The sequence below is a fragment of the Rhinopithecus roxellana genome, chromosome 5 (assembly GCF_007565055.1).
Source record: "Rhinopithecus roxellana isolate Shanxi Qingling chromosome 5, ASM756505v1, whole genome shotgun sequence".
NCBI lineage: Eukaryota > Metazoa > Chordata > Mammalia > Primates > Cercopithecidae > Rhinopithecus > Rhinopithecus roxellana.
In genome coordinates, this window is record NC_044553.1 from 72,401,959 (window position 1) to 72,474,047 (window position 72,089).

The window sequence follows — 72,089 nt, forward strand, 5'->3', positions numbered from 1 at the left end:
GCCTCACCCTCCGTGTTTGACATTAAGCTTGATGTCTACCCAAGGCCGTGGCAGACTGGTTCCTCCTGCACTCCTCAAGCTGGAATCGTTGCAGGACATCCAGCACACAGATGACACCTCGGCTATAGTACTTTGTTCCAACGAAAGCTGATGAAGAGCAAACTCCCTGGTAAGCGAGGGAACTGGCTTCCCTCAAACCCAATCCACTGTTGTTTTTCTACAGGAAATTTTATACTCTTCAGTGAGGCACAGCACTCAGATAAATTATAATAAGGGCTGAGCTGGAATACAAGTGTGTTTGCTGCCTTCTCTAACAGATTTCAATTCATCTGAAGGGCACTGCATCTAATATGTGATATTCTGTTCATAGACAAATAATGCCCTACATACAGCTGTACACGTTACAGAGATGTTGGATTGAGACTACAGTTGATACAGTTCACGTGCAGGAAGAAAAAGTCTATTAGTGCTAATTCTTTCTTAAACGGATTCACTATTTGACCCAGACCCTCCACTTCGTTTATCGGTAAAATGTACTAGATCCAGTCTCTTCTTGATGTTCTCTTGATTCAGAGGAGTTAATAGAGCCAAAGGTTTTGGCCTTTAGCCGACACCTCCGATTCCAGACTTGAAACACGAATGCTCTCACTTTCCCCAGTCTCCGAAACTATATTCTCTGGGGACTGGGAAGTTACAGCCGAAATGAGATGGCTACAAGTGCTAACACCTGCTACAAGTTCATCTCTTTTTGCTGGCTTTTCAGCTGTGTTGGCATTTCAGCCGTTTACTCAGTGAAAGATGGAGAAGGGTGCCATGGCCCTTGTCGTGGTGTGCCATCCTTTTTCTCAGTGGCTTTTCTCATTTTGCTGCCTTACGAGCCCACTGCTTCTTTACTGTGACCCAGCGCAGCTGCTCTCTGGCTTCTGCCTTATGACCTGCAGGAGTGAGACCAAGGGAGGTGGCCACAAATGCCTTCCTCCTCGGAGGGAGCCAGAGGCACTTGCGGGTGACTTCAGAGGGTTTTTTTCATCAGCTGGGGGGCGCGGTGAGGGAGATGGCCTACTATCCTAGTCTCATGGAGATAAAATTTCCCAGTTTGAGGTTTTAGATTGATACAGAAAATGAGAAACATAAGTGGCTTAAGAATCACTCCCCAAACAGAGGAAAAAAAGCAAGGATCTCAGCTGGGAATCCCTATGCTTAAGAGGCTAGGAGAGGTGGGAGGAGAGAGAAAATGTGGCAGGAATGAGAGGTTCTGGGCTCAAACAGACTGATGTTACCTCATAGTTTGCTTTTTCATTTTGAAATGCCCTGGAGGAAGGGAAGTACCCAGCCCAAAACGTTCTACCGTCCCCCTACGGCTGCTCCTCCTGAACAGAGGCAAGTCCCACAGTCGGCACAGTAGCGTAGTAGTATCGTCATTGGAAGGTGGCATCCGGTTCCTGCTCTACTCACATCTAGTGGTACAACTGGAATCAGGTTACGAAGCTCTCCTTGCAAAAACTCTCAACATTAAATGGCCTCTTCTATGTGTTCTAAGCTGCTCGCTCCTTTCATTCATCTCTTTCCTTTCCTCCTACTTGCCAACTCTTCCTCTTCCACTCCACCACTTAGAAAACTGCTATCCTTTGGCCCTTCTGTTTTCTGGAAGCACAGGTCATGTCCTGCTCTGCTACTTAGTAGTCTGCCCTAAATTGCCATTTATAACATTTCTTGTGCCACATCCAGTGGTATGGGAGGGACCTGACCCAGTGCGTTTTTCTCTCTCCTTTTTCATGTCTAGAAAATTGCTTTCTCATCCCAGCAAGGTTTGACTCCATCTCTTTCTCTCTAGTTTTGCAGCACAAAAACTACTAACTGTAATTCTCAGCGAATTACTGGATGCTAGTGGGGAGGGTCTGTAATGAAAACTACTCCTAATACACATATGCATTCAAAGGCAATTTTTTTGTCCTCCGTATAAAAGTTCTATTGTCCCACTTATGTTAGAGCAACCAGAGGTCTTAAAAAAGTAATTTCTTTCAGCTTCATTTTTCTGGAATGAAATCTGAGACTCAAAAAGACATATTATGTCCAACTTCCTGCCTTTCTCTTAAAACATTTTTTAAAAAAATCTGCCTTAAAATGAAAATCTCTCGGCTCTAAGGTTTAGCTGAGGAAAAGCGTGTAGCTGGAGGAAGTAAACTAGCTCTTCCCCCCGCTTTTAAGTCCATGCTAAATTGCCTTGAGACTGGCCTCACCTGGAGGCTGAAGCTCTGATGGGCAAATCCATCCATCTGTGCCAGAGGCCAGCTGAAAGTACAATCTCATTTGCACCTGCCTCGATTTTGGGAGCCCTGCATCATGGAGACAGAACACAGGGCTTTGTATATAGAAGGCTGACTTCAAAATGCAGCTGCAGATGGAAGCACAGCAAGGGCTTGTGGGCAGCCAGGATTTTCTCATCACCAGTGAGACAATGAGAACACCACAGGGTTGACGATGAATTCCAAACAGATACTGTATTAGAGTGGCCTAGGAAACACAGTGGGTGATTAACGTTTCATCTCTGGGTTCTGAGCCTGATTTACTTCCATTAAAAAGGCATTGAGTGGCAGCACGTGGCTTCCCCTTCCTCCCAATGCCCATCAGGTTGGGCTGTGATCAACACCAACCCAGAGCAAGCTCTGTGGGAATACGGCCCATGACGACAGAAGCATAAGGGAAGATGCCTGACACTGCCCTGTCTGCCTTTTAAGCCACTACCATTAGCCTTTTCACATGCAGATAAAATTCACCCAAACTATTAAAGAGCAAAGAAAAAAATTTTCATCACTATTACATGGATGTTCTGTCAACAGCAGTAACAGTAGCAGTTACAGAATAACTACAGATAATTACAATCATTTAATTCAAAGTACCAAGTCACTTCATGCAGAACATGACTCATTTATCATTATTGACCTTAGAAGAAGCAAATTTACCCAAATCAATAAAGGTTCCAAATATCCATTAGAGCAGACAGAGATTGGTTACAAGTGTTAGGAGCTTCTATATACCTGGATTAATAGAGGGAAGTAGATCTGGATGCTTTTGATTAATGAAGAGATTTTTTTTTTTTTTTTCCTTTTGAGACAGTTATTTGAAACAGAATTGATCCTAATTTCTCCTTTAATTCATGTTATGGAAAGGCAGTTGTTTTTGTTAAGAAGTTTCATTCCCATTAGTTGCTGAAACATAGTGTAATTACGAAGAGAAGTAATCTATAAACAGGTAGAGTTCAACTTTGTTTTTAATGGACTCTTCAGGGCTCCCCTGAATATTCATGTGGCAGAGATCAGTCTGGTAGGAATGGACCAGACATCATTGTGTTTGTCTTTTAAACTACTGTTGTGAGCTTCTTCACACTCAGAAAAAATTAACCCAAATTGTGAAAGAAGAGGAAAAAAAATCCCATTACAATTAAGCGGATGTTCTGTCAAAAACACTAACAGAAACAGTTTCAGAATAACCACAGATAATTACAATCTCCCTGTTGTAGAAATGAGAAAGTTTAGGCTGCTTTTGAGAGTTTGGTATTGAAAAATAAGACTGTGGATGGAAATTGAGATAATAAGTTCGTTCTCTCACTTAAACGTCAAATAGTTCCAGTTGATTCCCAGGTGTGTTCCAAACAGTGCCTCATTTAATCCTAATGCTGAGGACTGAGAGGTTGGGGGGGGGAGGTGAGAACTGAAGGAGAAATCCTCCGATCTCCACTATATACACAGTTTAGAACATACCCCACCCAGCAGCAGCTCAGTCCAAGGTCCAAGGATAGAGAACTCGGACTTCTGTCAAAAATGAAATAGATCATGAAATGAGTTAGCATGAAATTGGTTGTGTGAAAACAAATTATAAGTCTGTTCTGCTGCTGTCAAAATCGCGAGACTTCATGACAGAAACTAAGAAGTATGAAAAACTACAAATGTCATCCCATAGGAAGACCCATCACTACAATGTCCAATTGTTCTCTCACCCCTTTCCCACCCCTCTGGGCCTGTATCCCCATCTGCTGGCGAGGAACTGAGGCAGGCTCTCCCGACTTCAAGCAGCCAATAAGGATGGGGCTGGCATTTGAGTCCACATGTGTCTGGCTGCAAAGGCCATCCCCTTCCCACTGTATTGTGCTGTCTTCAAGGGTGTTTAGGGGATCTCTACTAGGCCAAGCATTCCACAAAGAGATCATCTGGAAGAACTAAATCAACGTTCTGAAATGGGTTTGGACGTTCCCTACCCCCAAGAAGAATAAATGATCTTCCCCCCCCCACCCCGCGGGGGTTTCTCAGGATCAGGTGCAGCATAGCCCACACTTTACATTGATTAGTTCTTGTAAGGAAGCCAAATTCCACAGATCTCTCATTGAATATGGACTTTAAAATCCTTACTTGAAGAACTGAGAAAATTTTCCCCAGCTAAAAGTCCAGCACCACAGGAAATCCAGGTACTGGCAGGGAGGGAATCAGCTGGAACCACTAAAGAAGCAATTGCTTCCTTAACACCATCTGGGGAAGAAAAACTAGAGAATGGAGGCTGAGAACATGGAAGGAAGCTCTAAAGGAAAAGGGAAAAATGCATAAGAAGCCTAAGTCCCTGGGACTGAAAATTTGTTCCATTTGTGTTTCTCTGCAGGAAGAAATAAAGAAATGCTGACAAGGCGTGCTAGGCTGAATCCCCTGAGCAGTTGGCCTGTTTGACTTTGTGTGGTGGTGGGCCAACCTGTGTGCCTGCCGGCTCACACCACTGTAGCTCTTCAAACACATTCTATAGATCCCGCTAATAAATTCCGTTTGGCTGCAACCCTTTCCCAGTTCCAGGCAGTCGCCTCTGAAGTGTAAGTGCAGCCTGTCTTTAAGCCAGGCTACTGCCACTTACTGGTGATCTGTACCTCTTTGGAAAACTAATCTATGCTGCATTTAAAGGCAGGAAGCAGAGTTTGAATGAAAACGCAGTCCCATGGCTAGGGGACACAGCTCTCACACCTTCTGCAGCTCCAGAATAAGTGCTATGTTTTAAAAATATATATGTATGTGTTGGCAACATTGAAAAGGGGGCTAAAAAAACATCCCCCACAGAAGTGAGAGCAGCAGCAAAAGAAACGTTAGCGCCCTGCTGACGGGAACAATAGAGCATATGGACATCACACTGCACTTGCCAAGCAGACGAGGGCAGGATGATCAAAATGGAGTCAGTCTGCTTCTCTAATAGCAGAAGAATCGCCTGTGTGAACACTGTCTCCAAGCGTGCAATGAAGCTCTTTAATTGCCTAAGAAAGGAGAGGGTTTGGTTCACATTTTAGTTAAACATACTCCTTCCACTGGGTGTCTTTATCTCAGAGCACTTCCTAGGGTGAGTCTCAGGTGAGTCTAAGTCCAACCATCTTGGACTTTAGTGCAAAGTCTTAGGTGGATCCACACACCTAAGCAGAATATTGCCTGGCAAGAGGTCTCACTCAGGAACCATTCTTGGCTGCCATGGAGGTGGAGCTGACTCAATCACTGTATAGACCAAGTCCTGCAAAGTTCAGCTCAGGCTTCCCACTAAGTGGCTTCCTGATTCCTACCTCCTTCCTTAAGTATCCAATCCCACTTCCCTTCTCATTATGGCTGCCCTTAGAGCAAAGAGCAGAGAGGAGGTTAAAAATGAGATTGTGTGATCCAATCACTCTAAAGGTGCCTTTATGTCTACATTATTAGAAATTGCTTTTGATAGTAGTGTTATTGGATATTAAACAGACTTACTGAGGTCAGCAGAAGCAGAACCTTGAGATGGCTAAAGATTGAGTTGAGTGAAGTGGGCCTGACACCTTCCCATAGACAGAAGTTCTACGAGCATCAAAATCAGATGGTAGGATGGACCAGACTGGAGAAGTTCTGGACAAGTTGCCAGGTGGAGGACATAGGCCGTTGCACAAAAGCACAAAGGCATGGAAATGAGTCTAGCATTCTAAAATCATACTAGTTCAAGGAGAGCAGAAAGGGGATCACAAGCACATTGCCAGAAGGTAACTGGAGTCCAGGATTCAATCTATCTCTTCAATGAGTACAGGACAGGTGATTAGACTACTAGGGAATGGATGAAGAACCCCCATATTCATTCATTCTACAGACACTAGAAGACCTGATATATGCCAAGACCTGTGCAGATAAAGTCTGGGAGGTCTGAAAGTAGACTTTAAACACTTAATTAGAACTAGGCTTTAGGTCGATGGAAATCCTGCTACTGGGGACCTAGGAGGTCACTTGAGCAATCTAGCCTCTGAAAAAACTAGGAATAAAAATTCAGGAATCTGATTGCAACTAGTAGAGAGTGCCAGAAGGGTAGCAGTTTTTTTTTTATTCTTGTACACTGGTATAGTCCAGTGCTTAGAATAATGTCTGGCAAATAGTAGTTCTAGTAAATGTCTGTTAAAAGAAAGAGAAAGAAAAAAACAAAACATGCGACTAAGATATAGAACTGAGAGAACATGGTTGCAATTTAAAATTCAGTCATGTGGTCTGCAATATTAGTTACTTGGGTGTGTTCACTTGGGGAAAGTTCCTTGAATTGTATACTTGGGATTTGTGTACTTTTCTATGTGGATTTTTGTACTTTCAATGAAGACTTCAAAAACATAAAAATAAACTCAAAAAATCAGTCACTGACAAGCTGAGATATAAAGATAAACCAAAGTGATTATCATAGAACAACCTTTAGTTCACATAGGTTTGTCCAAAAGTTAGTCTTAAAAACTTAACTCTCAGAATTACTTAAGTAATCTGGAGATGAAAATACTAAGGTTCCTAGGGTAGAGTAAGGGAAGTCAGGCAATCTACTAGCATGAATGTTTAAACCTCCAGGTCAACTATTCTTTTTTAAAGTTTTTCATTTTTAGTTACGATGGCAATGGAAAGGGGAAAAAAATGTCTTGATGGAGCCCATCTCCTTTTCTGAGAATCAGCTTGAAATGTATTTCACATTGCTGTGGATTGATTAGTAAATTGTTCCCCTTATAACCATGTTCGATTAGTACTCTAGCTCCCTGTTTCTTGCCCTAAGATTTTTTTTTTCTTTTAATTCGAAAGGCGCAGTGAACCTAAGTAGAGGCCTTTGGTCTTTTACTCTGGTCCATGGCTTAAATACTATACACTGACACTACTTCCAAATATATATTTAAAGCACAGACTGCTCCTCTGAGCTTCAGACTTATGTATCTATTTAACTGCCAGTTCCACGTCTCAACTTAGATGTCACACAGGCATTTAAAATTATCCCACAAATACATTCATGTTTCTTAATGCCCACTCCCTCCTCTCCAGTCCAAACTGCCATCATGTTGCACCTAAACAGATGTGAAACTCTCCTTCCTGACCATCCTTCCAACCCCGGGCTTCTACCATCTATTTTACAGACAAAAGCTAGAATATTTTTAAAACATTAATTGAATGACTTTACTTTCCTATTTAAAATATCACAATGACTTCTCATTGCATTTCCATTAAAAGTGAAACTTTTTCCCATGAGATTGGAATCCCTGAACAACTGCATCTATGCCCTAATTTCATCTTTTATGTGCCGTTCTCTTCATCATCCATAGAGCTGCAGTCACAGTGGTCTCCTTCCAATTCTTCAAACCTGCAAAATAGTTTCCTGCCTCAGTGCCATTGCACAATCTGGAATGCTCTTCCCTTATCCTTCCCATGGTTCGATTTTCTTCTTTTCTTGGTTCACAATGGAAACATCACCCTCTCATACATAGCCTGCTATGATAATATTTGTAAGAGGGGTTCTCTGTGGCACAATGTCATTATTGTCCATTCCAGGACCCTATTCATTTCATTCATAGTACTCATGATCTCCTACTATAAACCTGTGGGGTTTTTTCTTGTTTTTTCCTGTTTATCATCTGTCTCCCACACCATACCAAAACCTGAGAGGAGCTCAGAGCCAAGTCTGTTTCATTTACCACTATCAACTCAGTACCCATCAAATGTCTGACACATAGTAGGAACACAGCAAATACTACTTAAATGAGTTAACGTGTCAAATTTAAAAAGGGAGCAGAATGTGTTTTAAAAGGAAGAAACAAAGGAGGAAAGAATAAAAGGAGACAGCAAATGGTCATCAGTAGTAGCTTAGATGAGGTGAGGCAGAATCAGAAAATGTTGGGGTATTATGAACCAGCTGTAGAAGAAAGAAAAATCGCCAAATCAAAAACTGTAATTTCCCATCAGACATAATTTTGACATGCCACAATAGCATGTTGTTCTAATTTAAAAACATTTAGTGTAAACAATGGCTTTAAAGAAAATTAATGACATAATTGTATAGTTAAGGCAATGCTAACAATTTTAATAGTTAAGCCTCCCTAGTTTAGTGGTTTAACATTGCAAAAGCTTTTTCTTGCTCTCGTAACAGTCCAATATGGGAATTTCTAGTTGGATAGATCTCACTGAAGAGATTAATCAGATGCCCCACTATCCTGAACATGTGACTCCCACTATTCCCCTGCGAGTTGACTCCCTCCCAGGTAACTGGAAGGGGAAAATAACATGAAGGGTAATAAGTGGAGAAGATTTTATAGATGAAGTCCAGAAGTGGGCTATTTCATTTCTGATCACATTCCATTGGCTAGAACTCAGTTTCACAACCTCATCTAGCTGCAAAGGAGGCTGGGAAATGGAGTTTGGCTTTGTGTCCAGGAAGTGGAGGAAATGGGTAGGAGATCAGTGGGTAATCTGTGTTACAATATTCTTTGTCTTTGAAAAATGCCTTTCAAATGTTTTATTCAAGTTGTCAGTTAAGTGAAAAGAAATAGTGTTTACAGCATGTGAATGGCAACTCTAAAAATAGAAGGGCCCATTTAGTACATACTTTATGATAAAATTTCCTCAGGTGCCCTAGGTCAGCTTCCTAGAGGTCCTAGTCAATCTCCCTCATTCATCAGCGAGCTGTAGGAGACAGTGAAACGTGCTCTCGGCTGGAGTCCCTAAAGTGTTAATGTGCAAGGTCTGTGTGCAGAAGGCAAGCTGCCATAGATCTCACTGACTTTGGCAGCAGCTCAAGGGTTATATTTTTCTCAGGGATGAAATATTCTTGGATAATTGTTCCAACATGTGAGACCCAAAAATGTTTTTTGTAGAAAAGATCTCAGGAAATAGAGACAGACAAAAATACCTACTAAGTTATCTAGTCCACCTCTTGGGAATCCAAGCAGATTTATATACTTCAAGATATTTCACAGGATAATCCAGTTGCATGTGGAGCGGCTAGCTGTGGACCTCCCTGTCAGCCTGCCTTTATGGTGCATGATACAACCCCATGCACGTGCACAATCATCATTCCTCTCAAACACAGGCTGAGTCGGCTTTATGGGTGTGCATAGACTGAACAGATGCCTATGTAATATGGCATGAGAGATGCTGGAAAAAAGACTCCATGTCAAAAATATCTCCCCACCTAGTGTGTAACACTTTCCTAAGATGCTGCTGCAAATGAATACCTTAATATGAGCCTCTCACTTTTGTGTGAAATTAGGTTACCAGGCCCTTCTTCTCTAGCACAATGTGCTAAGATCAGGACATTAATATTTTAAAGATAAAATAGGATATAAAAAGATAATTATGGAATATATGACCCTGTCCAGGAAAAGGAAGCCTAAGAAGCAGCTCTGGGCACCTGTGCATGGGAACTAACTGTGCAGGAAAGGTATTTATGTTATTATAAGATGCTTATGTAGATAATCAGTCTCTTTCACTTATATTAAATACAATTATGGCAATCAGTTATGCAAGATCAGTGATAAACTATACTTGATTCCACTTTAACATCAGAATAGATTCCTATAATCTATTCATGTATTCTATTTCAGCTATATTGATAGGTCAGGTCTACAGCTCTCTCGGTAGACTCTTCCAGTTCCCCCATTACACAGATGACAAACTGAGGTCTAAAGATATGAAGATTTCACAACGACAGAGCCACAATTATAACTCAAGTCTCCAGACTTCTCATTCGTAGTTTTTTATAGTGTGTGATGGCATTTAGTATTTATTAAGTATTATACTAAGTGCTGAGTAACTTAGTTTATACAAAGAAAAAAATACAGTAAATGCCTGCTTTCAAACATCTTTCTATTTAGAGGGAGAAATTAGGCCTACATATATCATAAGAAAAATTAACATGGGAAATATTTGCCCCATTCTTGATATGTTTCCTTTTTATGATAAAAAATCAAAAAAAAAAAAAAAAAAAAAAGTAACCCCAGTATTTACTCTGCCCCTGGGGAGGTAGAATTTAGTTTGGAAAGAGTAACGGCATGTGTAGTTCCGTTCTGTTCTCCTTGTGAGCACTCATAACTAAAGAAAGCTCAAGTTCTCCTCTGCACCTACATGCCCTAAGTCTTACTGCTTAAGGTAAAGTAAATAAGCCTGTCTGACTTGGCGCATCAGTTACAAAGCACAATTTAGTTTGATACTAAGCCAGGTCTTTCAACGTAGTCTCTCTTCTTTGTCTTATTCCTCAAATTCTTTAGTTCCATACTGGGAGAGAAAAGTGCTGTTGAGTGGTCACCCCCTTGGACAATGGTTTAGTACTCAGGGTGAGTTCCTGTAGAATAGCCTTATGACATCACTTTAAAGACATAGAAGGGGAGAAGAAGAGGATGTCACAGGTCTGGAAAACTACAATAGATCTTAAGACACTGGACTGTGCCGATAGAAAGGAGAATTTGAGGAAGTGAAGTTTTAAGCTTTGCAATTAGATGTTCCAAACCAGAGTTTGCAAATCAAAGGTCTTCAAAGTCCAGGCAGGTAAAAACATAAATATGTGCAGCAAATAATTATAGGACAACAAAATAATAAAACATAAATAAGATTTTTCTTTAATTCTTGATGGTAATCAATGGGTCAATCAAAAAAAAAAAAATAAACCTCTATGAGAATATTTAACTGATCCAATCTAAACTATTCCTGACAAGTATACGTCCAACCTATGCTTGAATACCCTAAGTGTCACTGCCTCTTGAGGTGAACCATGCCAACTACATACTACTTTGATGATCAGAAACTATTACTCTATGGAAGCAAAATCTGCTTCCTTGAAGCTCACACATGTCCTTGCTAATTTCATTCTTGAAGCCATTTAGAACTAGGTTAATTCCACTCAGATCTTAGAAATTTCAAAGCAATCTGATTTTAGGTGTCATCAATAGGAGTAAATAAGGTGTGTGGAATAAGGGAGGGGATAGTCCCATGTTCCCCTGCACTGGTATGAAAATACCTATAATATTGTATCCTGCAAAATGTGGGGAACCACATTTTAAAATAAAACCAGATGGAATGGAACATGTTTTCAAAGGTGAACTACAATACAAGGATAGTGAGGGAATTTAAAAAACACACACACGTTTCAAGAGGACACTCAAAAGGAGATCATCAGAATCAGTGTTCTTGTCTATTTCTGAGTGCCCTCGTAGGGCTTTCTTTTAAATTTCTCTCACGGTGCTTGTAGTTCAGCTTTGAAAAAAATGTAATGTTCCATTCTGTGTGGATTCCTTCTAAAATGTGGTCCTCAACATTTTATAGGATACAATATTGCAAGTATTTCCAAACTAGTGCAGAAGGACACAGAATTATCACATTCCATGTGTTACATACCTTATTTGCTCCTATTTGTGCCACCCAAAATTATATTCTTTTAGAGTGGTTACTTTGAACTAAACCATCCAGATCACCTTTACTTATGTGGCTGGTGAGCCACACAGCCTATTCTATGCTTGAATCATTGAACAGAGGATATTTTTTATGTTCAATTTCACCTAGTTATGGCTGGCCCCTTACTCCAATTAACAAAATGCAACAAACCTTTGAGTTAAGATGCACCCATTGGGTATACTTCCTCCCTTTGGGTGCTAAGAATTTACAGATAAAGATCCCTGACATCAGACAGCTCACACAAACTTCAAGGACACTGAGAAAGAAATAAAAGAAACCATAAAATGATAAACACTCTGATGGAATGCTTATGAAAAAATGTCTTTGGAACAAAGAGGAAGACACATTTTTACACTAGTTGGAGGATCAGGGGCATTGAGGAATGCTACAGAGAGAATATGTCATTCCAGCTAGGCCTTGAAAGATGAGTAGTAATTTTTTTGGAATCAAGAAGACATGGAGGAGGAGGTTATTTCCAGGTGATGGAGCACCTTGAGGAAAGCTTTAAGCTGTGAAAAGGCAGGACACATGAAGAAACTGTTGGACAGCACAGAGTGCATGGAACATAATGACGAGAAACAAAGACTGCTGAGAAACACGGACTCCGGGCTGAAGGCAATGGAGAACCATGAAGAGGTTACAAACCAAGGGAATGGGGAGTCTGTGTTTTGTGGTTTCTGATTCTATCAAGCAAATTATTATTCTTTTCCGACTTCTTCTATCTAACTTCTATTTGATAGTGACTCATACGTTTTGTCTAAGTGGTTGATTGAAACGTTGAAGAGGACACCTCAGCCAGCTCCCTCATGTTTACATCATTCCACTCATCTGGTGACAATGGAGATAGTGAGGATAAGATGAAGAAGGAAGCCTGAAGAAAAATGTACCATGCTCTGCACATGAAAGCATGTTAGAACCCAGTGACGATCTGGTTATGCAGATTGATGTAAAGGCAGAATCAAGGATCATTTCAAGGTCTTTAGCCTGAGTCAATGCAGAAAATGTAATTCCAGAAACAGAGTGTGATTTTTGAAAAAAGGAGAGAAATGAGTGGAAATGTGCTGATTCTAGCTTGGGGGCTATTGAATATCAGGAGTTGGCAGGACCATAAGTTATAAAGGTCTCAAAGCCTATTGTAAATTCAAGATGAAAGTTTGGGTGAGAGATCAGAGCTGAAAATGGAGATTTGGAAGTTATCCACTTGGATGTGTATCTGAAACCCTGAGAGCGGACAAGGTTTTTAAAGTGATGAAAGATGAAGTTAAAAATAATTAACTCAACATGATTTGTTTTGCTTCCATCTCTCATACTACTGGATTGTAGGTGGAGAATGCAAACATATTACTTTTTAAATTTCTCTTATCCATCTTAATGATCAGGAAACATTTAAGAATAATACCAGAGGAATTGAGGAGAAGTTGAAACATTCAGGGATTGCCACCCATAGGCTGATTCTTCTCTGCATAATGAGGAGTCAAAGAAACATAACCAAATCCAGATTATACTGTATGTTCTGAGCTTAAAATGATGTCTGCTATACTTTGGTTTGTTTGACCCTCCAAATCTCATGTTGAAATTGGATCTCCAGTGTCAGAGGTGAAAGTGTTTTGATCATTGGTGCAGATCTCTCACGAATAGATTGATGCCCTCCCTGGAGGAGAGAAGGTTGGTAAGTTCTTACTCCATTAGTTCCCGCAAGAGGTTGCCCTGGAGCTGGTTGTTAAAAAGACGCTGGCATCTCCCCTCTCTCGCTTGCTTCTTCTCTTGCCATATGATCTCTGCAGTTGTGGGCTCTGCTTCACTTTCCACCATGAGTAGAAGCAGCCTGAAGCCCTCACGAGACACAGATGTGTATGCCATACTTCTTGTACAGTCTGCAAAACTATGAACCAAATAAATCTCTTTCTTTATAAATTACCCAACCTCAGGCATTCCTTCATAGCAACAGTCGACAAACTAAGACAATGTCCATCAACAGAATGAATCACCTTCCTTCCCTTAAATGTTTTGTCATCACAGATTTTTTAAATGGTGCTGATAAAAACACAACCACAAAAAAACTTATGCCAGTGATGCCATTTGTATTTAATAAAATATGCTTTAACATTCACCCTTAAGCCACAGAAACACTACAGTTCTATTTATTATTTTGTCACTGGCTTGATTAGTGTGTCTTGAACCCAGCTTTAGCTCTATGAGAGTGTGTATACACACAAACACACAGTGTACTTTGTTTTGTTTCGCAAATAGCTCCTTCCACCAAAAAAGTCTGATTTCAAAGGTTTGTTTATAGTAGAAAATAACTACCTGAAGCTCAATTTCTTCACTTTTTACAACCCACTATTAGAAAACTCATCTCTAAGTCACTGTGAAGTACTAGGAAAAGCTGGATTTAGATATTGTTTTCTATCAATTTTTTTCTACAATTAAAATTCTGGTACAAAATCATTTTTCAATTTAATATTTCTTTGCTCCCAGCATCCTCTGACGTGTGCATAGATATACACTGTCCCACTGCATTTGAGATTATTAATTTGACGGGGGAGGGCTCCTATTAATACTGTTCTTCTTTAGCAGAGGTCAACTCTCCTCAGAATCTCCTTCATCGTAGCTTGACCAGGGACGAAATTTATGAATTTTGAAAATATTGTCAGTCAGCATTGAATGCATTTACCCATTTAAAATGAGTTTTGTTTCAACGCACTTTGCTGTCATCCATGGTAATTGGAAAGTCAGTTTGAGATATCTTCTAATGTGCTTTTTAAAATTGACCAAGGCTGCAGAAGCAGCTTCTTAAACCAAATATAATTAATTTCTATCTGTCCAACCTGATCACTGTAGGCTGACAGTCCCTCAGTATTCCTTATTTTTAATGTATGTTTTTTTCTTTTTTCAATAGAGTACACCATCCTTTCATCTCCCTCTCTCCTCCTGCAAATTGGCACTTTCTGTCTTCTAGAGGCTCATTACCATCCAATGATTTTTCTCCACTTCACAGTAAAAGGCACTAAACTGGGGCATCCACAGGAAAACACACCCACCTAACTGTATAGCACATTTTCTGTTCTTTCCCCGAATCTTCCTCCATGTGATCTTTATGGTTTCGATAGCTCTCAAGTGTCAACAGAGACCTGAAACTTTTCAACCGTTGGCTGCCTACCTCCTTCACCCTCCATTCCTCCCAGGCAGCAGCCTAAGTAGAATGGAATGTCGAAGCACCTGATTGGCTCAGGGACGGAGCATCCATTCTCCAGGAATGCCCTGTAGATACCAATTGAAACTGCATCATCCATAAAAGTAATCCATAGACCCATTTGCTTTTCATTTTTGGCTTATGATAGCAATAATGACTATAACACAGGGCCCAGGAATTGATGACCAGCTGGGGTTAATGGCCCTTGGCTGCACTGTGGGCTATCAACTCCCCCAGCTGGTCATTAATCCCCAGGAAATGCCCCATACCTTGATCGTTATTACTTAATTAATGCCTCTTTCACTTTCAGCCTAAGTGGTCAGAGCACAGTAACCCTAACAGCAGCTTGCAGTTGGAACTGCGTATTTCCACTCAAATACTGGAATTCCCTATGGCTGCATACATATTTTAAATTTTTCCTAGAATAGTTGAGTATGTTTGCCTCGGGCTTTTTTTTTTCCTTATAAAAGGTGGAGGGTTGGTAGTTGTGAAGGTTTATTTTTCAAGTGACAATTTGCTACTTGCATATCAGAACTACAAGGTCAAAAGGAAATGAGAATGTGCTCGTCTTGCCTTTTGTTTTTAGGTTGTCTGAATTGCTTTTTCTTCAAGAGATTTAAATGCAGAAATAAACAGGAAAAACGAAGGGGGGCTCCCCTTCTGCTGTTACTTAGAACAGACTTCACAGTCCTTGAAATGGCATAATAACAGAATTTATTTGGCTGTTGTAAAACTTCAAGTGCTTTCATAACTAGTTAAATAACACCCAGGATAAATATTCTCATAGTATTAGCATTATTATGTATCATATCTTCAGAGATTGCTATAAATTATCATCAAAGAATAAGTTACCAGACTGTCAAAGGAGATAGATTTTGTTCAGTTTAGTGGTGTCTGGCAAATGTGAGTTAAGGAAAAATATGGGAAGTTTTGTCTTAACACACAATTACCACAAGGAACAAGCCATATGCTGCTTTGGGTCAGTTGGGTTTATACACAAAGAATTGCCTGTTTGTGAGCCAGATATCAACCCCAAGTGGTCTTAACTTTTTCTGTTTCAAGGAAATGTCTACATTTATTCTCAGCAGAAGCATAAAAGAAATGCAATCCTCTCCTCTTCGTATTCTGAGAGGAACTGGTGTTATCTGGAGAAATATGTTTCTGAGAGATTAGCAGTGATTCATGACCATCAGAGGCTCAAGCGTATAGAACAACTTAGAGGAGATCATTTGGGAAGATCCAAACTGTAATGCTTTACCTTGAAGTTTACTTTCAGAATCACACATCTCCAGGATGGATGTTATAAATAGAAATGGACTCTCACCAATGAAATCATTGAATCTTAGGGCTGGACAAAGCAGTTTGCAGCAGTCATTTAGCTCCCTGACTTAACTTCATAACAGGATTAAGCAAGAACTAACCCCACTAGATACAAATCTATCCTGAATATAGTTGTATGACCACTTCCCTAAATGTATCCTAAAGATAAGCAGTTGTAACTGATGGATAATTTTTCCATATAGACAAGCTTGAGTTCCTTTTCTCTTCTGTTTTCAGGTCAGATGGAAATTCCTTACCTAGCCTAGATTTTTATAAAATTGTCTTCTCCTCTAGACTTCTAAAGAAACAAACTACCAACTTCCTTAATCTTTTCTTCTGAAGCCTTTTACAAATTATAGATTCAAGGGAAGGGGTGTATGTGCAGGTTTGTTACATGGGTATAATGCATAATGCTGGGAATTGAGCTTCTAGAGAGCCCATCACCCACATAGCGAACATAGAACTCAATAGGTAGTTTTCCCAACCTCTTGCCCTCCCTGCTTTGGAGTCCCTACTGTCTGTTGGCTCCATCTTTATGTCCATGTACACTCAGTGTTTGACTCCCACTTTTAAGTAAGAATGTGCAGTATTTGATTTTCTGTTTCTGAGTTATTTCACTTAGGATGATGGCCTCCAGCTTTATCCATGTAGCTGTTAATGACATAATTTCATTCTTTTTATGGATGTGTAGTATTCCATGGTGTATGTAGATACACACACACACACACACACACACACACACACACACGCACCACATTCTCTTTATCCAACCCACTGTTGATGAACACAGGCTGATTCCATGACTTTGCTATTGTGAACAGTGCTGTGATAAACATGTGAGTATATGAGTACAGGTGTCTTTTTGATAAAATTATTTCTTTTCCTTTGGGTAGATAGATACCCAGTAGTTGGATTCCTGGATGTAATGGCAGTTCTACTTTTAATTCCTTGAGGAATCTCCATAAAGTTTTCCTAAAGTCTTCTTTTCCTACAATTTGTCATCTTTGTGTCACTAGTTTCTTTCAATTCCCTAAGATCTGCTTTTGGCTGTGTGTTTGCAGATTGTGTGTAGCTCAAGTGTTAGGATCTGAATAATGCAAGGTATTAATCGAGGATTGCCTCATGGCCCATAGTGTCTGTACTGAATCACAAAATATTAGAGTCTAGGTCCTTCTCTGTTGATAACCTGTCATATACTTGAATGGCTCCAAGATGGGTGCCCTGTGTCATTTTTCCAGTCTCTCTATTCTATAAGCACAAAGAGTGTTTACTGTAACTGCACATTGCACCACACATGGAGCACACTGAGCTTCAAATAAAAAAAGGCAGAGTCCATGTCAGCAAGGAATTCACAAATTAGTGCAGAAGACACACAGATAAACAGACCTGAACAGATAGTTCAGATCAACAGAGCTGTTGCTCTAGTAGATAGGAAGTTCAGAGAATCAGAGAGAGACATTGGAGGGGCACATAGCTTAACTGGGAGATTTAGGAACCATTCCCCAAAGAGATAATATCAGAACTAAATTGTAAAGAAAGAAAGAGAGTTCATGAAAAGGGAAAAGAGGGTGTTCTAGGAGAAGGAGCAGCATTTATAAGGGCACAGAAACATGAAAACAGGTAGTCATGGAAAATGGTCCACAGGTTGACATTTCTATTGCTTCTATGTCCTCTTCTACTCACTTAAAAAACTTCTAAGTTATTTCTTGCTGAGCCCCCCCAATCCTGATGCTTTTCCTCTCTCTGGATTCTATTTTCCACCTGCCACACTATGCATCCTCCAACTTCTGCAGGTTCCTTGGGCAGGTCTGGTTTCCAGGGCCACCTCTGTCCCTGTCTGATCAGCATGATAAATTCTGCACTTCTGTTCAGAAACCTCTTTTCCCTCACCCTGGACGTGTTAGGTGATGTTAGTGCAACAGTTACACATCCCACACTTGCAGCTTATTGTAAGCTATTTTGTATTGTTGATTTGAGGTCAAATTATTCTGTCCCATATGCAGTCATACACAAAGGATACTTTTTAAAAAACATCTGATAAACTTTATCTTAGAATAATTTGGAACTACAGAAAAAAAAGCAAGCATGTTACAGAGTTCCCATATACTTCATACCCAAATTACTATAGAACTTTGTCACAACTAATATGAATAGTAATACATTATTAATAACTAAAGTCTATTCTTCATTTAGACACCCTTGCTTTTTCCAAATGTTCTTTTATGGCTCTAGAATCCCATCCAGGAGACCACCTTACATTTAGTCATAAAGCCTACTTAGGCTCCTCTAGATTGTGACAGTTTCCCCAACTTCTCTTGTGTTTTGATTACCTTGGCATTTTGAGGGGTGCAGGTCAAACATTCTGTACCATGTCCTTTAATTTAGATTTGTCTGATGTTTGTCTCACAGTTAGACAAGGGTTTGGAGAGATTTGGGGAGGAAGAGCACAGAGGTAAATTGCTATTTTCATCACATGATATCAAGGGTATTAGCTATGAATGTGATCACTGATGACTTATCAACAGGACTCATCACATTTGATCACCTGCCTGAGGTAGTATGTCTCAGTTTTCTCTACTGTATAGTGACTGTCCTATCTCATAAAAACAATATGCATAAGCCAATATAAATCTTCCTTTTTTAAGCTGTTTTCCCCTGGTCCCATAAGTAAAAATGTTTTATATTTTAAAGACTTAAGAAATAGATGGACAGAGTAAATATATTTACTCATGAAACATAAAACTCTATAATACATTCAGATGTGAGATGCTTTTCCATACTGTGCTCTTTACAACAGAGTCCCTATGAGCAGCCCACACGTACAGTGGGGAGTTTATGTTCTATATTCTTGAGGAAGGAATATATACATCAATTAGCTGAAATTCTTCAACAAATACTTTTTTAGTGTACAAAATTCATTTAGTAATAATGTAACATATAAAATCTGTGACTATATGTATTTCTGAACAAACGATGGCGATAGATACAGATGTAAGTGTAGATATATAAAAGTCTGTGTTATGAATATGGACGGGCATGTAAGAAACTAAGAACAATGGTTGTGGTTGCCTTTGGGAAGAAGAACTAAGGGTGGGAGGCACCTCATGTACAACTCAATACAATATGCAATTTTATATTTCTTGAATTATTTACTCTGTCCATCCATTTTTAAGTCTCTAAAATGTAAAATATTATTATTTATGGAACTAAGTAAAACAAGAAGAAAAAGGAACGGTCACATTAGCTTATGAATATTGCTTTTTTCATATAGGATAATGCCAGATCAGTGATCTCTATGACCACTCTCGGCAACTCAAAATAGCTCTCAGAGTGTTTCAGAGGATACAAGGGAAACATCAATGTTAGTAGCTAGTTTTGATAATAAATAGTATATGCCAGAGTTGTATGACTGTGTTTGCTGGTAGCAGCAATTGGGCAAGATAATCAATAGTCTGATTAAAAAAAGAAAGCCCAAGAGTCTTCTAAACCTAAAAAGTTGATTTGCTGTTTTAGTACATGTCATTGAATGTACAAACTACCCTAGTCATCAGATTTACTAGGAGAATTGCCCTCCATGTAGGCTTCAACGAAGATTAATATTGCCATTGATAAGGAGAAATGTCTATGGTAGGTTACTCTCTTGAAAGGTGCTTTTCTCTATATTGTATAACCAGTGGTTCTCAAGGGATAAATAATTTGAATTGTGTCTCATAGATGCATTACAGAATTAGTGTTTGTTTGTTTTGCTTTTGTATTGAAGTAAGCTTTCACTTATTCCACATAAGAGATAACGTAACTACTCTATATATGAGACAAGGGTTATGTTGCTCAACAGTTCATTAAAGAGAATAAACTGCAGCACTTAAATTGTTTAAAATAACCTAAATTTGGGAGCAAAATATTGTGACAAGAGTTAATACAGATGAAATAAGAAAAAAAAAAAAACATTGAAAAAGAAGGCTAAATGACAGTATCCAAATGAAATAAAAGCAAGAAAATTAGGGTACTTTAAAAATAAAAGTCAAAATGGACCATTGATCTCTGGTTAGAAGGGAGAAATAGACATTGGGAAGTAAACAGAGGTGTTAGCTCCTTCAGAGCAGGGACTTCTTCAGATTTCACACGCCTTTCAACATAGAGCTTTGCACCGATTAAGGACTGATTTAATATTAATTTTGATTTTTGCATTTTGATGCATAGTCAAAGAGAAAAAGAAGAAATAAGGCTGACCAAAGAAAGTAGGTCAGAGAAACAAACAAACCTGTTTTTAGAAAACAGGGCCACTGAGAGCACTTTTTAGACCTTTCGGTTGTCTCAAGAAGTCATAGCTTCTCTTCAGCTTAATGCATATGATCCTAAACATCTTTTTAGAATTATATCCACCACTTTTATTTGGACAAAGCCCACACTATACAAAATTGCATGCCAAGTTTCAACTAATGTCACATTAACTCTCTGCTTTCTCTGCCATAACATACTATAATAAATGGAGAGTTTGTTTACTGGGAGGGGATTGTAACTTAGTCCTTATACCAGACCACTATAAAATTTTATCAGTGCTCCTCTAGCAGGGATAAATACAAAAGTAATATTGTCTTCTCCTAATATGTTATTTCAAGTCAGTGTCAAATTTACAAATGGAAGTAAAAAGTCTGTTAAGATGAAACCCTTAGTCTACAAATTTACCAATAATTGCAACAAATTTAGAATTTATATTATGGTGAAGTCTAATGAATTAGACAACATTTGAATAAATGTATTCTATATCCCTGAAATCTAAAGTGGATAACACGTATGGAAGGAGAATGACTTATCTGATTAAAAGAATGAAGTTATTTTAATTTCTAATTAATGTGTTGGTTACTAGGATGTATAGTAACTGGTATATAAAGAATCTTAGTCATATTATAAGATACAAAATAAGTATTTTTATGGCAATTGTACTATCAAATGGTCATATGGACCTCGGTCTAAAAAGATAATATATTCTATCTAGTGTTTCACTATTTATAGTAGATAAGGCTATGTCATTAGGAACTACATATTGATTTTAATTAGAACAGGCACTACACCATTAATATGAGTTGTGATGCCACTAAGGCAGTTGTCAAGGGGGGATTAATTAATTAATTGTAAATTAATTAATTGAAAATGAATCAAATCAACCTAGGAAAATGAATATAGAACTTGGGAAGGGGGGATTAAACTCACAAAACAGATTGAAAACCCAAGACAATCTAAATTGTTAATCAAGACGGGAGAAAATTAAGCAACTCATTAAAAGAGAGTATGTGTTGTTTTTCAGAAAGCAAGGTAATAACAATAAAAGCAATTAATTAAATTCAAACGTTTCCTCAAAAATTACTATTTTTATAAAATTGTAAAAAATAATGCTAAGATTTTGCCAGTTGATGCTACAGACGTGGAAAAATGATTTGTAGTATTTAACACTCTTAACACTCATCACAAATTAGTCACTTTATTTTCTGTTCATGGCTAAAGAGGAAATGCTCTCAAATGCTTGAGAGGAAATGAATACATTAAATTAAAGTAAAGTTCTGTTATATAGAGAGACTTGTAACCTGTTTTTTTATGGGTTTCTCTCTAGTTACTGGAATCCATTGTTTATGAAACTCAATGCTTCCAAACTGAGAAAAATGGATAGTTGACTAACAAGAAAAGGTTATGTTTGGAAAAAAAATTTAAACTTTACGAATTCAACTACAAAAAATATAGATATAGGTGGGAAAATCTGATAAAAACATATATTTGTGCTATGGGGTGATGTTTTTATTGAGAATATCTTTAATATTTCTATGTCTATAAAAAAGAGAAAATCATTAGTAGGCTTCCTAATGGACAGAGAAAGATGATGTATCAATTATTAGGATTGAGATAAAATATCACAAAGTGAAAATTAAAGTCATATGTGCATGAGACTCTGATTTCTAACAAATATATGTTCCAGATAGTCCTCACTTTTCACAATGCTTTTCCAGAGGCAAGGCATTGAAAATGAATGCTAAAAAGAAAAATCCTGCTTACCCCAGCAGTATTTTGTCTGTAAACAGGCTGCTACTTCTGCTAAACAAAAGTTGAAACCAATTGTAATAAACAGTGCTACACTTTATTAGGTCTTTGTTAGAGAATTAATTAGCAGAGTGCCAAAATTTGAGGTGGTGAGAAGAGGGCACGCTTGTATGTGCACTTCACACGTTTAGCGACTATTAGGTCAAATGAGTATGCTGCATTACAGCACAGCCTTCTCTGACTTAACCTTTAAGGCACACTATGATATGGCCCTGCCTAGATAGAGTAACTGCCTATACTCACACAAAGTCAGCTGCAATCTGTCCTATAGCAGTTCACACTAAGCCTGTAGTAACCACAAAAAGAGACTATAAATTCTTACATATGAATTAAGTTTCTTAATTTAACGACTACTTATTGTGCACATACTATGACTTGTGCACTATTCTGGAAGCCTGGGATATGTTGATAAACAAAATAGACAATTATTTCTGACCTTGTAGAATTTATATTCTAGTTGGCTGACACAGAAAACAAAAAATAAAAGTAAAAACAATAAGTAAAGTTTCATATTAGAAATAAGTTCTGGCCGGGCACGGTGGCTCAAGCCTGTAATCACAGCACTTTGGGAGGCCGAGACGGGTGGATCATGAGGTCAGGAGATCGAGACCATCCTGGCTAACACGGTGAAACCGCATCTCTACTAAAAAATACAAAAAAAAAAAAAAAAAAAAAAAAAAAAAAAAAAAAAAAACTAGCCGGGCGTGGTAGTGGGCGCCTGAAGTCCCAGCTACTCGGGAGGCTGAGGCAGGAGAATGGCGTGAACCCAGGAGGCGGAGCTTGCAGTGAGCAGAGATCCGGCCACTGCACTCCAGCCTGGGCGACAGAGCGAGACTCCGTCTCAAAAAAAAAAAAAGAAATAAGTTCTGTGGAAATAAAAAGGAAAAGGACATCAGGCTATGGAGATTAGGAGAAAAGGTACAATATTAAATAGGGCAATCAGGGTCGGCCTCATGGAGAATGTCACATTTGGAATGTTCTTATTCCAGAGAGAAGAGATAGAGAAAAGCCTTAAAATGGACACCCGACTTGCATATTCAAGGACCAGCAAAGAGGCTGAGGAAATGAAGAGCCAGGATATGTGAAGCCTTGTAGACCGCTGTCAAGACTGACTTTTCCTTGAGTGAAATAGAGAATGATTAAATGTTTTTGAATAGAAAATTGATGTGGAGTTATATTACTATGTGATGTTACTTATGTCTCAAAAGGATCGCCATGGTTATTCTACTGATCATAACGGGAAAGGGTAGAAGCAGAAAGACCAGTTAGAAGGGTACTGTGATAATCCAAAAGAAAAATGATGGAGGCTCAAGCCTGGGTAGCAGCAAAGGCAATAAGAATTAGTACAGTGATCCAATTCTAGTTATATTTAGATAGTAGAGCCAACAGGATTTGCTAATGTAGTGGATATTGAATATGAAAGAGGAAGGGAGAGAGAGAGACAAGACAAGGATGATACCAAGGGTTTTGGCTTCAGTATTTGGGAGGATGGTATTGCCTTCAACTGATGGGGAAAACTGAGAGCAATTTTAGGAGGACAGTTAATGCTATTCAGATTTAGATACTTAAGAGTTTGAGATGCCTAATAGATATCCAAGTAGAAATATAGGGCGGACTCTTGATTTTATGAATCTAGAGGTTAGAAAAGAGATCTGGGCTAGATATAGAAATTTAGGATCTGGAGGTAAAATGATTTTTGATGCCATGACACTGGATGAGATCACCAACGCAGGGAGCATTGAAAGAGAGTAAAGAGGACCAAGGTCTAAGCACTGTGACACACCAACATTCTACCCCTTGGGGGAAAGAGGAAGAATCAATAAAAGAGACAGAAGGATTGACCAGTGAGGTAGGAAGAAATCTAAGAGAAGGTGGGGTCCTGAAAGCCGAGTGAAGAAAGAAACTCAAGAAAAGCCAGGAACAGCGGCTTATGCCTGTAATCCCAGTTCTTTGGGGAGCTGAGGTAGGAGGATCGCTTGAGCCCAGGAGTTTGAGACCAGCCTTGACAACATGGTGAAACCCTGTCTCTACCAAAAAAAAAAAAAAAAAAATATATATATATATATATATATATATATATATATATATATATGCACACACAATCACACACACATACACACACACATTAGCCAGGCATAGTGGCAAATACCTATAGTCCCGGTTACTTGGGAGACTGAGGTGGGAGCATCACCTGAGCCTGGAGAGATCGAGGTTGCAGTGAGCTATGATTGCACCACTGCACTCCAGCCTGGGAGACAGAGTGAGATCCTACCACATAAAAAAAAAAAAGAAAGAAAGAAAAAAGAAAAAAAATCTCAGGAAGATGTTATCAACTATGTTGACATGTTTCTGGAGGTTAATGGAGTAAATTTGCAGAATGCAGAACCCACTTGTTAGGATTAGGGCAGTGATTAACTAAAGATTCTTTATCAACATCTTTCTTTTTTTTCTTTTTTTTTTTTTTTTTCAAGACGGAGTCTCGCTCTGTCGCCCAGGCTGGAGTGCAGTGGCAGGATCTCAGCTCACTGCAAGCTCCGCCTCCCGGGTTCACGCCATTCTCCTGCCTCAGCCTCCCGAGTAGCTGGGACTACAGGCGCCCGCCACCTCGCCCGGCTAGTTTTTTGTATTTTTAGTAGAGATGGGGTTTCACCGTGTTAGCCAGGATGGTCTTGATCTCCTGACCTCGTGATCCGCCCGTCTCGGCCTCCCAAAGTGCTGGGATTACAGGCTTGAGCCACCGCGCCTGGCCTATCAACATCTTTCATATGATCCTGATCTCTAGAGTTAGATAGGGACTCAAATCCCAACATCACTACTCATCATCTTCAGTTAGTTACTTCATGATATCTGAGCCTAGTTCCCTAGATGTCAACCTCACAGATCTTCTGTGAAAATTCAGTGAAATGATTTATGTAGAATCACCTATGAAATGCTTGTGAAGGAAAAAGTACTCATTACTTTAAATATAATAATACAAGCATTACAAATAACATAAATGCAAATAATTTCCCAATGATTAGATATTATTATATTATATAATACTATTCACCAAATTATATATTATGACTTCTGCTATTTATATTATTCAAAATTCATTTACTCATTTGTTCTATGTCTTATTTCAATTATGTATCAAATATTCTTTAGCATTAACTGTTTGCCAGCCACTAGCACCCAAGAAAACAAAGAGAGACAAAACATAGAATTTACCACTCCTGCAATTTAAAGTGCACCAGACCCTGCAATAAATATTCTACAGAGTTTATTTTTCCACTTTCTGTGGGGAATTTGAGCAGTGGCTCAATCCCCTACCAGGTAGGTGACCTTAAATAAATTACACAGACACCCTGATCTTCAGAAAAATGGGACACACTTTCTCTGTTTGCAAGGTGGCCGTGAAGATTAGCAAACATACATTAAATCTTCTAGCATCTGTTACTAAGTAGGCATTCACAGAAGTATAAGTCTCACTATTAGTGCTACGAATTCTTTACCTTCTCTCAAAGAGACTACAAACTAGCTAGAAACGAATCATTCATGTTTTCACTTTTATTGGTAGTTGACAAGTTTTTATGCCAATATAACTGATACTTTGACAAACAATACTTTGTCTGCTTATAATTACTTATATCCTGTTTCTTTTCACAAAGGATTTGAGACAGCTTAAACGGAGATTTTATAAAGTGGTAGTAATAAAAATAGAAAATCAAGAATGCATATACGCAGGACATATATGCTATCATAACCTATTTAATTTTCTATTTGATCATTTCATATTTAACTCAGAGTTCCCTGGTATCCAAGGCTAAAGGGAAATATAATCAATAAAAAACAATTCTCATTATCAATAAACAAGAAGATTCTGGTAGCTCACCAAAAGCAAAGTTTGTTTAACATTGAACTCTAAAAGATATATCTTAGTCGAGGCTTCATAGAATATATAGAGAGTGATACAGACTATAACCTCAATATTTTTGCAACAAATTTAGGTATGAATATCATACAAATTTTTCTTGTATGACCTTTCATGTGAAATGGAATCCTAATGTAAAAAGTAATTGAATAATGATAATTCTATGGCAAACATAACTAACACAAACAGGTAATAATCATGTTGCTTGAAAATCCAAAAATGCTCACCAATTTTTTGTGTATTTTTGTATTTTTTATCCTTGTTTATTTATATATTATATATGTACATATATACACATATATGGCACTATGTTTATACCATTTTAGCATTCCTACAGCAATGAACCGGTTTTAAATCATCTACAATAAGTATGGCTTCTCTTCTCAGATTTTCAATGGGAGCTGAATGGCAGACAAAGGCTAAGAAATGGTGTTCTGTACTGTTGGACAAGAGCAGATGAGTATTTTTTAGAAACAAAACTAATGCAGTAAGGGTGACATTCTATTAGAAAATGTGTGACCTTTCTAGGATTTTCACTTAGATGGACATCCAGGTAGGTACTCTCACCAAGATGGCTTGCAGACCGAGAATTTTTCTCAGAATTTTAAAAATATTTGCATAGCACTTTATTTATTATTTTTATGTTTATAGATTTAAGGGATGCAAATGCAGATTTTCTACATGCATATATTGCATAGCAGTGAAGTCTGGGCTTTTAGTGTTCACCTGAACAGTGAACATTAGACCCAGCAGTCAATTTTTCAACCCTCACTTCCCATGCCACCCTCCCTGCCACCTTTTGTAGTCTTCAGCAGGAAGTTTGGATCAACGATCACATAAACAAATGCTCCTTTGAAGTCCCAATGATAAATCCATTGGAAATGTGTCTTCAAGAGTATAACACTAGAATTTTCTTTACATAAACCCTTATACTCACAAAGATCTCCAGGGCCTGGTTCACATGTGAAAGAGAACATCCAAATCTTGCTGTTTTCGATTTTCCTTTTAATTTCTAACATTCTGGCTTGCAAAGATTTTTTTGTTGTCTTTTGTATTTGTTGTTGCTGCTGCCGTTATTAATTCCCCCTCTATTTTAAAAGTTACTGGCCAATCCTGATTTTCCTTTAAAGATACTCTAGATGTTATTGGGGAACTGTCAGAAGTAATGAAGAAAAATCCTAATGTGCTGTCCAACTGAAGTCCATCTTTTGAGATGAAAAACACTCATAATGAAAATGAGTTGACAGCTTACTTGATGATATTTACAGCTGGATATGACGTCAATCGGAAGGATAGTACAGATCAATTTTAATGGCAAGCAGCTAAGCACGCTTATTGATCTGGCAGCTTGCTACTCTACAAATGGCAAAGACCATTAATATGCTAGCACCCAGGACATGGAAGAAGCATAAAACAACAAGTGACTTTGAGCCTTAAAGAAGATAATTTAAGAGTGCTGATTTGAGGATCACAAGGGAAAGTGTGAATTCATGATTTAACCTCCATTCACTACCTCTCAACTAAAAATTGATCGCCATCCTAGGAGTCATATTTCATTTGAGATAAATTTAATATATTTCATAATTTCCTCTTTAAGTCCTTTGCTTTAAGGGATGCCATTTGCTGTCCAGCTAATCCTAAGGTAGTTTTCCTTTTCTTCTGGAAGAACAGAATCACTTCTGCTAGAGAAGTGACCATGTAGATGAATCAAAAGCATATAAGAGCATGTATCCTGCTTGTCTGCTTCCATATTTCCTTTCTACCCTATAAGGACAATAACATTAGTCTCTCCCTGGAATATAAAAATGGATAAGATCATGTCTATTACATGCTGCTGGAAGACATTTATTTTAGAAACTAGTAAAAGCTGTCAGTAGTACCCACATAGTAGTCAATATTACAAATATATATCACTTGAATGTGGCCACTGCTATTGAAACTAAACTTTTCCTACTCTGGAGGACATGTGAATACCCCACAGCTCACCAAATACACTTTTCATTCAGACATCTTGCATTGTATTTTAATATACCTAATGGAGTCTTAGCAAATGGATGTTAGGTGGGCTGTCTGTAATAATGAACTTCCTAACCTCTAGAGATGCAGTACATCTGCTCAGATCAAAATGTGTTGTTTATGAAGCTCCCACACTCTGGAGACATATGTACAGTACCAATGTGGAAATAACAAGTTTCAAACTCTTCAAATCGTTCCTAGTCAGCCAGTAAGGAAGCATTAACCCTCACAATGTGGAATAAATTCTTCTGCAAATTTACAAAAGGTTTAAATTCTTAGTATCTGATGTACAAAGACATCTAATACACGTGGTCATCATTGATAGGGAAAACTGATAAATTTCAGTCTCAAGAGTTTTGTACCTTTCTGTATAAATCCAAATGGCCAGTTAAAGTGAGAATAGTGAGAGAACTAAGTCAGGAATTCATAATGATTTACAATCTCTTATAATCAATATTTCCCCTCCTTTCTTAATGCTGACTGCTAGACAGAATGTGATTCTGATTTGTTCTTTCAATAAATAAACAACCACTCACTTCACCAATATGCATATTCTCCATAACTATTGGTAAGTACCCAGTGATGACCCTCATAAGACATTTGAAGCTATTGAGCCATTTATAAATCTTGGTATTAATCTCCAAATGTAAAAAGGAAGTTCCAGATATTATAATACTATCTCTATTATTTTCTAAATGCCAGTTCTACTTTATCCTGAATATTTTTCCTATTACTTTATTTATTAGGATTAATACTTTACTCTCTAGCAAAGTTTGGATAAATTAAAATAATTTCTTGAAAGCACATACCCTATTAATAATTTGGGGGTGAATGAATACTAGGAAAGGATCCCTAAAATATTATAGATATGTACCTTATTTCTAGCATCCTTTGCTATAAGGTAACACAACATTAGAATGTGCTAATACTCATATGGTGTAACAGCACTCCAAACTCCAATGCCTATAAAAAATAGTTTATTGAATAAATGAATTAGCTCTAACAAAGTATTAGAATATGAAATGTCATATTTCATACATTATATGTGAAAGACGTTAAAATTACCAAAGATGTTAAAAATATGTGTTTAATTTTAAATTAGACATTTTAAATTTAGAATTAAAAAAAAATAGTTCCCCGCATAGAGATCTTTCACTTCCCCAGTTAGCTGTATTCCTAGGTATTTATTCTTTTTATGGCAGTTGTGAATGGGAGTTCACTCCTGATTTGGCTCTCAGCTTGATTGTTGTTGATGCAGAGGAATGCTAGTGATTAAAGATGTCAACAGTGAAAAATCTCAAATAAGCTGAATGCCATTGGTGCCTTGACCAGAGACTGGGTCAGTGTGAGTTGTCACGAATGTTGGAGGATTAACCTTGACATTCCCAGCCACCTTACCAGGAAAATCTTACATATACATGTGTGTGTGCACACACATACACACACACACAAGACACAAGGTGGAATGAACAGCTTACAGCCAATAAGTGACTCACGTGGAGGTACAATAGGCCAAATCCTTACCTAATTATAAGAGGCTCTATCTATGGTACAATATTTGCTCCAGTATTCCCTGTGGAATCAGGTTGAAACCAGAAACATCCTTGCTTAGATCCTTTTCCTACCATATCCTAATTCCTCTCTACCTTTCTCTGGAGACTATTCACTTAGTAAACAATATACACCCAAATTCTTATCTCAGGCTCTGCTTCTAAAGAACCTGAACAAGGTATCAAGGAAGTGCTGGAATGGCCAAACACAAGAAAAAGATACACTTCTCATGCTCTTTTGTAACGAAGAATATCTTAGCATTAATTTAATTTTGTTTTGTTTTAGTAGGCAGTTTTCAAAAAATATTAGTATAATAAAATGAAACTATGGCAATCGATGGAATAATTTCATACATAAGAATTCGTATTTCCAGCTCTAGAAATTTTAACTTGCTGTAAGTTGTAGCCTTGATATCTGGCCTCTTGCCACCCGCTAAGACCAAAGTTCCAGCCATGGCTTTGCTGAAGTTTATTTCTAAACTCAGTCCATACAGATCACTCAACTTCCCCCTTCACTCAGCCTCTATCCTGCTCTATTCACTATTTTATATTATTATATCCACCACTTTTAGGGCAAGGACTTGAGCAGTACCTTAGACCGTAGAAGTTATTAAATATCTGTTCAATCTATTCATTTCACTACATGAGCTAATAACTGAGGTATAAAAGAGAAAGCCGGAAAAGAGATGTCCACTCAGTAACTACACAGCTAGAGAGGAAAGAATGGGAAGTCAGACTTTCCATATCAGTTCTACGGGAAGAGACAGAGACCCATTCCTAATCATTGTCACTGGCTCCAGAGAGAGCTAGAGAGGAGGGTGGATGCCAATATTAAATTACTCATGACTCCTCTTGACCTACAAAAAGAATATTTATTTCCCTTCAGTTCACATACGCTGCCCAGAACTGAGCTTCCTGGAATTTCTATTAAGAATCTAGATTACATAGCAATAATTTTCAGGTGCCACAGTCTCTACTAACAGTAAGCTGCAAAAGAAGTGGTACCCTGTGGACAGCAGAAAGGAGACAAGTCATAGAACAGTCCACAGCTGCAGAGATTTGGGGACAATTTGAATGGATATGAATGAAGGACAGAATTTACAACAGGTAGAAATCATAGTCCAAAAATTCCAGGTATAGGAAATAGACATTATCTTATTTTTCCATAAGCCAACTTCATTTCTCTTTCAACCTTTATCCTTGATTCTGTCTAGTTAGCAGAAGATTTAATCTTCCTATTTGGGGAGGCCTCCCCTCTTCTTCCTCAAGGTTAGTTAGTGTTCCAAGAGATTTGCACAGGGCAGGGTATTTTGAAAAGACCTTGTGAGTAGGAAGGGAGCTATGGCTGGTAGTCACAGTTTGTGGGTGACTTGTCTCTTGTTCCTGTCCACCCAGCTCCCTGGACCAGTGGCTTGCTTGCTTGCAAGGCCTTTCCTGTGCATTTCTATGAGGCTGCCTGCTTGCATGTTTCAGCCATTCCCTCTTTGGGGTCATGCCAACTGTGCAGGCTATAGTGCCCCTTTCTCAAGAGCTTACTGCGCTCTCCACTCTCATCATGAATCTGTATCTCTTCTCCTTCTCCCGGTCCAGGGGAATGTTTTCTAGTCTCAGGAAGAAATCTTTCCCTTTTTTGTAATGTTTGCCACAAAAGCACTCCCTTTATCTTGTAGTTTCAGGTGTCTGTAGGGTCTCAAGCTTGTTGGGGGTCTCAAATTTTGTCTGCCATCGAGTGGCAGATTTTCATAGGGGAATAAGTGTATATTTTGGTCTTGGGCTCTGTCTTTCTTTTCTAAGAATCATGTGCTGTGGTCTGAATGTTTGTGTCTTCCCAAAATTCCTATGTTGAAATCCTAACCCTTGATGTTATGGTATTAGGAGGTGGGGCCTTGGCAAGGTGATTAGGTCATGACTGAGCCCTGATGAATGGGATGAGTGGCCTGTAAGTGAAATCTCAGAGAGACCCTCACTCCTTACTGTAACGACACAGTAAGAAGGTGCATCTATAAGGAATGGGCCATCCCAGGACATTGAATCTATTGACATCTTCTTCTTGAACTTCCCAGCCTTCAGGACTATGGTTAATAACTTTCTGTTGTGTATAAGCCACCCAGTTTATGAGATTTTATTATAGCAACTTGAACTTACTAAGACATATAATATCTCCAATTAGAAAAGCTCTTATAAATCAGTATTTCTCAGAGATGGTAAGTTCATGTCATCTCCGATTTTAAAAAGTTGATGGTCCAACTTGAAATTATAGAAGTGTGTTCCTATTTAACTGTTCTTACTCATAAGGTGACTGACGGTTCCCAGAAAGGCCCACGCACAAAATACTCCCTTTGAATGTTTACCATCATGATTCCTGTACATTGAAAGGTCTGTTAATGGTATATTTGTGTGTCTTTCTACCTTTCCCATTAGAAAGTGCCTGCCAAGTATATCTTCAATATTTCCAATATAAAAAAAAATGAGAATGGAAGAGGCCATTCCTGGCAAAGATAAGAGGCAAAGGACACAGGCAGCATATTCAAGAGATGCTGGTTTAGCTTCAGTCAGAACTAACAAGGGCAAGACTACAGCCACTTTTAAATCAGTTTTAACAGTTACCCATGTCAGAAATTCCACAAACTGTGCATTATGAGAAAAATCATTTCACTATGCGGGAAACAAGTCTTCATCCATGGAATTAATGAGTTAAAATATTTTCTTTCTTTAACTCCCAACTAGTAAATTTTTTTAGAAATCCTAAGAGATGAAATGGAACCAAGTCAAAAGTCAGTCCCTTTTCTTTTTCATTTACTTCCATCTCTTTTCACAGAGACAACCATTGAGACAAGTATTTTTTTTTATGTCCACTCACTGAGGACTGACTGCAGTCATCGGAAAGACACAATAATTGATTTCAATAATTAATTTCTGCTTGCTGAAGTAATGTTGCTTATGCACTCCTCCTCAGGCCCCAGTTAAAAGGAATTCAGAGGCAGGAGTGCATAAACAGCTACATTACTTTGGGGAGCTAAAGTCCCCTAACATACTGTAGATTTGGGAAGAGCTTTTAGGCCTGGGGCTATTTGAAGTTAATTCCTATAATGTCCCCTGTTACCTCATGTTGTCCATGATTTCCTAACCACTTCGGAGAAGTAGAATGCTGAGTGGAAAGCGAGACACTTTTGCAACAATTGATCTCACCTCACTCAGAAAATATATCTTTGGACTAGACCAAAAGCTCTCTCAAAAACAAGAGAGAGAAAGGACTCTGGAAGGGAGGGCATCAGGGAGAAGGAGAGCTGGAAGAGGAAAAATAGTCAAAGATGAATGTCAAGAGAAAAGGTGGAGAATGCTATTTGGGAAACCAAATGACTGGCCTCTTTTCATTGAAAGGATTTCTAAAACCCAAACTACTTCCAACTGTAGTCAAAAATGTTAAAGTAGAGTCAGTTTATGGCCCTTTCCTAAAGGATTAAACAGTCTATGCTATCTTGCATGCCCAAGACAAACTAAAACGAAACTGACTCCATATGACAAGATTTTATTATTTCCTCTAAGCTATTTCCATACATCTTTTAAAATAATGCTTTGTACACTTTAACACAACCACATAAAGGTAAAACTGAACTCAAATACTATGCTGTAGAATATGTATTATTAATAGAAAAGGCTGTTAAATACCCAGATCTTTGCAAATTTAATAGTGAAAAATAATCTTAAACCTCCCCACAGATATACCCAGCTCCCCTTGACCCAAAATGTGTCACAACATAGACTTTTCATTAATTGGGGAATTTACAACCCCAAGCTGATTGTGATGTCAATGCTTTATTGTAAATTAAGGCCGATAAAGGACTGGAAAGCATAAATGGAAAGCAGGCCCTTATTAAGCATTGGCCCACGCATAGTCATGCCCAGGTACAAGAACCAACCTCTTGTTACTACTGGTCCCAGGGCGATAAAGTTCTTGATGTAAAGAACAGATTAAAAGTAAAACTAGACCAGATGTTTTTCCTATTAGATGGATTAAGTCAGACCAAACCTAAAATTACGAAAACATGCAGGGCTGATTTACTGCTGCGCTGGAATGGGTGGCTGCGCTGGGAGCCGTAGCCAGTGACTGCAGAGCCAGATCTCTGTTTATTAATGGGATTGCGGGAGCAGGAAGGCCTCGCCCCTGACTGCTCCAAAACTGCTGAACGAGGACTCCAGCCTGGTGATAAAAGCTGCTCTCTGAAGGTAGACCCTCAGTAAAAACATTAAATCTACTTCAAACACAGCTGATGGTATAATGGGCAAAGGAAAAGGCCAAATTTACTATCTTCCTTAATAAAAATATCTCAGGAATAAAAGTATCAAATTAGCCCAACTCAAAGGATTATTTTTTCTTAAAATAAACTCTTGTTATGACTAAGAAAGTCAACTTCGTTGAGTCTTATGTAGGCCAAACTCAGACAATTCAACCCCAAAGTGTTTCTTTGCATGCTGAGCTCTGAGAGTATTCTGTGGGATATTGATACCTTAAGAGTGAGCCAATTTTACCTCACTGGATAGAAGGAGTGAGACAAGTTTTAAAAAAATAAAGAGTCCCATTGTTTAGAAACCTTGTTGTAACCACCAGTCCTTTGACGAATGCAGCAGCAGCTAAGTGTAGCTTCTTGCCAGGAACTTGACATAAGAAGAAAGAATTATTTGAATAGTAGCCTGTTATCTTGAAATACAGGAAAACCTAAAACATGCTTTCACAGACAGTGAATTAAATGTGATATCAAACAATCTTTTTGACAGGTGCATCTTTGGAATAGTCTTCCTGAAAAAGTACTAAATTGTTCATATCTTAGGCACTTTTCAGTATCTGTAAGTTAGTTTTGTTGTTATTGTTTGTTTTGTTTAAGCTTTTGTTTTCCATCCTCAGAACCAGCTTTAATGTAATGGAAAAGATATGTGGATAGAAATCCAGACCTGAGTTGGAACTCATGAGCTGTCACTTAATAACTGTGACTTTAGATAAGTCACACAAACTCTATGAGCTTGTTTCCTTATTAGCAAGAATAACCTGAAATGTGCATCCCAGGATGGTTATATGGGTGAGATAAGAGGATGCCTGTAAAGAGCACAGGACCAGAGAACAGAAATATATATCAGTAAGTTTGTACCAATTATATGCTTGCCCACTTCCTTTATATTTGCAATATTATTCCAGTTGTCATGAGAAAAGTTTGCTGAAGATTACATCAGCCACAAGGCTTGCAAGAAAGCAAACCTTCAGGGTTCTCCCAACCATACATACAGTCATGCTAATGGTTGAAGGCTATGGGAAGACTATGTTTTTCTTGCTTTTTCAGAGAGAGTATGCTAATGATTTTTCAAGCTTTTACATTTTTTCATCCTTCAAAAGTCTTTATAGGACTAAATGACTGTCACCTTTTGCTGATCAGGACTGAGTTATGGTAGACTCCATGGATAAATGGCTATGCTTAGAGTCAGAACTGTCCTCAGGCAATCAAGGAGGTCCAACTCACATGTTGGTAGGAGAGAAGGGGATACAGACAAGCCCCAATATAAGACCAATAACCACCAAAAGTTGTGTACATGGCTGAAAGCTGAATGCCTAAACTGGACCCAAGAGACAGGAAGGCAAGTGAAGGGAAGTCATGGTTTCCAGGGAGTTAAGAACCAAGCCAGGGAAAAGAATTAAAGATAAATGGACACAGAAAAGAAGAAAACTAGTTCTGTCTCTTTTCCTCTCTCTCCCTTCCTCTCTTTCTCACTCTCTCTCTCTCTCTGGCATACACACACAGAGACACACACGCTGATAGGATGGTACCTCCAGTTTTGCCTTTCTTGCTGCAACAGGAAACTTCAGAGAACAATTTTATAGGTGAGGTAAAATGACACAACAAATACTGCACTGAAACTTTTAAACAGACATTTGGTAAGTCTGTTGTTTGTATTCATAAGTTGTTTGTCAGCAGATGGAAAATATTACTTTTGGAGGAACAAATGGTTACCACCTAAATTATGGCACATATTAACTCAGAAATATAGCTCCCCTATTACTTGGGGTGGTGGACACACATCGGAAATTACCGCATAGCAATGTATTTGTTGTACCTGGACATGTTAGTTTGGACCTCATCTGTGTTGCACCAATGATCAGGCACACCATTTTGACGTGTTGGATCTTATAAATTATTTCACCTGTAGAATGCCAGAAATGTGACCTGTATCTAATATGACAGATTTTATACCAAAATAGACAGAGTCAATGCATGGTTAGAATATGTAGTAAAATAGCTACATATTGTAAAATAGCTTAATAATGTGCTGGTGGTGGTGTCATTTAATGAAACTTGAAATTTGTCATTTCAGTTGGGTTCTTGATATTTAATAAGATTCCTCAGGCTTTGAGGAAGGATATTTAGTCTCCCAAAAAGAAAGGATCTGTCACTAGACATTCCATGTTAGAATAAACATATACTAAAAGCATCATTATTTGTGATCTTCCTTGTACTTAATATTTCCTTAAGTCTAAAATTCATGCAGACTTTTCTAGCTAATCAAGTTAAGTGCAAATTTATGTCTACTGTCACAACACTTAATCTAGCTTTGCACTATGGTATACACAAATGTACTTGTGAGTATGAGGAGGCAATGGAGTTGGAGGAGAGGGCCATGTATTTATGTGGTGGTGAAGGATCTCTGTAAGACTGTCATCACTCAAAAGCCACAGTCTCCTTCAGAACAAGTTATCCCATCGCTAACCAAATATTTTTTAGTGAAAAATGCTGATTGGTTCATAACACCCACGCTAGGTAACACAGACATCGCTCTAATTTCTTCACATAGCAATATATATTCTAGATTTTAAAGAACTATTGTGGAAAGTCAGCAGTTAATTGATCATATTCTGATTATACACTATTTTCATTGACAGTGCAGTCCTATATTGACCTTTAAAAGTAAATCATTTAAGTAGATGAAACATATTTGATATCCATCTTTATCAAAATTCCAAATTATCAAGGCTTACAAAGGGCATATCTTCTGTGTTTTTTTTTTTTATAACTGTTGCTACAGTAATCACAAGGCTGAATATGATCTTGAGAACCACCTCAACATTCTCCTGTCTAGAGACAAGACTATACTTAACCTAGAAAGCTAGCTGTTCATCCTGTTTTTTAAAAGCTCAGAGGAAGCATATAGTCCTTAGATTATCATGGTAACTATGCAATATCTGTGAGTAATAATACAACTGCCTTTTTATGGCTACTGCATTAAGAGTATTTCTGCTCATTCCATTTTAAATTCTGTTCAAATGTAAGTGTGAATTCACTGTTAAACAGATGTAAAACCTATGAAACTCAAAGAAGAATAGAGTTTCAAAGAATGAAAATTGTTCTACATGAAAATCTTGTTCTATTACTTTGGCAGTATTAGAGCTAAATTAATCAAGATGTTCGGATGTAATTCTCCTTACACAGTGAAATACTGAAAATGCCTGTAAAGTGAATCATATTGAAAGCTCTCTGTTCAAAGGACTCATGTAGGAAATATTTTAATAAAATAAATATTTTTATGAATTCAAGTATATATTTGCCTAAAGTGATACTCACCTGTATTCAAGTTTATTTTCATATTCAAATTAACTGTCACACCAAATTGTATTGATCCCGTTTCTACTGGGCCATGAGGAAGTCAAATTTGGACCTACAAAAAGGATACTAGAGATACCTGTGCACAGAGTAAATTTTCGGCCTGATAATTTTTTATTACAGAATTGTTTTTAAAGTTATTTATGGCCGGGTGCAGTGGCTCACGCCTGTAATCCCAGCACTTTGGGAGGCTGAGGCAGGCAGATCATCTGAGGTCAGGAGTTTGAGACCAGCCTGACCAACATGGAGAAACCCTGTCTGTAACAAAAATCCAAAAAAAAAAAAAAATTATCCAGGCATGGTGGCGCATGCCTGTAATCACAGTTATTCGGGAGGCCGAGGCAGAATAATCACTTGAACATGGGAAGCGGAGGTTGCAGTGAGCTGAGATCATGTCATTGCACTCCAGCCTGGGCAACAAGAGCGAAACTCCATGTCAAAAAAAAAAAAAAAAAAAATACAAAATAACAAAGTTATTTATTTTTTACAAAGTATAACATTATATGATACAAAATTCAAAAAGGACAAACGAGAATAGAGTGAAAATTAAGTCACTCTTTGTTACAGACTGAATTTTGTCCCTTCCAAAATTTGTATGTTGAAGCCGAACTCCCAGTGTACCTCAGAATGTGACTACTTGGAGGCAGTAAATTAAAATGAGGGCTTTAGGGTGGATCCTAATCCAGTCTTACTGGTGTTCTTATAAAAAGAAGAAATTTGAACCTACAAAAGGGATAATAGAGATACCTGGGCCCAGAGGAATGAGTGTGTGAAGACCCAGCGAGAAGGTGGCCATCTCTAAGCCAAGGCGAGACCTCAGAAGAAACCAGACCTGCTGACACCTTGATCTTGGAATTCTAGCATCCAGAACTTGTGAGAAAATAAATCTATGTTGTTTAAGCCATATCTGTTGTACTTTGTTGTGGCAGCCCTGGAAAACTAAGACATCATTTCACCACCATTTCTCAGCCACATAATTGGCTGGAGGCAACAACTTTTAAGACTTTAAATATTATTCCAAGGAGATTTTATGCAATATACAGGCAAATATAAGACACATGCATATGTAATACCATACATTCTGTTCTGTATCTTCCATTTTCACTTAGTAATCTCTTGGTATGATCGTTTCATATCAAAAGGTACTATTTAATGGATACATAATATTCCTTGTATGAATATACTATCATTTAACTACTCCTCTATTAATGGAAATTGAGATTGATTCCTATATGTTGTTATTATAACACAGAGTACAGTGGATATTATACATGTGGTCACATGTGTATGAATATATTTGTAGAAGATATTTCTAGAATTGCAGAGCAAAGGATAAGTGTATTTAAAATTTACAACAAATTGCCAAATGCCTACCATAGAAATTACAGTAATTTAGACTCATACGGAAACAATATGTGAGAGTGGCTATTTCCTCACATTCTCATCAACATTGGGATGTATAAAACTTTATATATGGTATCTTATTATAAGTTTAAGAGTATTTCTATTATTATGAACAAGAATAAGCTTTTAAAAAATCTTTTAAGCACCATTTGGATTATCTTTTCCGTAAGCCATTTGTTCATATTCCATTCACTTTGTACTATTGGATTAATCTGATAAATTCCTTATATATTAAGGACGTTAGCCCTTGTTCTATAGTATATGATTACCAATTATTTTTTCAGAGTTTATTTATTTTTGTGTATGTTTATGATGCTTTTCTCATGTACATTTTAAGGCAAATTTTTCAAGATTTTTAGGTTTCTAAGTTATCTCACATTTAAAAAGGCATTCCCCACTCTGAGATTTCTTAAATCTCTATTTTCTTCTAATAACTTAATGGCTTCAACTTTTTCATTTAGATGTTTGATCTATCTAAAATATATTTTGTTGAAAGAAAGGCGGTAAGTAGAGCATGGATAATTTTTAAAAATGTTTAATTTCATTGTCCCAATACCTCTTATTGAATAAGCTACATTTTCTTCATTGATAAGGAATTTCACATTTATTAAATATCTGTTTTATTTGTATCCATTCATGAACACTTGTTCTGTTTCATTTCTCCGTGTGTATACTCATTTCAATGCCTAAGAGTTTTATTAATTGTAGCATTATCATCAGTTTCAATATCTAGGAAAGTACAAATCTCATGATGACTTTTCTACTTTTGAATTTCCCTGACTTATTTATGTATATTTATTCTTCAAAAATATCTTTTACATCAGCTTGTCTAGTTGCCAAGAAACCATTTGGATGCCATTAAATGTATCGATTATTTTAGTAACAATTGATACCGGTAATATTGAGTCTATGTAATATTGAAAAATTCCTTTCTAGTTAGAGCATTTTAGCATTTCCACTTAGTAATATGTCGTTTCCCTTATATCAGTTTTACATATTTATCGTTTAATTTACTGCTAGGTATCTTACTATTTTGTCGCCTTTTTAAATTGAAAAGTTTTGAAATGTTCATTAAAAATACTAAAACTGACATATAAATACAAAAATCACATTTTGAGACAGAAAAGAGATTACAGATAAATAACACTTAATCACACAAACAAAAATCAGACTTCTTGTTTGCAACATTTGAAGTCACAAAATGCTAGATGTCAAAAAGAGATTACTGATGGAAAAACATTAGTCATACACCAGGAAGGAAAACCATTTTAGACTATGAAAAACCAGAGAGGAATCACAGAGTCACTCTGTGTCAAAAATAAATAAATAAATAAGGACTAACCGAATACAAATGAGCCAAAAATCAGACTTTGTAATGATGAACAATGAAGAGGAGAAGGAGCATGACAATATGTCAAATGATAGATAGATAAATAGACATAAACACTGAAAGATAACAGAAATACGTTATATGAATGTTTTTATGTCATTTAAAACTGAAAACGGAACAAAAAAATATAGTCCAGAACCCAAAACCCCACTAAAGTATCTAATTGAAACTTAGAAATTGGGTTAAGTAAGAAGAAAGAAGAAGACACAATGTTCTAAAACTTGGCTGGGGCTGCAGGTGTGGGGATGAAGGGAGGATGAGAGAAGTAAAATTATCCCAACAGTTTCACTATTGGGAGAGGTGAGAAATGAAAGGAAAATAGGGTATCTTGCTGAATGAAATGGTATCTTGTTTTCAAACAATAGTAGAAAAATATGTGCCTGAACATGAGAGCTGGGAAGGGAACTATAACTTACATGGAAAATCAGAAGAACTTCAAAATTAACCATGATGAGCAAAGAGAATAAACAACAACTTAATCCAATCACCAAAAATCGGATAGAAAAAAATTAGGGAGAAAACAGGTTAAATTAATACATAAAGTAAAATGAAAGGCGTAAAATACATCAAATTGGATATAGAAGTAAGTAAGAAGTAAGAAGAAGAGGACATACATGTTCTAAAACTTGGCTGGGGCTGCAGGTGTGGGGATGAGAGGAGGATGAGAGAAGTAAAATTATCCCAACAGTTCACTGATTAGAGAGGTGAGAAATGAAAGGAAAATAGGGTATCTTGCTGAATGAAATGGTATCTTGTTTTCAAACAATAGTAGAAAAATAAGCCCCTGAACATAAGAACTGGGAAGGGGACCATAAATTATGTGGAAAATCAGAAGGATTTCAAAATTAACCATGATGAGCAAACAGAATAATGACTTAATCAAATTGACAAAAATCAGATAGAAGAAAATGAGGGAGAAAACAGGTTAAATTAATACATAAAGTAAAATGAAAGGCATAAAATACATCAAATTTATCATTACACTACATAGACCAAATCACCAATTAAGAGACAAAACCACCAAATTGGATCTACAAAACAAAATCGGTTCTATGCAGTTAATAAGAAATATACTTAAATTTGAAAAGAGACATGAGGTAAGTGCAAACCAAAAAATAAATAGTGCTATAGTTTGAACATGTCCCCTCCAAAAGTCAAGTGTTGCCAATGTGCTGATATTAAGAGGCAGGACCTTCAGGAGTAGCTAGGCCATGAGAGCTCCTCCTTCATTAATGGGATTAAGGCTCTTATAAAAGAGCTCCATGCAGTGTTGGGCTAGCTTGTCCTTCCACCTTCTGCTATGTGAGGATACAGAATTCCTACCCTCTGGAGGGTGCAACCCTCACCAGGCAACTGAACCTGCCAGCAGTTTTGTCTTGGACTTCCCAGCCTCCAGAACTGTGAGAAAATAGACGTCCATCATATAAATTACCCAGTCTCAGGTTTTCTATTATAGCAGCACAAATGAACTACGACAAGTAGTAATGGCAATATTATTATGAGATATGCTGGAATTTAAGTACTTGAATCGTAATACACTTAGCTTTTGTTCACATTAGTATGGGAATGGGCTAACTAAAGTTAAGCATACTTTAGGTTCAAGATATCTCTCTCGGAACCTAGAATATGCCAAAGTACCTGGTCTATATACCTGGGAATGCATAATTTCACATTTCCCAAAATCATTTGATAACTTTTGTGGAGCAAAGGCAAGTAAACTGTGGAATTTCCTGATTTGGGGGATGAGGAGTGACAACTGTCAAATGCAATCCTCTAAGTTTGAAACTGCAGTGTCTGTGGTAGTGCTCAAGTTGTTTTCTTTTGATAAATTTCTTGGATCTTTTGAGAATTCCTTCTTTTAAGATCTTCTTCTTTTAAGAACTACCACAAGACCACTTTTGAGTTTCAAATTTTGTTGCTCTTTTTTAGGCCTGGTAAAAATGACTTGAAAAGGTATGGGAAGTGTTTAGTACTCCATATTTGACTTTTTGCTGGGATGGTGCTGAAAGGAAATATCGGAATAGGTGTGAACAAACACACAATTTAAAAATCAATAGGGGCTGGGTGTGGTGGCTCATGCCTGTAATCCCAACATTTTGAGAGGCCGAGGCGGGTAGATCACCAGAGGTCAGGAGTTGGAGACCAGCCTGGACAACATGGTGAAACCCCGTCTCTACTAAAAATACAAAAAATATACATATATATATATCAGCCAGGCATGGTGGCAGACATCTGTAATCCCAGCTACTTGGGAGGCTGAGGCAGGAGAATTGCTTGAACTCGGGAGGTGGAGATTGCAGTGAGCCGAGATCATGCCATTGCACTTCAGCCTGGGTGACAGAACAAGATTCTGTCTTCAAAAAAAAAAGAAAAAGAAGAAGAAAATCAATATGGACGTGTACATTGAATAAAAGTGGAAGTAATTCAGCACCAAAAACAAGGAAATCCAAATCCCCATGCTACCTGCCACCAAGTAAAAATGGAGCTATTTTAGTCTGGTATTTCCCCCCCACTGCTTGGAATATTGCACAGAGTTATCTTAGAGCAGCATCTCTAAAAACTCTGGCTGGAAGAAGCACAAGAGCACGATCAACCAAGCAGCAAAGACTTCAAGGATATACGTTTAGGTAGGGGGAGAAAAACAAATAAAAGGCAAATGGCTTATGTAAAATATTAGATTATTTCTTTTTTTTTTTTTTTTTTTGAGACGGAGTCTCGCTCTGCCGCCCAGGCTGGAGTGCAGTGGCCGGATCTCAGCTCACTGCAAGCTCCGCCTCCCGGGTTCACGCCATTCTCCTGCCTCAGCCTCCCCAGTAGCTGGGACTACAGGCGCCCGCCACGTCGCCCGGCTAGTTTTGTGTATTTTTTAGTAGAGACGGGGTTTCACCGTGTTAGCCAGGATGGTCTCGATCTCCTGACCTCGTGATCCGCCCGTCTCGGCCTCCCAAAGTGCTGAGATTACAGGCTTGAGCCACCGCGCCCGGCCTAGATTATTTCTTAATAACCAGACAGTTTAAGGCAGGTCTATTTCTTCTTAGCTGGTGGCTCCCTACCAGTGATAATTCAGGAAAAGTGGTGCCTTCCACTTTGCGGCTCCACAATCTTCTAAATCCCTTTGGCTATTTGCATTTAGCCAGCAGAAAGGGGAAGGAGGGCATGAAGAGTACATGCCTGCTTCTCAAAAGCCTTGGCCCAAAAATGGCACAGATTATTTCAACTAACTTTTCACTTACTAGAACCCAGTCAAATGGCTTCACCTAACTGCAAAGGAAAAGGAGAAACGTATTCTGCTTAGGTGACTGAAAGAAGAAGAACACATAGATTTGGTAAGCAGCTAGCAGCCTTTGCCAAAAAAAGGCAATGAATCATCTATCAAGCAAGGTATCAAGGTTCTGCACGGTAACCTGCAAGATGTAACTGAAATAGCACAAGAGTGCCTGGAGAAAGGTAAAATGGAGATCCAAAGAGAAGCAACAAGTATATTTTCTTTTGTTTTATTTTTCCTATAAATTAGTTCCCCAGACAAAAAACTCTTCTATTTCTTCCTTATTTATTGTAATTGACAAATTAAAATTGCATATATTTATGATGTATAACATGATGTTTTGAAATATGTATACATGTGGGTGACTAAATTAATTAAACATGCATTACTTCATTATGCTTACCATTTATTTGTCTTGACAACACTTAAAATGTACTCTTATCAATTTTCAAGTATATAATACATCGTTATTAACTGTAGTGCTCACGTTGTACAGTAGATCTCTTGAACTTATACATCCTATCTAACTGAAATTTTGTATCTTTTAACTAACATCTCCTGACCCACCTCCCCAGCTCTGGTAACTATCATTCTACCCTCTGCTTCTATGTGTTCAACTTTTTAGATCCACTTTCAATGACCAAATAAACCAATAGGAGCAATTCTACCATGAACAATAAGTAAACCATCCAGATTTAACTGTGCAGGTGAGGATAGTTACCACCAACACCTGCAAAGAAACCACAAATCAGCTTCAGAAGATACTTAAGTACTAAAAAGAACTGCCTCTGTGTTGCATTGAGGTTCAAATTTTTTATTAATAACATAATGAAAGACCCTGGTTACGGTCTATAAGATCAGTTAAGACAAGAGCCAAGGAAAAGGATAGACACAGATGTTTAGTAGCATTAGTTTTATGTCCACATTTTAAACAAGTATATCAATGTGAGATATATTTCCTTAGCAACAGTTGATACAAAGAAGATCAAGGACAACTGAAACAGTCATTGTCAAACTTTCTTAAAGATTTAAAAAAAAAAAAAAAAAAAAAAATCCACCCTCCCAAAAAGTTCCTGGTGAAACTTCTAAAGTTTAAAGGGAATTTAGATCTCAGAATCTGGCCCAAGGTCCAAAAATATGGGACCAATGGATCTGGGAAATATACTCATCTGGTATCACTGTAAACATCAGGAATGAATAAGTTGTCCTCCTGACAGAAGAAACCATGAAGAAGTACAGAAATGGATCAGCATGACTACACACCCCATAACAGTTTATTTTCACCAGGATATGGAGGGGATCTCTGAAGAAAGCCCAGAACTTAAGAAGAAACATGGGGTTTTGCTGACACTTTTAGGTGAAGGGGAGCCCCAAAATTTTTGCAGGATACCAAAGAAGAAGAGACAAAATATCTTGGTTTGTACTCATGTTCAAGACAGGGTGTGCCTGCTCTTTTGACCAGTTCAACTCTCTCCAATCACTTCCTAACAATGTGACCAATCCTTGCTAATGCTGGTGGGCTTCTATCTCCAACAGATAAGACAGGCAAAGGTTCTTGTCTCCTTTACCAGCCTGCATCATTGACACTACCTTTTGGAATCTATAGTAGGCTGGCTTGATTCCACCCAAACCCTAATGGTATTCTTCTCTACATTTTCTATTCTCAATATTGTGTATAATAAAAAGAAGTGGGGTGAAGGCAAGAAGTTAAAAGAAGTAGGCAATTAAAAAGAGCTCATACAGCACCCAACTCATTGACTCTAGGGATTAAAGGCTCTATCCATATATTGTATATTTGTATATTTGCCCTATACTCCAGTTCTGACTAAATGCACAATATTATTTGACTAACTGGATATGAACTACCAAATCGAAGAAAGAGTCTAGTCTATCAAAAACACAGCTTGACCCTTTTGGATTGATTCAGTCATTCAAACTCATTTGATGCATGTAAATGGCATTTCAAAAACACAAAAGGCTTGGCTTTCAGTTTTAAATCAGGGATGTAGAAAGTTGGAAAGAGAGTTATTTCCACCTTTACAACAAGATAAAAGCTGAAAAAAAAGGCCGGGCATGGTGGCTAATGCCTGTAATTCCAACATTTTGGGAGGCCAAGGTGGGCGGATAGCCTGAGGTCAGGAGTTCAAGACCAGCCTGGCCAACATGGTGAAACCCCGTCTCTACTAAAATACAAAAACTAGCTGGGCATGGTGGCATGCACCTCTAATCCCAGCTACTAAGGAGGCTGAGGCAAGAGAATTGCTTGAACCTGGAAAGCAGAGGTTGCAGTGAGCCGAGTTCGTGCCTCTACACTCCAGCCTGTGTGACAAAGTGACTCTGTCTTGAAAAAAAAAAAAAGAAAGAAAAAAACTGAAAAAAAAAAGACTTCTCTAGAACTCATCATAGCACTCAGGTTGATGGACAAAGGACTGACAACAAATCTAGAGAGAGACATGTGCTTATAGGAAGAAACAGGAACAGAGCCTTGTTTACCTGGAAAATACATCCCCAATCACTATATAAGCGGGTAAAAAGATTAGGCTAGAACATTTCTAACAAATGCTGAGGGCTTAGTGTGACCTAATGTGTGACTACAAAATCCCAAAAAGGATCACCAACATAAAGGAGCTTGTACCTTCTTGCAAATTTTTTCTCTAGGAAACTCATAAAGAAAGTTAAGAAAAATTCTGAGAAATCTTGTCCTATGGTTCTGGTTGTGGGAGAAGAACAGAAGCCACTATTAAACCTTCCCAAAACCATCTCCCCTAAGGAAGAGAAGCCTCAGTATGCAATAGGAAGGCCATCAGAATTGTAACATAAAGACAATGACAGAAATCCACTGCAACTGAAGTAGAAGAAGCAGCAGAGGAAAAACTCCCTTCTTGGGGAATGTATATGAAGAAGATATGCTAGACCTAGCATTACATCTAGATCTCCCTAATACTGAAGTTTAATCAAAACATCAGAGAGTGTCCCTCCACGACACCCACTACCATATATTGAAGAAAAATAACAATGAAATATAACTGAGAGAGCTGCAAGATAGACTGTCCCTGACGAGCAGCATACAGGGAAGTCCCAAAGCCAAAGGGACAAGCAAGAAATCACGTAGGGAAATTTGATGCACTGAGGATAACCACAGCCATAACAAACTTCATATTCAATCTAAATCTTGACTAGAGTAACACAAACACCCACACTAAAGTCCTAGCAAAAGGAAAGCCATGTTTATCTCTATATTAAAAGGATTACCTAAGTATTTATTGCCCTATACAACATGTTTAGTTTTCAACAAAAAATTATAAAACATAAAAAATTTAAAAGGCAAGGAAAAACAAAAGAGACATTGCAATCATCAGAACCAGACTTAAATATGACCAAATATTGGATAAGGAATATAAAATGTCTATAATTAATATGTTAACAGCTCTAATGGAAAAGATGGATGACATGCAAAATTGGATAGGTAATTGTAGCGCAAAGATGAAAAATTCAGGTGCTAAAAACATTCTAGAAGTCAAATACATGGTCACAGAAATAAAGAATTTCTTTGATGGCTTCATAAGTAGACTTGACACAGCCAATGACAGAATGAGTGAACTTGAAGATATGTCAGTAGAAATTACCCAGACAGAAACACAAATAGAAAAAAAAGAACAGGGAACAAACAAAACTGTAAATCCAAGGTCTACTGGATAATTTCAAATGGTCTAACACACGCATATTTAAAATCCCAGAAGGAAGAAGTAGCAAGGGCATAAATGGGACAATGAAAAAAATATAAAGATATAATGGCCAAGAATTGTCCAAAATTAACAAGTGATGTCCAACCCACAGATTTAAAAAGCTCAGAGGATATCAAGCAGGATAAAAAAAATGTAAATGAAAACATACCTGTCATGTCATATTTAATGAAAGACAAAGAGAAAATCTTAAGAGTAGTCATACGGAGAAGGAACATTAGCTATAAAGTAACAAGATAATTATTACAGTAAACATCAGAAAATAAGTTAAGAAAGGAGACAATGAAGTTTTACATTTAAAATAACTGTCAAGCCATTATTTTATAGTCCGTAAAAATATCTTTTAAAAAATTAAGAGTAACTAAAGAATTTCTCAGAAAACAAAGCAAAACACTGAGGAATCCATTTGCATCAGACCTTCTCTAGAAATTTTAAGGGAAATAGTTTAGGCAGAAAGAATACATCACTGCAGCATGATAAGGAAAGTTTTTAATAAAAACATTTTAAAAGAATATGATATAGGACAGAAACTTAGATATACCCAAAGAAATTTTTAAATGTCAGTAGTAAAGGTAGTTTTTAAAATTTCTTCTAGTTGCTATAAAAGTTAAATAACTAAATAATAGTCACAATGTTTATGTATTTGTATCATATGTAAGAGTAAAGTGTATAACAACAATGGCACAAAGGTTGGGAAGGAGGAATTGGGAAAACACTGACATAAGGTTCTAGCAATAAACATGAAGGACTATAATATTATTTGAATATGGACTGATCTAAATTAAAACTTCGTATTAGTCCGTCCTCACGCCGCTATCAAGAAATACCTGAGACTGGGAAATTTATAAAGAAAAGAGGTTTAATTGACTCACAGTTCCACATGGCTGAGGATGACTCAGGAAACTTCCAATCATGGTGGAAGGCACCTCTTCACAGGGCGGCAGGAGAGAGAATGAATGCAAGCAGCGGAAATGCCAGACCCTTATGAAACCATCAGATCTAGTGAGACTTACTCATGATGATGAGAACAGTATGGGCGAAACTGCCCCCATGATTCAATTACTTCCACCTGGTCCTGCCCTTGACACGTGGGGATTATGGAAATTACAATTCAAGGTGAGATTTAGGTGGGGACACAGAACCGAACCATATCAAACTTATATTGCAAACCCTATTAAAACAACTAAAAAGTTTTTTAAAGAAGCATAAATAGTAAATAGAGGACACAAAATGAAATTATAAAAAATATTTAATGAAACCCTGGAATACAAAAAAGAGAAGAAAGCAAAGAATTAATAAAACAAAATAGTAAAAAGCCAGCAAGTTGGTAGATTTTAATCCAGCTATATCAATAATCACTTTAAATCAGAATGATCTAAACACACCTATTAAACAACAGAGGCTGTCAGAATGAACAAAAAATGCAACACAAAGCAATATGCTATCTCAAAGCAACATACTTTAAATGTTAAGACACAGATTAGATAAAGTAAAAGGGTGGTAAAAAGTATAGCATGTGACCACTAACTAAAAGTGAGCTGGAATGACTATATTAATTTCAGATTAACTTCAGAACAAGGGATATTATTAAGGATAAAGAGGGACAATGGATAATAATGAAATCAGTTCTACAAAGGACACAAATTGTAAATATGCATTAACAATAGAACTTCAAAGTACACGAGGCAAATACTAAGAGATAGGGAAAAAAAGAAGTAGACAATAAATGAGCTAACAACTACAGTTAGGAACTTCAATATTTCACTCTCAGTAATTAATAGAATAAGTAGGCAGAAAATCAGTACGGAAATGAGAAACTTAACCAACACCATCAGCCAACTTAACCTAACAGATATTTATAAAATATGCCACCCAACAACAGCAGAGTACACATTCTTCCCAAGTGCATGTGAAACAGTCACCAAGATAGATTTGGGTTTTGTTTTTGTTTTTTTTTTGGGGGGGGGGATGGGGACAGGGGAGCATGAAACAAGAGAATAAACTTGAAGGAATAGAAACTGTGCAAAATGTGGTCTCAGACTATAATTGATTAAACAAAACATAAATAATGGAAAGATACCTGGAAATGACCAAATATTTGGAAATTAAACAGCATGTTTTAAAATAATCTGTGAGACAGAAGGTTCAAAACAATTTAAAATATTGTGAACTAGGCCAAGCACGGTGGCTCAAACCTATAATCCCAGCACTTTGGGAGGCTGAGGCAGGTGGATCACCTGAGGTCAAAAGTTCCAGACCAGCCTGGTCAACATGGTGAAACCTCATCTCTACTAAAAACACAAAATTTAGCCAGGCTTGGTGGTAGGCGCTTGTAATCCCAGCTTCTCAGGAGGATGAGACACAAGAATCACTTCAACCCAGGAGGCAAAGGTGCAGTGAGCTGAGATTGCGCCATTGCACTCCAGCCTGGGCAACAGAATGAGAGTCCATCTAAAAAAAAAAGTGAACTAAAAGAAAATACAAATACATGTCAAAATTTGTGGATGCAGCTAACACAGCATTTAGAGGAAAATTTATAGAAATAACTGCTCATATTATAAAACATTTAAAGTGAGTAACTGATAATATTAATGCAAGCAGAGGGCAGAAAAATATAGAATTGCACACCATTTTACTCAAAAATTTTTTTTTAAACTCAACTAGGATGTTGAGGGATTCAGGATGGAATACAGACTGTAAAAATTAGTCTAACTGTATCACACATGTCCATGATACAAACTCACTAAAGTGCAGGGTTGGGGAGTGGGGCAGGAGGGGAGGAGCTGACCTAAGCAACTGTAGAAATGGTAATTTTACTTGATATGGCAAAGCTAAAGATAAAAAGAACTGCACACAGTCATTGTTCTCTAACCATTTTTCACACCAGGAATGGGTTAGCAATTCTAAAATTATGCATATGTCATATACCTTACTTATTTGAATGTATTTACTAATATGAACAAATAAATAAGTTATAGATAATGGGAGCCAGGTTTCTCATTACAAAAGGAAGAGATTGCAAATAAACAAAGCAGGGGGGAGATTTGAGTGAACCATGTTATGCTGCATTAGAGTTACAAATATCATTATAAATTCATGTTCTTTTAACATATCACTAGAAAGATATAGAAATGTAAATGTGTATGTTAGTATACACAAAATATTCCCTAGCACTATTCACTGAGAGGGTCTAGACACAGTGAACCCCGGTAATAATGAGCACACCTAGCACCTAGATTTTGATTTCTAAATATAATTCTTCAATAAGAAAATCCAGGGCTCTGTAGAGAAATGGGTGATTTTACAATTGGAACAAGAAAAATGCAGGATGAATCTGGAGCACCTTGTAGTGTCAAAAAGGAAGTAAGTATTCAAAAATCTAAAAATAAGAGAGGATGGAGACATGTCAAAAAAGTAGAGGAGCTAAAGTACACCTGAACACTCCTCCTGAAGGCCTGAGGATGGGCCCACTCAACCTACTGCTGCCATCACAGCTGCCACCCACCCCAACATGCTACCTGCAGGAGACTGGCTTACCCAGCTCATCACAGCCACTGCCGATACCAGCACAGGATGCTCGTAATCTAAAAGGTTTTCCTGCCACTGTTTCTGCCATAGCCCACACCACACCCACTGCCCAGGAGTCCAAGGACCTGCTCATTTATCTGGCCCACTGCTGCCACTGCCAGCACGTGAGCAAGATGCCTGAAGACCCAATAATCAATCTGCCTGAATCCACTAACACTGTCCTTACCATATGTCATCCTGTGGCCCAAGAAAGACAGGCGGAGATCATTGCTACCACCACTGGAGCCCAAGGACTGGCCCACCTGGCATCCCTATCATCAGCAAAAATTCACCGCAGCCTGCACTAACGACCACACCATAAGCCACTGAGAAAATTATAGACAACACTGACACTGTTTACAAATATCAAAATATCAAATGGACCTTATAAATATATATATACACACACACACACATATATGTGTGTGTGTGCTATGTATGCACAAAAATTAAAAATTAAAAAGAAGAAACCTTAAAGACCAAAAGAAAATGGGATGATATATTCAAAGTGTTGGAAAAAAATTGCTAGCTAAGAATACTATATCCTGCAAGATTATCCTTCATAAATGAAAGAGAAATAAAGTCTCTCCCAGACAAGCAAAAGCTGAGGGAATTCATCACCATTGGACTCATCCTGTAAGAAATGCTTAAGGGAGTCTTAAACCTGGAAGCAAAGGGACAAAATCTATCATCATGAAAACCCATAAAGGATAAAACCCACTGTTAGAGTAAACACACAAATAAAGAAGAGAAAGGACTCAAATGTTACCACTACAGAAAACCACCAAACCACAATGTTAACTGAATAATAAGAGAGAAAGGAATTAAGGATATACAAAACAACCAGAAATTAATTGAGAAAATTACACAAATAAGCCTTCACATATCAATAATAACCTTAAATATAAATGAATTGAACTTTTCTCTTAAAAGATATAGACTACCTAAATGGATCAAAAAACATGACTCAACCATATGCTCCCTCCAATAAATGCACTTTACTTGTAAAGACACATATAAAATGAAAGTAAAGGAATGGAAAGATATTCCATACAAACGGAAACCAAAAGTGAACAGGTATAGCAATACTCATATCAGATAAAACAGATTAAGTAAAAAAAAGCAAAAAAGGTCATTATATAATGATAAAGGGCTCAACTTAGTAAAAGGATATGATACTTCTAAACATATATGCACTCAACACCACAGCACCCAGATATATAAAGCAAATATTAGATCTAAAGGGAGAGAAAGGCTCCAATACTGTAATAGTTGGGGACTTCAATACTCCACCCTCAGCATTAAACACATCATCTAGACAGAAAATTAACACAGAAACAGTGGATTAAACCACACTTTATACCAAATGGACCTTACAGAAATTTACAGAACATTTCATTAAACAGCCATAGAATACACATTCTTCTCATCAGCACTTAGAACATTTTCCAGTTTAGACCATATGTTGGGACACAAAACATGTCTCAACAAATTTTTAAAAATCAAAATCATGTGAAGTATTTTCTCAGACCACAATGTAAAACTAGAAATCAATAACAAGAACAACTTTGGAAATTGTACAAATGCATGAAAATTAAACAGAATGTTCCTAAATGACCAATGGGCCAAGAAAGAAATCAAAATATTTCTTAAACAAATAAAAATGGAAACACAACATATCAAAATCTCTGCAATACAGCAAAAGCAGTGCTAAGAGGGAATTTTATAGCAATAAATGCCTACATCAAGAAAGCAGAAAGATTTCAAATAAACAATCTAACAATGCATCTCAAGGAACTAGAAAGGCAAAAACAAACCAAACCTAATGTTAGTTAAGTGGAAAGAAAGAAATAACAAAGATCTGAGCAGAACTAAATAAAATAGAAACTAAAAAAAAAAAAAAATACAAAGAATCAACTAAACATAAAAATTGGTTTTTGGAAAAGATAAATAAAATCAATAAGTTGTTAGCTAAACTAAAAAGAGAAAATCCAAATAAATAATCAGAATTAACACCACAGGAATACAAGAGATTATCAGAGACTATTATAAACAACCATACACTAAAAAACTTGAAAACCTAGAGGAAATGGATAAAATTCTGGACACATATAACCAACCAAGATTGAATCAGAAAAAAATAGAAAATCTGAACAGGCAAATAACTAGTAATGAAACTGAATCAGTAATACAGTCTCTCAACAAAGAAAATTCCAAGACCAGATGGCTTTACTGCTGAATTCTACCAAACTTACAAATTGGTGTTAGACACCAATTCTCCTTAATGTATTTCAAAAAATCGAAGAGGAGATAATTCTTCCTAACTTAATCCACAATAACAGCATTACTCTGATTCCCAAACCAGACTAGGGTGGAACGAAAAACAAAACTACAGGCCAATATCCCTGAGGAACACAGACACAAAAATCCTCAACAAAATATTAGCAAACTGAATCCAACAGCACATTAAAAATATAATACAGCATGATCAAGTGGGATTTATCCCAGGCATGTAGGATGGTTCCACATATGCAAATCAATAAACATCACATATCACATAACAGAATAAAGGACAAAAATCAAATTATCATCTCAGCAGACACAGCAAAAGCATTTGAAAAATTTTAACATCCCTTCATGATAAAAACTCTCAACAAACTAGGCATAGAAAGAACATGCCTCACCATAATAAAGGTCATATATATTACAAACCCACAGCTAACATCATACTGAATGGGGAAAAGCAGAAAGCCTTTTCTTGAAGAACTGGTTGAAGACAAGGATGCACACTTTCACTCCACCTCTCCAATATAATACTGGAATTCCTAGACAAAGAAATCAGGCAGGAGAGAGAAATAAATAGCATCGAAGTTGGAAAGAGGAAGTTAAATTGTCCCTCTTTGCAGGTGACATGATCTTATATCTAGAAAGACCTAAAGACTCAGCCAAAAAATTTCATGTATCTGACAGATAAATTCAGTAAAATTGCAGGATACAAAATCAACATATAAAAATAGTGTTTCTATACACCAATAAATAACTAGCAGAGAAAGAAATCAAGAAAGCAATCCCACTTACAATAACTTAAAAAAACTAAGAATAAATTTAACCAAGGAAGTGAAAGACTTTTATGAGGAAAACTACAAAACACTTATAAGATAAACTGAAGAGGATACAAACAAATAGAATGATATCTAATGCTCATGATTCACAGAATTAAAATCATTAAAATGACCATATTACTCAATGCAATTTACAGACTCCATGCAATGTCTATCAAATATCAATACCATTTTTCACAGAAATATTTTTAAAATCCTAAAATGTATATGGAACCAAATGAGTGCCCAAATAGCCAAAGGGCCATCCTGAGCAAAAAGAATAAAGCTCAAGGCATCACATTACCTGATTTCCAAATATATTACAAAGCTATAGCAACCAAAAGAGCATGGTATTGGTGTAAAAACAGACACATGAAACAAAAAAGTGGAATAAAGAACCCAGGAATAAATCCGTGTATTTACAGGCAACTGATTTTCAACAAAGATGCCAAGAGCATACATTGGGGAAAGGAAACCCTCTTCAATAAATGGTGCTGGAAAAATTGGATATCCATGTGCAGAAGAATGAAACTGGACCCCTATCCTTACCTCTACAAAAATCAACTCAATGTGGATTAAAGACTTAAACAGAAGACCCCAAATTATAAAACAGCTAGAAGAAAACATAGGGGAAAAGGACATAAGTCTATGCAAAGATTTTTATGTTTAAGCCCTCAGAAGTACAGGCAACAGAAACAAAAATAGACAAATAGGACTGTATTAAACTAAAAAACTTCTGCACAGCAAAGGAAACAATCAATAGAATAAAGATACAGCCTGTTAAATGGTAGAAAATATTTGCAAACTATTCATCTGGCAAGAAACTAATACCCAAAATATACAATGAACTGTTGGCATGAATGTAAATTAGTACAGCCACTATGGAAAACAGCATGGAGATTTCTCAAAAAGCTAAAAATAGAACCACCATACTATCAAGCAATCCCACCACTGGGTGCTTATTCAAAGGAAAACAAATCAGTATATCAAAGGGATACCTGCACCCTCATATTTATTATAGCACTATTCACAATAGCAAAGAAATGGAATCAATCTTAGTGTCCATCAATGACAAAAGAATGAAGCAGCTATGGCATATATACACATGAGTACTATTTGGCCATAAAAAAAGAAGGAAGTCATGTTACGTGCAGCAACCATAAATGGAACTGGAGGTCGTTGTGTGAAGTGAAATAAGCCAGGCACAGAAGGACAAATATTCCATGTTCTCCTTCATATGTGGAAGCAAAAAAGTCGATCTCATGGAGATGGAGGGGAGAAGGAAAAATACCCAAGGCTGGAAAGGGTGAGTAGGTGGGCTGGGGAAATAGAGAGAGGTTGGTTAATGGATACAAACACACAGATGAAAAAAAAGTAAGTCCTAATATTCTGTAGCAGAATAGGGTGACTAGTTAACAATGTATCATATATTTCAAAATAGCTAAAAGAGATGACTTGAAATGCTTCTAAAACATAGAAATGATAACACTTGAGGAGATGGATCCCGAAATACCTTGACTTGATCATTACACATTCTATGCATGTAACAAATTTCACAGTACCCCATAAATATGTACAACTATTATGTATCAATAAATAAAGGATATAGGAGCCAACCTAAAAAAGCTCCCACTGGTCAAAGCTGTTGTTTGAGTATCAAAATTCACAAAAATAGTATTGTGTTATAACCAAAAGAGTAAAATAAATACTCTTGGGTCAATACTGATATAAAGAAATGAATTAATCAATTAATTAAGAAATGACAAATCTTTACAGAAGAGATTCAAATAATATCTGCAGATACTCCTCCCTCCAAGAGATAGAGTTTAATTTCCTTCCACTTGACAATAAATTGGACTCAGTGACTAATTGCCAATGATTAGTGTGGAAAAAAATATTAGTACTTTTACAATGGAGAAATTGAGCAGACATCACCTTAGCTAAGTGATCAGGGTTAACATCAATATTGGTAAGTGATGTTGGTATCACATACGTCCTTATGTGATAAGAAGGGTATTTCACCTCTGTAGTATTCTTTCAAAAACCCATAACCCCAGCCTAATCATGAGAAAAAATCAGACAAATCCAAATTGAAGAATATTCAAAAAAATCCCTGACCAGTACTGCCCATAACTGTCATTGTGGTTAAAAAAAAAAAAAAAAAAAAAAAAAAAAAAAAAAAAAAAAAAAGAATGGCAGGGGGGAATTGCCACAGGGATTAAATAAAGAGATAAAGATTAAATATACTGTGGTACACTGGATTTGATGATAAGATAGGAAAAGGACATGCTGAATTCTGAATAAAGTCTATTAATTATAATGTTCCTATGTAAATTTCTTAATTTTCACACATGTACCATGCTTAGGTAAGGTGTCAGCATTAGGAGAAATTAAATGGAGAGTACACAGGAATTCTATGTACTATCTTTGCAATTTTCTATAAATCTAAAATTATTCCAAAATTAACAGATTTTAAAAATATCTGCCAAGCATGACTCTATAATATCTGAGTGGGATTTTATATAATAAAAATGCTAATACTTTATTAAAGCATATGAATATATACACACACCAGATATTGCACAAAAAGAAATGTTATTTTTTGGAAGAGGCTGCTTATACTCTAAAGTTACTTTTACACTTCTAGAAATGTTCACTGCAGTGTATTGTTTAACACGTGTGTTTGTTCTTGTGCTGATATGCTCCTTAAAGTCTACATAATGAGATACAATGCTTGTTTTTTTTTTTTTTTAAACCTTGCTGGGATTGCATGCAGGGATAGAGATGCCTTTAAGAATGTTTCACAGATGCTTCAAATCATTCATTTCTCATAAACATATGGGGTCTATTCTTCCGTCACTGTGCGTAATTCCTATTGACACTAATGGGAACTGTGCATGCATTTCACTATAATTTGTCACCAAACAAACTGAAAATCATCACTGTTGAGATGAGAAGCAAAGCAGCAACCAGAGGTACTGACTCCCTAAAACTCAGATTCTAGAATCTCTTCTCTCAAAATTCCAGTTATAGAAAGTTAATCAGTCATGATTTCAACATCATAAACTATAATAAGTCAAAGTATAATACTTACAGATATTTTATTTGTAGGGCACAGTATCTTCCTAAATAAATTACCTTTATTCAACTACAACAGAAATAGCTCAATATTTTGGAGTATAACTGAAGAAAAATGTCAGTGCTACAAAAATAGCTATAAGGTACTACTTGGTAAGAGTAAGTGTTATATATTTTGAAGACTTCTATTCATATCTCTATAAATTGCTCATTTTTTCAAATGTCTTTTTAAGAAATCATTTCCCAATTTTTAAACATTAAATGTAGATTTTTTTCTATTTAAAATTTAAGATTATAACATGTATCCACCAAGGAGGAGAATCTTAAATTAAGAAGATTTGTTCACTGTTCCGTGGTCCCATTTCCACATCAGAAAACATAACAAAGTTCCTACTTGTGTATCTCAGCAGTGTCATTTTGGCCAGGTTCCAAGATGTAGAGGGTTGCTTCAGATCTCAGTGGGAGGCAGCCATTATGTGTTTGGGGGAAGCCATTTGAAGCTGGCAGGTGAGCCAGTTCTATCACCGAGGAGAAAGTACTGCTAGTAAAGTCACCTTGTGACAAGTGTCTCCCTGCTGTGGGTTAACTTCCAGAAAGAAGGTTTAGAGAACACATAACAGTTCACAACAAGGAAATCAAACAAAATAAATTGGGCATAATTTGACACTGTTAAAATAAGAAGTGTCACTAGTGCTGCTATGAAGTGGGAGTTATGAAGAGCTTCTGCAGAGATTAAACATTTAGTTAGACAATAAAATAGCTTGCTGGTCAAGCCAAAGACATTATTCTTAACGCTTAAACTGATGGAAACTAGTGAATAAGTCTTTTTGACAAGCAGGGCTGCCAGAGAGTAGCAACTGGGTCTTAAGAAGCATGCATGTGTTTATGTAATTGATAAGTCCCAAGCAGAGAGAAATAGCAACATTATAAAAGATAAAAAATAGAAGACGGCGTTTTAAAAAAAATTTCCAACAAATTGCAGAGAACTGGCCAGAAAAATTATTGTACAGAAACATGATTTTCTTTTCCAAATCCACCTGGATCTTGGTAGACTAAAGAGAAATATTTCCACATTATATCTTTTCTCATACCAAAATACGCTCACTCAATTTTCAAACAAATATTTCCTCAGCATGTTCTGAAATGGTTTAAACTGTATGTAAGGAATGCCTAGTGGAAAGAGGATGAAACTGATATGAAATAGTTCAAACAGAAATATTGGCAGAAATTAGCAAAAAGTAATAGCCATAAAATATAGTGAAAGAATATTCAGTGTTTTTTTTCCACCTCTGCCCATCCCTCTCCCACTTAGTAACAAAAAAAATTCTGTATATGCTTTTATTTACAGGTGCCCAGTATTCGCATTCAGGTTTTTACTCCACCAGTGCACACCTACTTGGGACAAAACCTTATGCCTCACCTTTTAACTTTATTTATTAAATTCTAGTTTACCTATTAGAATTCTAATAGAAATTACTATTAGAAAGAAAGCTATTACATTAAATGAATTCACACTAACATATGAATCACTACCCTTGTAAATTGTTTGCTATCTAAAACAGTGTTTCTCAAAGTATGGTCTCTGGATCCATGTACCATGCTAAACACTCAGATTTCTGAGCCCACTGGATGAATCAGAAATGCTACCTATCAACCCACTTCCCCTAGGTGATTGCTATGGCACAAAACTTGGAAAATCAATGACATAAGGAATCAGTGTCAAAGAAAACACTGATAACTCCAAAGGCTGGCCTCTAGAATTTCAAGAGTAATTTGGGGGAAGTATTTTGTGAAAAAGATCTTTGGCACTTTTCAGATCATACCAGATCTTGAGTATATATGGCTTTGGGTCTGGGTGAGATAGACAATGTTATTAATAAACTATGACTAGCATAACTCCTTCGGCACAGATTGTGAATGGTCCTTGAAATCAAGGAAGAAGAGTAAACCAAGATTTACATTTGTCCTAATCATTTAGCTTGTAGATTAGTAACACTGATTTTCAAATGCATATCGAATAAATAAAATCATAGCCTTTTGCCACATAGTGATACCATAAGATACAATAAAAATTACTCATATTTGATTTTCTTTGACATGCAAAGAAAATGTGAACAAGAGCAAAGTATGCTCTATAAATAGAACTTCAATTATCAAAATAAGAACTCTAAGGTTATGATTTGGCCAACTGAGATGATGTTTTCCCAAATGCATTTTTTCAGGCATTTGTCCATGCTTTCTCCTCTACCTCGCTAAATGCTGCCTATCAATTGAGAATCCTGCTTGCCTATCAATTGAGAATCCTGCTTGCCTATCAATTGAGAATCCTGCTTGAATGCCTTTTCCTTGTGTTGAACCTTCAGCTCAGATTCATCCTCCAAATTCTCATAGCATTCGATCATGACTATAAAGATATGTAGTACTTTCTAACTTGTATTCACATTATATGTGTGTATGTATACATATTGTTATATGTGTACATATACATGAATATACACATGTGTAATATACTTATGCACATATACACACATATATATGTGTATTAGTCCTTTTTTACACTGTTATAAATAAATACCCAAGACTGGGTAATTTGTGAAGAAAAGAGGTTTAATTGACTCAGTTCTGCATGGCTGGGGAGGCCTCAGGAAACTTACAATCATGTCAGAAGGGGAAGAAGCATGTCTTACATAGCAGCTGGCAAGAGAGAGAAAGCAAGAGCAGGGAAAAAAACTGTCTTATGAAACCACCATATCTCTTGAGAAACTCACTATCACGAGAACAGCATGGGGGAAACTACCCTCATGATCCAATCACCTCCCAACTGGTCCCTCCCTCGACATGTGGGGATTATGGAGAAAACAATTCAAGATGAGATTTGGGTGGGGACACAGAGCCAAACCATATTAATATGTAAACACAAATATTAGTATAAATATATTTTTAAATCTTCCATATTTGAACATGAGCTGCTGAAGTGAGGGATTCGGCTACACTAGATGAATTAGATACAGTAAAATGAAGCACATTCTAAACTATGCCTAAGGAAGGAAGTGAGGGGGAAGAGGGAGAGAGGGACGAAAAGAAGAAGGGAAGGAGAATTCTCACCAGAAAGGCTGCAAGGATTTTAAAAGTTTGTTAGTGCAATCTTGGCTTTTAAGCCAACTACCCATTAAATGAGGAAGGTGGGCTTCTATGTATTTCTTCCTTTCTCACTTTTTAGGAATTTGGCTATACTGCCTGTATTCATCTCTCTGAATGCAATAACTTACTCTATGTAGAATATTGTTTTCTTCCAAGCTAGATCTTTCTTTCTAATTTCATATTTCCATATACACAACTAAACATCTCTACCTGATTACCCCAAGAGAATGAGAAATGCATATTTAATTCATTCAACTTTTATGGGGTACCTACTATATGCTAGCTCCTCTTCTGAGCATTGGAGATGCAGCAGTGGATGAAACAGAATGAGCTGTTGCATCACAGAGCTTACATATTTATATGATGAAATTCACATAGTAAAAAATGTGATGAAGAATTAATTCAGAAAGACAGTAGAGGCTGCTTGGAGAAGAGGGTTTGCTAATTTTGCTAATGCAAGGAGGTGACTTTTCAGCTGACGCTTGAATAGAGGAAACAAGGCAAGTGGGCTACAGGAGGGAAGTCCATTTCAGACAGAGAACAATAAGGACAAAGGTCCTAAGGAGACAGCTGGAAAGACATTGTAGCTGGAGAGGATGAGTGAGAAGGAGAGTTAGAGAGGTATCCAGGGAGACCATGTGGAAATTTAGAAGCCATGCTCAGGACTTTGGATTTTATTCCTTAATAGGAAGCCACTGGAGGGTGTGAGCCAGGGTGTGACATGATGTGGCTTATGATTCAAAAGAAGCTTTCTGCCCGCTGCAGGTGCAGGGCATGTGGAGAAGCAGGGAGACTTGTAGTCTATTGCAATGATCCTGAGGAGAGATGACTTGGGTGAAGCAGTAGCAGCAAATAGTAAGATGCAGCATATAATTTGGAGGTAAAGCCAATAAAATGAACTCACAGACTGGATATGGAGAGCAAGAAAGAAATCTAAGAGCTGGATAAATAAAGAGCTAGATAAATAACACAGGGAACACTAGAAAAAGATCAAATTGGTGGGCAAGCAGTTTTTAAAGTTTTCTGTTTTGGATATATAAAATGTGATATTAAATACCTAGGTGCAATATTAGATAGGCAGTTATATATGATTCTAGAATTCAGGGGAAATGTCAGAGCTAAATAAATATGGTAATCACATTAATATAAATGGAATTAACAGCCATGTAACTATGGGAGACAACTTAGGAAGTGAGAATACCTAGAAATAAGAAAAGAACCAAAGAAAGAGCCAGAAACTCATAATTCTGACACACAACCCTCTCCTTCTTCTGTATTTCCCATTTATCCTTCAAGTCTCAAATAGTAGCTTTTCTAGCAAGACTTCTCTACTCTCTCTTCTCCTATATCATCCTATAGAGATCTTTGCAATACTGCAAATGACACATATGGGTGGGGTTTTTTTTAGCATGCTAGCAGACTGGAGACTTCTTGACCTTAGGACTGTCGTTTGTTTTTTTGTTTTGTTTTTTGTTTTTCTGATTTTTTTTTTTTTTTTTTTTTGGAGAGGGAGTCTCGCTCTGTCACCCAGGCTGGAGTGCAATGGTAGGATCTCAGCTCACTGCAAGCTCCGCCTCCCGGGTTCACGCCATTCTCCCATCTCAGCCTCCTGAGTAGCTGGGACTACAGGCGTGTGCTGCCACATCCAGCTAATTTTGTTGTTGTTGTTGTATTTTTTTTTTTTTTTTTTTAGTAGAGACGGGGTTTCACCGTGTTAGCCAGGATGGCCTCAATCTCCTAACCTCGTGATTGGCCCGCCTCGGCCTCCCAAAGTGCTGGGATTACTGGCGTGAGCCACCGTGCCCGGCCAGGACTGTCTTAATTATTATTATATCCCCACTAAGTCCTTTGTTAGCCAAAATGAATGAATGAGCATTTGCTACCCCCATTAATTAAATATGTGTGTGTATGTAATTTAAAGATTCACTAGTGTGAAGCAGAATCCTTTACTTATTTTCTTTTAGCTTTGTTCAAAAACAGCAAAGAATTTCTCATAGTATAAACTCATAGATGAATAACATTCCAATGAGGTACCTATAATTTTTTAATAGCGCACAAAGCCCCTAAAGGAAGAATTAAAAATAAATCTGTAAAGATGTCCTAGTATCCAACAGTTATTTTTCCTGATCCTCTCCCTCCTCCTACCCTCCACCCTCATTTGGCCCCTGTGTCTGCTGTTCCCCTCTGTGTGTCCACGTGTTCTTATTATTTGGCTCCCACTTATAAGTGAGAATATGCAGTACTTGGTTTTCTGTTCCTATGTTAGCTTGCTTTAAAAAAAAATAAAAGAAAAATGAAAAAGATGTCCCATCAGAAATCCAAAACAAATTTGGCTAAATATTTTGGCAAGGATTCTAAGCACAATGAGTGGTTATAGCTATAGGCAATGAGAGCAAAAAATCGTAGAGACCACACCTTGAAGCACTTTAAAAAATTGATAACAATTTGATCTGTATTTTCCCTTCTTTTTCTATGATTAAAATAGTCTGCTTTATTTTTCCACTATTATGGAAACAAAGTAAGTGTATAGAATTGTCCTTTTTTAGGAGAAACTATAAATGTAATAATTTACACAAAGCCCTCTCTAAAATCAATACATTTTATCCTAGGACTATTTTAAATCTAAAATTGATATTGTGAGGCATTGATTTATATAAAGCTTGAAATCTGCTGTTAACAGACATATAAGAGAGGAAGTGAATATTCCTGGCATACAACAGCAGATTGAAGGAAAATGGGAGAATAGTGTCTTACTTCTCCTATGTTCAGTAGATTGAAAGCCTCATTTGAAGTCTTGGGGAAGTTGTTAAGACTATAAGGATAAGTAATGAAATATCTTAAGACAGTGTGGTGATGAAATTTTAAGAGACGAACATAAACAGATAACTTTCCAAATAAACATTAATCCATTAGGGTAATTGTTACTCAATTATTGCCAAATATTACAAAAACAAAAATAGATGGACAGCTCTCTTGTCTTTTCTTCCACCACTTGCCTTCTTCTAGTCATCCTCTGACACATCAAAGCTACAGCCCTTCCCATTCCAAGCCCCACTGCCCACATTAAAGTTGAATAACTTCAGAGTGGTGAGAGGAGTAAGTCATAAGCATCTGCCTTGGACTGTGTGATTCTGTCACAAGGTCACTGCTTCATAGTCAGTTTATCTTAAAATAATAATATATTTTCAAATGTTTGTAGGTGTTCTTGAAAAGATAGTTCCATAGTCAAAGGGTAAAAAATACTGAAGTGAGCAAAATTAAACAGGTTGGCTTATTTATTATATGATAAGATATTAATTCTTATAATATCTAAGATATTTTGAGCATTTCCTGTGTACCTGGAACTATGCTAAATGCTTTACATAAAATATTTTATTTAATCTTCACAACAACCTAGGAAGGTAGATACTACTATTCTCCCTATTTTATAGTTGAGGAAACCAAGGGTAGAACTGTCTTAATTATTAATTTGATAGGTTAAGTAGCTTGCCTAGTTTTGGGGAGGGCTAAGGTTCAAACTAGGATTATTTAACTCCAAAGCCAAGCAATATATTTAACCAGTTTGATATATAGTCTCCCTGCAGGATTTTATCAGAGCATTTAATAGGCTAGTGTGATTGTGAATTTCCAAGAGGGAGATGCAATAAACAGCATTTCCCACTTATTGGATTCTAACCTGCCTTTTTTCTACAGAATCCTGAGCCACCTGCAGAACACTGTTTCCTATTCTACCCCTAAGGTGAGGATAGAATTTCTCTTTTTCTCTCTCATTCTTTTTTGTTCTTCTCTTTTCAAGAACAGTTCTACAGTTGTGCATTTTATACTCCTTTAGGACCTAATTCGCAATTAAAGAAAGATTTCTCTCTGCCTCCAAAGCCAAAATATTCATATTTCTTAATATCTTAGTCTTGGGATAATATGACTTGTGCCTCTGACTCCTTCTTGGAGTAGTAGAAGCTTCTCGTGAAGCTTTTATTATTTTTCCATGGCCCGAGGGCCCAAGAGAAGTCAGGAACTTCACCTTTTATCATTAGTTAACATTTCCTGTGTCTATGTCAAGTCTTCTGTGGGGACAGATACTGTCTTTTAGTGCATTTCATAATGTTTACCAGTGCACTGCACACAGTAAGCACTCAAGGGTAATGAGGGATATGACTTCTTGGGTCCTTTCCAGAACTAGGGAATCTATGTTCATATTTGAAATATAATTTATTTTTCATGCATTCTATCTCAAATGCATTTCATTTTGAATGCAAACCAAATACATCAGTGTTTAGTTATGCTTTAATTGGCCAGCTTTCCAAATACCCAAAGAAAGCAGGAGAAAGCTCTCCAGTAGCTAACTGTAATCATATTAAACTCCAGAAGTAGAAGTTTTACTGAAATTTGCTATTTCATTTCCTCTTATTTCCTACAATTTATTGGAACTGACACATATGAGTATTCATGTTCTTCTTACACAAATTTTAGTGCAAGTAAGTACAGTGTGTTTTCTACATTTGTCACCCCTTTAAACTCAATCTTCTGAAAATCCATTAATGAAAAGCTGGCTAGACAGAAACTTAACAGGGTTCCTTTTCTTATCCCACTACACATGTGCCTCTTAAAATAGATCTTTATGTAGGTCTAATTGATAATGCACATGCAGATGCATAGTTAGTTGCCCAATTGCCCAAGCAACCAGGTCGCAATGGGTGTAGATATATTTTTCTTAGGATATCTGCTGGCAAATAGCTTCAGTGATTTAGCCTGTGGAAAACGAGCTCTGTTTTGCTTAATGTTTTAGGTTAGGGAGTGGCTGGCAGCATTCTGTGAAAAAGTGACACTTTCAACACTGTAAGTGATTTACTGACTTTATTTAACAATATCTAAACCATTTTAACCAACAGTATCATATAGCTTGGCACATTATACCACTACAGATCTTCCGGAAAGGATGAAATGGCCAAATATTTACATGCATTCCGTTTTCTTTACATATTTGTATTTCTACCATTTTGAAAATTAGAATATAAACATTCTGTTTAAAAATCTGTTCTCCCCCACATACTACATATTCAAAGAGCAAACACACTTTTTCCCTTTGATGTGTGTGTGTGTGTATATACATATATATGTAGGTGTATCTGGGTTTCCATACACTAATATCTATGTCCGCCTAATAGCCCCAACCCTTTGTTTTATGATGTGGAGCAAAATTATAAAATCTGCTGTCCCTGTAATTACATTGCCCTTTGTCGTCTCTTAAAAAAAAAGAAAAAAGAGAAAAAAAAGGTTGTGTTCAAATTTTCCCCCTGTTTTATTTGCACCCTATTAACAACTGTTACTGGAGCTTTAATTATGCCCCGGTGATTGCGGAGTTGTGGCTGACTTGTGTCATTTTCCTCCCAGGGGATGCTTTATAATTACCAGCATCCATCGTGGCTGCCTGTAAGCTGATGCTTTTTTATTACCAGTTCAATAATCACTGCATCCTTGCGAACATCTGCTCTGCAAGCCATGCATCGGGGGTCCCAGCGCCTGTCACTTGATGTTCCCTCACCACCGTGACCTTGGTGCCCTCGCCTTCGGTTTATATCTAATTTGTTTACCAGAGGCTCTGTCCAGAAAGTCTCCCAGGAATGCAATTAATACACTAGATTTGCAAACAAAAGAAAATTTTGCCCTTTCTCTCCTTTCTCTTCTTCCAGATTATTGTCTTACTCTTAGATTCCATAATTCCTATTCCTAGGAGAATGAATCCATTTAAGACTTGCCAGAACAGAGAGAATGAGACATGAGTTTATTTGGGAGCTATCCTCCTGCTTGTATTGAAAGTAAGTAGATGTTTTCATGGTAATTTTACCCCTGAAAATATAGGATGGTGACTAGTGAGTTACAAGAGGAAATTTTATATTGTATATTTATATTGAAGTATATTTTATACTTCATTCATGTGAAAGAGAGGACAACTCGTTTGTCCCCATTCTGATTGTATTTTCCTCCTGACCCCGTCTCATCGTTTTCTTTCTTATCTTAAATAAGCCTTGCTGCTCTTTGTTTTGTGGAATAATTCCTTTCTCTGCAACCATTCTCCCTGTTTTGGGCCTTTTGGGTTCCTTCTTCTGTCTTTTCCTTCTTGCTTGTCTCCTTACTTTATCAAAATAATATAAGTCAAAGATAAAAATGGGTAAAAACGACACATCTCAGGCATAGCTTCTGGTCCTCCTGATGGTGCTTCTCCCTTCTGATGCACTATCTATTACTAATACAGCTAATCTGCGCACTGCTTACTAATCCTGGCTAGGTCTGATTTCTTTAAATAAAAACTAAAGTTTCAAAGTTTTAGTTATTTTCATAAGCATATCAAAAACTGTGCTGCTATCTTTGGAGCAGACAACAGAACATTGACGAAATCTATACAGTCATCTGACATGCACACATGGCTCTAACCTTTCACGCTTGTAGGTAAGTGACATTGCAGACCTGGTGAGACTGTTTCGTGTATGTCCAATATAATGCATGTATTTGCTGAACCACCTAAATCATAGTAATTCCTAAAATCTCAAAAGTAGAAACAGCACAGGTTAAACTTGCCACAAAGTCAGAGAGAAGGAAGGCTGTCTATGCTGCCTCTGCCACTGCCCTAGATAAGCATTGAAGAGAAGGCTCAACCTCGTTCTCTGTACCCATAGGACCTAGTGTTCTACTTAGTCCATAGTGTTCACTGACTAAATGTTCCTTCAGTGGTCGGATTACTTACTTGTAGATGAAATTCTATTGTAGTCATTAACATAATATACCACTTAGTCCCAATCTGGGATGAAAAATAACGACATGTGCACGTGCGCGCACACACACACACAAAGACCATTCCATAAGACCTTGAGACTACTGGTCAAGACCATCATTCAAATCCATGTTTCAGGCACCCCTCAGACACAGAGTTTAGTTGAACTTCTACAGAGAAACAGAAACTAATTGCACTACCAGGAGATGAAAACAAGGCCGACTGCATAAGAACAAGTACTAAGTAGGACTCTCTTATTCTCTTACCTCCCACATGACCAAATCTCCACTCAAGAGTCTGAATAATGCTTCTATTGACTGCAACTAAGAGCTACATTTACAGGGAGTAAAAACAGACAGAGTCATGCTGCCTAAACCTGGCCCAACTCACCAACTAGCTTAGTGATGAGATCTAATATCTAATCTAGTATCTAATGGACCTGTGGAATATCCGCCCTGAGTTGCTAGTGTAAGACCTGGATTTGAACTTCAGGACCTAGGAGATAAAGTGGAGACAACTACAAGGCAAGTAAAAAAGAGAATGAGCATGGAGAAAAAAGAAAGGAATGGAGGGAAGAAGCAAGAGAAGGAAAAAGCAAGAAAGGGAGGAAGGCAGGTAGGCCAGACACAGCCAACAAAATTCATAGTTGGAAGATTAATTAACTACAGATAAAATGAACATAGTAGCACAATCTACAAATTTCTTTTCCAAAAAAGATTATGGTTAGGACCCAAAGAATTTTTGAAAAACTAACCCCAATCCCAAATGTTTAAAAAGAAAAGATATCATAAAAGAAAACAAAAGTAAATAACGTTAAGTGAATGTGAAAAAGAAACAATTAGAAATCCAGAAAATGGAAAACGATATAAAATAACTGAAATTTTAAATCTCATGAATTAAACTTTAAACTTCACATTGTTAAACATAGAATGGGTAAGTTGGAGGGTGGGCTGCCCCTGGCGTGGGAGCCGGCCTGGGCTCGCTTCTCCACCACCACCTGGCGGCTCAGCTTGCCGCAGACAGCATTCAGCTTTAGGCCGCCCTTGAGATTGGCCACCATGGCGGGCTTGCCTGCAGGCGGGTCTGTGCACCAGGCACCCTCAGCTGCAGGGATGGAGGAGGGCATGGAGGTCAGAGGCATGCAAGCCTAAGCACAACCCACCCTCCTGAACAGCCCTGCATCCCCCAAGCCGCAGGCCTTCCCCGTCGACTACAGCTCCATCAAACTGCCCTGAGACTGCCTGGCACATGTCTGACTGAAAAATTGCTCCAGCATGCAGCACCAAAAGATTAATAAATTAAATAATATGAAACAGTAGTTGAGACAACAAAATTAACTTATGAGGATCCAATGTACATTTAATATAAATTCAAGCAAAAGAAATCAGTGGAATGGCAGAGAAATGAAATTTAAAAAGGTAATGCTGGAAAATATTCCAAGTTTGAAGACAGACAGGTGCAGTACAGTTAAAAACATCAAGGGTTGGAAAACTAAACTGTCTATAACACTATATTTTTCAAAATTAACATTATTTTGAAGAGTTTTAAAATGTTCCAACAATAGAAAAGTCATGAATAGGCCAGGCGCGGTGGCTCAAGCCTGTAATCCCAGCACTTTGGGAGGCCGAGACGGGCGGATCATGAGGTCAGGAGATCGAGACCATCCTGGCTAACACGGTGAAATCCCGTCTCCACTAAAAAATACAAAAAACTAGCCAGGCGAGGTGGTGGCGCCTGTAGTCCCAGCTACTCGGGAGGCTGAGGCAGGAGAATGACGGGAACCCGGGAGGCAGAGCTTGCAGTGAGCTGAGATCCGGCCACTGCACTCTAGCCTGGGTGACAGAGCAAGACTCCGTCTCAAAAAAAAAAAAAAAAAAAAAAAGAAAAGTCATGAATAATAAATGCAAAACTACTTATGTAACCCTTCTAGTCCATCACTGAATATACTTGACATGTGTTCAATTTTATTTTTTCCTTTTTAAAAACTTTTTCTTACTATTTAATTTGTTGAATTGTCTTTACGACGCCACTTTTTAGAGAACATGAAAGTCATTTGAAAGTAGAGACCCACTTTAGATACTTATCCCAATTTTCAATGTATTAGCATAGAACTTTGTTGGTGTTGCAAACTTTAAATCCCAGAGAGTCTGCAACGCACACTGACATTTAAGACAACAAAATACAAGGCAAAACAAATTTTCACAGCTACAGTCTATGATGGAGATAGGACAGAAAATTGGTCACTCTTACTGCCAAATAATATTATTTGCTAAAGCTCTTAAGATGCTTCCAATGCATGTGCAACATCCTAACGAAATTTTTATGGAGAGAAAACTGGCTAGCAGAGATTAATATTTGTATCTATTTTTTAATGAGGTCATAAAACTCAGTTAATACAAGTATAAACCGTAAATCAACATACGTGGGTTGAGGGAATCCTAAATTATAGAAAGTGATTAGTTCCTCAGCAATTAGCATTTTATTTCAGCGCAGTTGAAGGTCTAGGGATTTGTTGTGATGTTGTTGCCTACCCATGAAGGCAGACAAGCAGCATAGTTACCTTCTGCCCCAGAACATGGAGTAAGGGAAGATGGACAGAAAGAAGGACAGGACAAGCCAGCAGCATCTATTCTGGTGTCAGTATGTGAATGGGTAGCTGAAACAAGTGATGGACTTGTCCTGTACCATAAAGTTAGGATATGAAGCCATATCAACAGCTGACATCACCATAAGTGGGATCCAATATTCCTTCACTTCAGCCCTTAATGCCTTCCCCCAGCCTTCCCTACTGTACTACTGCTACTACTACTATAGATTCCTGACTGCTTCTGATCGCCACAGCACTCTCTCTGCTTCCTTCCTTTGTTCTCCAACTTAGTGTTCTGCCTGCCTTTGCAGGACTGCTGGATGTACATTGCAGTCCTCAGGATTCCTTGCCTCTGAGTAAACCCATAAGGAGTGCTGCCGTCTGTTATGTCAAGCCCAGTGCCAAAAGAGGGCTCAATTTCTTCAAGTGAAACTAAGGTCAGAGCAGAAAGGGACCAGAGAATGCCTCAACTGCAGTGTGGTAGAGAAAGCTATTCACAGGGCGGGGTACTGGGAAAGTTGTTGGACACTGGTTCCTGCTGACCACAGTACCCTGTCGAAAGCAGGTGCTGGAGAAGCAGCCCATGTCACAGAGCATGGCATTGGAGAAGCTGCCTTGAGATAAAGGCAGAACTGGCTAGATAATTGCAGGGCCTAGTTCAAGATAGTGACAGCAGAGCACTAAGCAATCATAGGACCTTGAGTGACTGCACAGGCTACATGCCCATGAAGGTGGTCCTGGGTGTAGAAACTGGGTGCTGGAGAAGACACTTGTGCTATAGGAACCAGATGCTTGAGATACCATCTTTGCCATAGGGGTCTGCCAATAGAAGCCAACAGGAACCAGGAAGGAAAATTCCTTCCTCCTGCAGTGTCTTCCTGGTGCCCTCAATAAACACAGCTTATCATGGTGCAAGCAAGAAAAGGAAAAATATTTAAAATGCTCACCTACATTTTGCAGATCAGTCAGTAATAAGTGAATTTGGAACTGAGGGACAGTTCACTGATAACTGGCACAAGTAGCTAAGGCCAGTGGCACCGAAATGTGGTAAAATTCTTGGCTCATACCAAACTCAAATTCACAAATTTGACCTCACAAACATTTCTCTATTCACTTTTTGCTGAGAAGGAAAAAAATACATTTAAAAACATTAGTTGATTCATTCTGGTTTCCATCGAGGCGTAGTCAAAATATTACTAAGGCTCTAATACACAGTTTTCTTGACCAGAACAAATACACCTTAGGTCCAATTGTCTAATCCTTCAATTAGTCTAAATAAGCATACCTAGACTATGAAGTTCTGCCAATTTAATGTCCTGCCCTTTATTCACCAGATGCATTTCTATCTCTAATAGTTTTCTGTTTTTAAAATAAGAGAAAAAACGTTGAGTCACTCATTCTGTGGTTGTTAGTTGGCTCAAAACATTTCACTGAAACACAGGATTAGGATGCATTTGATAGACAAACCCATTAGGTCTTTGCCTGCCCTGGGCACATTCTTGGCTTCTAGTTCTGTTACCTGATTGGCAAGTGATTGAAACTGATTGACGGATGTGGCAGTGAAAACCCCAGCGCATTAAACCCAGAATGTGTGGTTTTACAAAATGCATCACTTAGACTAAGCGCAGGGATTCACCACAGGCTGACTGTGATCAGTCAGAAAGGGTGCTGCCCTCACTGCTAACACGATGGTTCCCTACATCATGACACTTGGAATGTACAGACTGTAAAGGAGAGGCTGGCAGTGAAGCTAGTCAGGCCTTAGCCTGGTGTATGCTACCAAGGCACAGGGAGGGGTCCATAGCCATGCAGCTTCTGCCCAGGGAACCTTCCTCATGCTGCACTATTTACAATGTTGATGAGGGTCTAGGGAGAACAGGGAGATGAAAAATCTTCTGGAATCTCTTTCCTCTTAATCTTCATCCCTGAGAGCGGTACATGGCAGGGGTGCCCTAAACCTGTTCCCTTTCTTCTGCCTCTCCTTTCATACTTCACAGTGTACCTTAAACTCCATAAAGGCAGAGGGCAGAGATGCACTATTTTGCTTCCTCGGTGTGTTTTCAGATGCTGAAACAGCACTTTGCACTGTGATATGGTGCTATACATAGCACTTTTTAAACCTTGGGCCTTAAAATGCTGCTTCCATGAGGACAGGAATTTTCATCTGTTTTGTTTGCTGCTACATCCCCAGCACCTAGGAGGACTGACACTCCTGTGAACTTTAGTAATCCCCTTTCCCTGTCCCCCTTTCTTAAGAACACTTTCTTTTGGACATGACAGTATGGGGTTGCCTGCCCAGTCCCCTCCCTTTTATTTCCCATTGGATCTACATTGGTACCTCCAATCCCTCAATATCTTTATGGTGAGCTCATGAGCTCATTCCATGACAATGGTTGTTTAGTTCAGAAGTAGCCAATCAGAGTCCTCCTCTGACATATTTCAGTCTGTTACTGAAAGATATATTTAATCCATTCTGGTGGTGGAAGCAGTGAAGAGATAAAATTTAGGATTTGTCTGTAGCCACATTGCCTCACAAGAAAGAAGTAGTACCACCTGGATTGAGAAAATAAAGTCTATACAGAAGAGGTGGAATGAGAAGATTGAGTGA